This window comes from Sebastes umbrosus, chromosome 16, assembly GCF_015220745.1.
Source record: "Sebastes umbrosus isolate fSebUmb1 chromosome 16, fSebUmb1.pri, whole genome shotgun sequence".
Classification (NCBI taxonomy): Eukaryota; Metazoa; Chordata; class Actinopteri; order Perciformes; family Sebastidae; genus Sebastes; species Sebastes umbrosus.
This window is the reverse complement of record NC_051284.1, coordinates 12,620,712-12,689,777: the sequence shown is the minus strand read 5'-3', so window position 1 is coordinate 12,689,777 and position 69,066 is coordinate 12,620,712. Positions and strand designations below refer to the sequence as shown.

The 69,066-nt window shown below is 41.2% G+C and overlaps 6 protein-coding genes across 10 annotated transcripts; 3 read left to right on the top strand and 3 right to left on the bottom strand.

Annotated features, from left to right (window-relative positions):
• Window positions 1–3,479: 3,479 nt before the first annotated feature.
• On the bottom strand, window positions 3,480–14,412 carry spint1a (serine peptidase inhibitor, Kunitz type 1 a). The gene is made up of 10 exons (XM_037747126.1): window positions 13,667–14,412; window positions 12,801–12,958; window positions 12,478–12,619; window positions 9,149–9,316; window positions 8,017–8,064; window positions 7,791–7,922; window positions 7,619–7,669; window positions 7,278–7,448; window positions 4,942–5,001; window positions 3,480–4,580 (listed from the first exon to the last, which is right to left on the bottom strand). The coding sequence occupies exons 1-10, from the start codon at window positions 14,064–14,066 to the stop codon at window positions 4,396–4,398; spliced, it is 1,515 nt and encodes a 504-aa protein (XP_037603054.1). The 5' UTR covers window positions 14,067–14,412; the 3' UTR covers window positions 3,480–4,395.
• Window positions 14,413–14,953: 541 nt separating this feature from the next.
• Window positions 14,954–32,072, bottom strand: zfyve19 (zinc finger, FYVE domain containing 19). 4 transcript variants are annotated; one of them, XR_005203571.1, is made up of 13 exons: window positions 31,879–32,072; window positions 31,674–31,795; window positions 31,534–31,587; window positions 30,798–30,955; window positions 30,538–30,680; window positions 30,270–30,378; window positions 29,889–30,107; window positions 29,242–29,318; window positions 28,943–29,044; window positions 28,688–28,845; window positions 28,346–28,462; window positions 23,571–23,642; window positions 14,954–16,318 (listed from the first exon to the last, which is right to left on the bottom strand). XR_005203571.1 is itself a non-coding variant. In XM_037746500.1 (12 exons), exons 1-11 carry the CDS (start codon window positions 31,930–31,932, stop codon window positions 28,384–28,386), a joined length of 1,275 nt encoding a protein of 424 aa, XP_037602428.1. In that variant the 5' UTR covers window positions 31,933–32,072; the 3' UTR covers window positions 23,501–23,642; window positions 28,346–28,383. The 4 variants fall into 4 exon arrangements, 3 of the variants coding, with proteins under 3 accessions (XP_037602428.1, XP_037602427.1, XP_037602430.1); XM_037746500.1 differs by lacking the exon at window positions 14,954–16,318 and having other exon boundaries at window positions 23,501–23,642; XM_037746499.1 differs by lacking the exons at window positions 14,954–16,318; window positions 23,571–23,642 and having other exon boundaries at window positions 26,557–28,462.
• Window positions 17,444–26,803, top strand: zgc:162989 (uncharacterized protein LOC100037351 homolog). Its single transcript, XM_037746503.1, has 4 exons — window positions 17,444–17,897; window positions 25,780–25,860; window positions 26,180–26,212; window positions 26,352–26,803. The coding sequence occupies exons 1-4, from the start codon at window positions 17,718–17,720 to the stop codon at window positions 26,418–26,420; spliced, it is 363 nt and encodes a 120-aa protein (XP_037602431.1). The 5' UTR covers window positions 17,444–17,717; the 3' UTR covers window positions 26,421–26,803.
• A 49-nt stretch (window positions 32,073–32,121) lies between the features above and the next one.
• bub1bb (BUB1 mitotic checkpoint serine/threonine kinase Bb) lies at window positions 32,122–37,269 on the top strand. The gene is made up of 9 exons (XM_037746498.1): window positions 32,122–32,265; window positions 34,172–34,339; window positions 34,460–34,519; window positions 34,605–34,749; window positions 34,846–35,042; window positions 35,131–35,294; window positions 35,396–35,589; window positions 35,674–35,774; window positions 36,271–37,269. Exons 2-9 carry the CDS (start codon window positions 34,197–34,199, stop codon window positions 36,542–36,544), a joined length of 1,278 nt encoding a protein of 425 aa, XP_037602426.1. The 5' UTR covers window positions 32,122–32,265; window positions 34,172–34,196; the 3' UTR covers window positions 36,545–37,269.
• Window positions 37,270–42,041: 4,772 nt separating this feature from the next.
• LOC119474947 (serine/threonine-protein kinase PAK 6) lies at window positions 42,042–60,785 on the top strand. 2 transcript variants are annotated; one of them, XM_037747332.1, is made up of 9 exons: window positions 42,042–42,506; window positions 51,868–52,115; window positions 53,514–54,176; window positions 54,717–55,250; window positions 56,641–56,774; window positions 57,881–58,007; window positions 58,093–58,218; window positions 58,352–58,486; window positions 59,269–59,436. In XM_037747332.1, exons 2-9 carry the CDS (start codon window positions 51,912–51,914, stop codon window positions 59,434–59,436), a joined length of 2,091 nt encoding a protein of 696 aa, XP_037603260.1. In that variant the 5' UTR covers window positions 42,042–42,506; window positions 51,868–51,911. The 2 variants fall into 2 exon arrangements, with proteins under 2 accessions (XP_037603260.1, XP_037603261.1); XM_037747333.1 differs by lacking the exon at window positions 42,042–42,506 and having other exon boundaries at window positions 51,912–52,115; window positions 59,269–60,785.
• A 45-nt stretch (window positions 60,786–60,830) lies between these two features.
• On the bottom strand, window positions 60,831–62,997 carry LOC119474948 (inversin-A). Its single transcript, XM_037747334.1, has one exon. It carries the CDS (start codon window positions 62,871–62,873, stop codon window positions 61,275–61,277), a length of 1,599 nt encoding a protein of 532 aa, XP_037603262.1. The 5' UTR covers window positions 62,874–62,997; the 3' UTR covers window positions 60,831–61,274.
• Window positions 62,998–69,066: the final 6,069 nt, after the last annotated feature.

Here is a 69,066-nt window from a genome sequence, read left to right as displayed (position 1 = left end):
GAAAGAGCCGGCTCTTCTTTGGTGAGCTGAGCCAAATGATCCGGTTCACTAAAAAACGACGGAATTCCCATCACTAGTGCGAAGAAGAACTGATGCTGCGTTCATGACCTGTCGGAAATATAGCGAATGGCAAGTGAACACCACAATAATAATAATGTGAATTTCCTCTGGTACATGTTCATCTCGACTGTAGATGCTAAAACAATATGTATTTTATTGCCCCATGTCATTGCTCGACCCTCTAAGTGAATTAATAATATTGGTTACATATGTATGCAGTATATATATGTATATATAAATAGATTTTATTTTATTTTATTGTTTTAATTTTTTTTTTTTTTTTTACTTGTGTATACTTCTTTTTACTTATATCCTCATGGGAACCGAGTTAAAAAAAGGGTCTTCCAATTACTTTTTTGTGATTTCCGTCCTATTTAGGGTTAAAAGAAAATCTTAACAATTTAGGCTTATTAAATTTTATTTTTATTGTCCACTGTAGTGGACTACAGGACTATTTCAGTGTGAAAAGACTAAAACAAATGAACAGATTATGGCTGTAGAGTGATATTAAACCAGGAATACATTCAAATTGATTAAAAAAAACACACATGTCAAATCACTGGAAAGCCCATGATGTCCTCTTTACAATACACTAGGGGTTGATAGAGTAGGTCAAAAGAGTAAGAGGATATGCATGTGGACAAAATGTCCACTACAGAGAACACATGTCAATGGGCTGGGTCTCAGGAGGATATATCTATTTTTTGTATATAATATATATTTTTTCCTGTATCTATACTGGCTTATTTTATATTAATATTAGGTTTGTCAAGTTTCTTTGTACCGAGAATGTTATTATTGGGGACGTTTGTGAATGTTTGTTCTGTTGTTTCAAAATGAACAAAAAAAACAATAAATATAATATTGAAGAAAAATAATATTGGTTACAGAAAAAACTGCCGTTGCTATGGGATGTATTTTGTTGTTTTGTTCATAGTTTGTTACATCCCAACAAAAAATGCATGACCTCAAAGTAAATCAACGCTAAAGTTTTGTATTTATTTAGACCTGTAGACCACATACACACCAAAAAAACTGCTCCTTTTTTTAAATACTTCCTTCTATTATAATGGTTCATATTTTGTTACACTTTGTTTAGCTCTTTTTTTTTACTGTGTTAGCTGATGCATCTTGTTTTTGCACTATCCCCTTTGCTGCTGTACACTGCAAATTTCCCCTATGCGGGACTAATAAAGGAATATCTTATCTTATCTTATCTCATCTTATCTTAAGCAAGGAAACAATCAATGAAATCTTGAGAGTGTCTAATTTACTAGGAGTACCTGAATGTAACAAAAGCCCGCCTGTTTTTGACAGGCCAGTGTCTGTGTGGTGTCAGAGGTGTTCCCACATCTTAACATCTGGCCTGCATAGTTTTGTAATTTCTTTCAGTATGAGATCATTTTAAATGGGGATAAACAAACAAACAGCATGTTTTCTCTATTAAAGAATATCTTCACCTCCACTCCTCGTGGAAGAATATGTTTGCAACCCATTGACAGGCTTGTGAAAGGACATAACAAATTGTAACCCTGCCAATTACATTTATGACCATCAGGTCAGTGGACTGGGGGGCTCACAAAGGATGGCTTCAGTGAATCAATTGGGTGGGTGTTAATTTATGTGTGGCTGATTAAATAGAGAAGGGCTCTTTTTGCTTTGCACAACCCCCCCTCTCTCTCTGCCCTCATACAGGCTGTGAAGAAAGCAATATGCTGGACGACTTCACTGAGAGTTAATACAATGTGAAAATGCAGCTCTTATTGTCAATATATACAGAAGTCTTATAGAATTTAACTTGCTCCAGTACAATGTGCAGCTTTATTGCCTTAAATTGCACTTTCCTAATGATTCCAAATAAGACAACGATTTTAAAATCAAAGAAATATTGTTTGTGTTTGTGCCCATATTAATCAGATTTAGCTGCACAATGCTGCTGAGTTTTAATAAACCAACGTCGCCATCTGCTGGTGATAAAGAACAACATCACTGTCCAATATGTACATTGGATTTTAAATCTATAGAGAGGGGTGACAATGTAATTCCATTTATCTGATAATATATTTGGCAAATTGTCGGTATTATCAAAACTTATTGTACAAAAAAAGTACCATGCAAGGCTTTTTCTTACTTAGATATCATAAAACTATATATTACTTATGAGAATAATATGTTGTATTGTTGTTAAACTTCATAATAAGATCACAGTGGAAATTATCAGAATCAGTTTTATTTGCCAAGTACACACATGCCAGGAATCTGACTCCGGTTCTTATGCATTTCTCTATATGTATATTCTCTATATAATATATTTAACAGCTAGGGACAAGGACAACAAAGCTGGACAATAAAGGAAAAGAATAGACAGGACTGTTATGTACACAAGTATGTGAAAAAGGAGTATATATAAATATTTTATAAATATATATATAAAAAGCACCAATGGCCAACAGTAAAGAAATACAATTTTAAAAAAAACATCTATATACATTATTACAATCATCATATACATACACATGATATTTGACATCTGCATTTAACCAATCATAAGCATTTGGAGCAGTGGGCATGATTATGTACAGTATGTAAACATGTCTATATACTGTAAGTACAGTGAGTAAGATTTATAATTGACAGTGACAGATGATATGTACATATTTTAAATATATATATATATATATATATATATATATATATATATATGGTTATGGTCACTATATGACCCACATATGGTGGTTTAAGGTTTAAGACGGGTTAAACCTGTGTTGTATGGAATAGTTGTGTCCTCAGAGGCTGCAGAATAAACAGCATCTGTGGTTTAGTCTAAACCCCAGTTGCTGCGTCCTTTAGAGATCACCTAACAGCCACTAGATGTTCCTGTATCTGAAGCTCAACTTTAACCAGCTGTGGACGTGCTCTATACGGCTTTTAGGTTCAGTACAATGGGAGATTTCTGCTGAATAAATCCTTTATTAATCTGATTGTGTGTGATCTTTATATTAAGTTGATTATTGATACAGCAGCAGACTGTAAATAGACAGAATTAATGTTGTAGGGACAAAATGTTCTATGATATCGCACTTACATTTGATGTAAATTAGTGTATAAACTCATGAAACCCTGAGGAACTACACCATAAATGATAAAACATGCAGTGCGTATACTGCTCCAGTGGTATTTCTAAGTTATTTCTTTGAGTAGTGATCTGGTGAATTGATATAGTTAGTCACACCAGTTTTAGCTTGTAGTGTGGAGGTTTGAAAATAAATTGTATACTGGAAAAGCTACACCTGAAATTCCTGAAGTTGGCCTATTATTCTATATACAGTATTACTATAATTATTTGGCCTATGTGTTACAGTAAAAAAAAGGGAATTAGCTTCTGAGGGACATTGCTAGAAAGTCAAGACAAAACCATGTTTGAGTTTGTATATTTATTTAGTCCAAACATCATGACACTGCTAAAGTTACAGAAACCTACATAAAGGTCATATGTACAAACATTTGAAGTTGAATAATGTTGAATAATGTTGAATATTCAACAGCAAAGCTGCTTTATAAATGGATCAATCACATTATTTGATGTATGCCTTATGCTTGTTCTAAAAACACTTTTGAAAAATCACTGACAAAATAGCTTTCTCAAGTAAAATATTACTTTCTCAAAAATTCTAAGATTATGTACAACATTACACGTGTGTGTGTCATCCAATGTAACAACGGTTTATAAACAGGACAAAAATAAATCTGGGAGAGCGAAGAAGCTGGTGTGGCTGGCAGGACTTTGAGAAGTTGAAGGGATCACCATATAACAGTTTTAAGAGGATGCAAGGGAATCTAGACTCTTACTTTGAAGTAACGGACCAATGTGGATCTAGTATCAATTCAGGATCTGACTATATTTTTAAAAAAGAGCTGTTCACTAAGAACTATGAGATTGTTTAATGGAAGCAAATGCAACAAAGCAGAAAATATTTAGGAATTTAACCTGATCCAATGATATTCGGTGGTAATCTACCTCCAAACTACTGAAAATCCTTCCCTGTTAAAGTACAAACTGACATCCAACAATTCAACAAGGCCATTGCATTAAAAATAAGCTTAACATAACATCACATTTCATCATTGAAGACGTTCTGCCTTCTATGTACATCACCCTTACAAAATCCATCCATATATGGACGAAAATAAAAACAGATCCCCTCCAGCATTCAAACTTAGTCAACGGACATTATTTCCTCTCTCATCAATCTGAGTTTGTTCAGTATGCGACACCGCTCCGACAACCAGTGTCATTCACCACTAGGACGGGGGTCAAAGGTGAGGATGGCGGGGTCAAATGGGCCTGGTGGTGCTGTTGTAGACCAGACGCTCTCTGTCTTCCAAGGAGACCGGGGCGTTGTTGGCGGGCACACGGTGGTGTTGTGAAGACTTCTTCTTTCCCTTCATGAAGCAGTACGCCAGGATGACTAGTAGGATGAGGATAGCTACACCCAGCAAGGCAGCTACCGCTATAATGCCTATTAAATGAATTAAAGTTAATTAAAAAAAAACAGTCATTTAAAGACAATGCATGCAAGGCTGCAAAGCTGAAGAAGCAGGTCACAAAATCAAATGCTGATCTCGGCGACTCAGTGAACTGGAAATGTGTGCTGGAGGAGACTAGACATTCGACAACATTACTGAACAGCAATAAACAGGAAGTCAAAGCTGATGGAGCTGCGTCCTAGTCTAGACTAGACTTATGGTGCCTTCAAATGAAACTGGTGAGCTTGTGTTTACATCATGGGAAGTCGTGTACACTATATTCTTGGCGTTTAAGTCGGGAGAACACTGCTGCTAAGCAACGGCAATATTGAATTTAAATGAAGGGTAACATACCTGTTCGGCTTTGAGAAATTTGGCGTTCAGTCTCTCCCTTTCTTGCAAATACATCTGTTTCTGAAATAAAGAAAAAGACAGGATATGGTTTTAGGCATTTTACGTATACAAAATATGAAATTGAACAGAAATCTGCACTCTGCTATGAGGGGAAATTAAACCTGCAGTTACAGATTTTTTTTGGCCACGTGAGAGCAGCAGAAACAAGCTGGGAACACTGATATCACTTTTCAAGGAGTACTCAAACGATTTAGCATTATTCTGCCAAACAATGTCAAACTCACAGTGGACGGTTGAAATTATATATATATATATATATATATATATATATATATATATATATATATATATATATATATATATATATATATATATATATATATATATATGTATGAAAATCAATGCAGCAGAGCCAGAGATGTAGTCATTTATTCCTTTTTTGAATTATTTTATTCTTCTTCCTCGTCAAAACCTGGCGCCTGCTTTACCCACAATACAACGTGACCGCCGGCAGTTCGATCAGAGATTCAGGTGTGTTTTCTGGCTCTTTAGCAGCTAAATGCTCCAATGTTTTCACCAGCCGGCCGCTAAAATTGTCTGCTGTTGTTTTTTTTGCAGAAAACAGCTGCCTGCTGCGACTGAAAATGACGCCACTGAGAGCGGAGAGAATGAATCAAACAGTTAAAGGGATAATTTGGGTGTTTTGAAGTGGGGCTACTTATCCAAAATTGATATCCGTCTAAGTGTAGACTATATTTAGAATATTTTCACCACTTTATTTCGCCATCAGACAGCCGTTTCCTTCTCCTTTCCAACGAGGCACTGAAAGTGAAACTTATCTATGCTCTCTCCAAAGCCAAATGACAAAAAAATAGTTTAGATACGTTTTGCTTTCAGTTCAGTTCGCCGTCGGATAATATTCTAAATATAGTCTACACTCAAACGGATATCAGTTTTTTAGGTGAGCCTTTCTTCAGGTGGCTAAAATACATTTTTCTTCCTTCCCCGTCCACAGCCCTGTATTGCTCTGCTCCGGTGTTGGTACTCCTGTCTGTTTCTCCAACCTGGGGACAGGCCGACAGTCATCTACTGTAGGTAATACACTGATTATGGATAAGTATCTGTGGATAAGTAGCCCCACTTCAAAACACCCAAACTATCCTTTTAAAAAGGTATAATATGCAACAATTTCCTAAAAAACAATGTATGGACTGATACTAAAATATTCCCTCTCAATCATCACTTATGCCCCATTAGAAATGTGAGGCAGTGTCTGTTTCAGCCTTCTGCCTGTATTTTCTCTTTTCTTCTTATTTTGATTTACTTTCGGTCCCCATGTGGGGGTATAATCCCCAGCCAATAACAGCGTGCAGGGTGGGCAACACATTCAGGTGGTCAAATATCGCCCCTTTGTTACGCCCCTCGGCTTCTGATACCAAGGCACAAGTATTAAAGGGGCACACGTCCCCCTTTAGATGCTTTGCGGCCGTATTTGACAGATGAGAACGGGTTTGTTACATCGCTGTGAGTTCCCCTGTTCCTCTGTCTCTCCTCTACTGTGTGCAGTGGCTGCTGTGTGCTGCTATCGGTGTGTTAGTTTGACCGAGGCACACACACCAGGCAGAGAGGACAGTCTACCTTTCGGCACCTTCCCGTAGGGTTGTGCGGAGGTGTGCAGATTATGTTATGTGTTTATTTGTGTTGTAGAACGTAACCGCCGTGAAACAATCAGAAAATGTTTTATTTCTCTGATTCACAGCTTTGTTCTCACCGACAGCGCTCTCTCTCTCCGCTCACTCTCTAGCTCGCTTGACCATCGCTGCTCTCTCTCTCCCTCTCGCTAGTTGAGCCGAGGAGGAGGGGCCAACTTTGAATGCGGTGTGTGACGGAAGACTTTGGCCAATCACTGGTCATTTCAGAGAGAGAGTATTCCTATTGAGCGTTCCTATTGGCTGTGCTCCATGCTGGTGGGCGGTGCTTGGTATTTCCTCAACTTATCTCAACATGGCTGCTGGGTCACAAACTTTCTCATTTTACAGCTAAACAGTACACTACAAGATGTTTCTGGAAACATTTGAGGAGAGAAATAGGCATTACAGTAACAGAATATTGATTCATATTTGATCAGCGCTGCCTAGTTTGACCGTTTGATTGAAGTTCGCCAGTGATTGACAGATGCCAGGTGCGTCATATGAGGCCTCTCACCATTGTGTCTGTGTGAAAGATGTCTGGGATGTTTGGTATTCTATGATTTTGTACAATGTATATCTTAGTGGTGGGAATAGGATGTTAATTTACCAGGAGAAAATGCAGATTTAACGTTAATAACAACTCACCGGTTACCCCATGGCAAACTCTTAGACATGCCTGCTTAGTGTCAAATTTGTTATCATTTCCTAGGCAGCCGCCGTAGTTGAAGGGGAAGCAGTCCTGCTGGAGGGGGTTATAGTAATACTTGGTGAGAGTGTCCCTGCAGTTCCCTGTGTCAGGAACCTCTGTGCAGCGCACTGTGAACGACAGTAAATCAGCAGGTGAGGTGAGATTGTAGGTAGTAGATTATTAACAGATGGCAAGAGCATGTTTTACAATTACAACACCTTCTAAGTGACAAAACCCATCATGCCAAAAAGGTTTGGAAAGCACATATCAACAACAAAAGAATAAAAGTTCAAATCACCTTTTTGTTCATTCACTGGAATCTGAGTCAGAATACGAAAGTTGTTGTTCACTAATAAGCACACAGGACATAATTCAAGTTAGTCTTTCAAGGAAACATTTTATCATTGCTGCATCTATATTTCCATGAGCCTGTATGAAAATGAAGCCTAGTTTGCATAGTCACTGCTCACAGTCCTCGCACTTCTGCTCATCTGAGGAGTCCTTGCATTGTGGTAACTTGTCGCACTCCAGACCCGGATCCAAACAACAGCCGTTCTCACAGGTGAATTCCTCCGTTGTGCACGGAGCGCCGCATCTTTCTCCTGTGGCACACAAACACAGAGGGAATTGTCACTTGTAATATCAACTGTTTAAATGGAGAAGAGGAAATTGCGTCAGAAGGTAAAATACACCTACCTTGAGACGAGGGAATTGGCAAACCTCTACCACTTTTAGTACCTTTTCCTGAAAGAAAAACAACAAAATTCAATTAAAATTCTATCACTTGTTAAAAATGATATGTTTAACAGGCAAACGTGATGTTTACCAGGCAAGTAGTAGAGACTCTAGGAAGTTACTGGCCCAGCAAAGAGGTAGTCCGGTACATAACCCCCCATAAAACTAAAATGTGTTGTTGTTACACTTCAGTTTTTTTTTTACAGATTAAACAAACAAGAACAACAAACAAACGAGATATAACATGTTCATTAGCGAGTTTTCGAGGCGGTGGTGGGCAGATTGGAACTTCCAGTCTTTTTGCTAAACTAAACTAACATGAGAGTGGTATAGATCTTTTCATCTTACTCTCAGCAAGAAAGCAAATAAGAGTATTTCCAAAAATGTCAAACTATTCTTTGAACTACTGTAGGGCTGTAACTAACGATTATATTCACTGTCGGATTAATTTGTCGATTATTTTCTCAATTAATCGATTAGTTGTTTGGTCTATAAAATGTCAGAAAATGGTGAATGATGTCAATCAGTGTTTCCCAAAGCCCAAGATGACATCCTCAAATGTCTTATTTTGTCCACAACTCAAAGATATTCAGTTTACTGTCATAGAGGAGTAAAGAAACCAGAAAATATTCACATTTAAGAAGCTGGAATCAGAGAATTTAGACTTTTTTTTTTTTTTTTCAAATGACTCAAACCGAATTAAGCGATTATCAAAATAGTTGCTGATTAATTTAATAGTTGACAACTAATCGATTAATTGTTGCAGCTCTTAACTACAGGTAATTTTTATTGTTGCCATTCCACTGGCCACTTTTAGGTTTTCTCTGAATAATCGTGTTAGATAATTGCTGACGATATTAATGCCACCATGAGCAGGATAGTAGTAGTAGTAGTAGTAGTAGTAGAAGTAGTATCAAAAAGACACCGTGGAAGGTGGGAATGAATACTGCGGCTACCCCACGGAGATCATTCACCAATATTCACCATCTCATTTTTCAACAGAAAAAAAGACATATGCAACCAGAAAAGGTGTGGTGACATAAAAACGTGACACCGTAGAAAATTCAAGAATAAAAGTTAATAGCACAAATACCTGAACCGTAGCAGGCGTTGGTGCACTCATCCTTGGAGAGATAGTTGTTGAGGTTCCCCCTGCAGCCCCCAAAGGTGAACTTCTCACACTTCTCCGAGGCACCGTTGTAATGCCAGCGAGGGAACGCACTGCGACACGGCCCAACCTTCATTGGAGCCATACAGTGGTCTGGTGGGATAATGAAATAACAAGGCAAAAGTGAGCATGGCTCACAAACCCCGCTCACTGCTTGACCCCTACTAAAGTGGGGCCAAAGGTTTTGCCCTTTTGGAACACATGGAATTAGTCCATTGAGCACAATCTAGCTTGTTATTACCTCACCTTCCTCAGGATAAAGTCAGTAGAAGACAAATATGGTCTGTCTTGTTGATGCTCTCCAGGTTTTAACCACTTCATTACTTGCTTGTATTTAAACACCTGGACTCTGTGTCCACGGTGCCGGGTGATAGTGTCTGATATTTCTTGCCTATTACTTGCCATCCAAGTTTGTTTATTCCAAGTATGTGATGAATCCAACACGGTGCCAAGTCATTAGCTGTAGATGATTCAAGATCTCCCCAAGCATACATGAAAAACAACAGTTTTTGGCAAAAATTTCAAAACGTTTGGGCACCCTGGACTTCTAACCCCCAAAAGGCACAACTAGACCACACTGTCAGCCATCATACCAAATTTGAAGTTCCCAAGTTAAATAGTTTCAGAGTTCTGCTCCGGAAACGAAAATGCGACACGCAAACGGACAGAAGGACGGACACGCCGGGCGCTATATACCCCCGACTACGTTGTCACGGCGGTATAATTAAGGATAAGGTTTGATTCACACTTAATAATAGTCGAATGACTTATAGGAAGTAAAAAGTGCTTCAACCACTGTGAGAAGTCTAAGTTTGACAGTTAATGATTTCATTTTTCCCCACACCGTGATGTCATGTACATGGTTTAGTTAGCGGGGCAACATCTACGGTTCAGTGAAGTAAGAAATATCACTCTCATCAAGGCTTACTGGTGGTAAAATACAGTTATAAATGATGAAAGTTGTCTTATGTACTCAGCAAACTAAATCAGCCCAAAGGCTGGAGAATACGAAAGCGAAGTATAGCGAAAAAGATTTAACTAATAGATATCAACATAAAACTTCCCCAGTTGATTACTTACATTAGGATAATTATTTTTTTGTGTTACAAGTTTACAGAAATGTTACGTTTAAATATGCAAATAGGGCATTATCTTATTAAATATTTTACAGAGGGGATTTTGGATTTCTCATCACTCTGCAAATCAGAAAATACTGTCAAAAAATCTATTTTCACCATGTCTTTAGGAATAAAATGTTCTATAAATCAGGCTAGAGATAGGGATGAAACTGGAAAGTTTGATGTGTGTAAGACCTACTGAAGTGGAGATATCTGGCTATAAGAAAAAAGACATTGAGAAAACAGCCTAAAGATATGTATTGTAAAATTACACACATTTTGAAGTTAATACAGGTGAATAGGTAAAAAAAACAACTAATATATATCACCATGAACCTTCCCAAGATTACTACTTACAATAAGACAATTATTATTTGCATTACAAGTTTTCGGAAACATTATGTTTAAATATGCAAATGAGGCATTATCTAATGCTAACTTTTGGTGAATTTAGGAGAAATCTATAGACGCAAATAGACAACATGTAGTAAAAGAAACACCTTAATTTGTATTCTGGATGATTTCTTTCCAGTAGTCTGAAACAAGACATGTTACGGAAGCAAAATGGGCCAAAATCTCAAAATTGACCAATGCATGAGAGAAAGATGTTTTTGCCTGGGGTGTCTCGCCTTAACGTGTGTAAGATGACTTAACTAGACATTTAACAACATAACACTTGTTTCAAATCAATAAACCAGTTTGACTAAACATTAATAGCATTGTCTCATATTTGACACCGGGTCGAGTGGGATCTGCTTTTGTAGTTTGTTCTAACTTACTTCCTACTTCTGATGTCTGGCTCAGCAGACAGACACATAATTGCACATGAAGCAGTCTGGTATTGAGAAATGAAACTCCGAAAAACAGGTGAAGTGTTGTTTCGATAGTTAGAGGAGATGCGGGTTGTCTGCATGTGGTTGATGATACATATTCTAAGAGCATGTGTACACTACAGCCATTTAAAGAAATGACATGTTCACTGCAAAATTAGACCAGGAACTGTAAACTACACCATCATCACGTCTGACTGTCATTCACGTTGTTGCTAAAAAACAATCCATTCATTATTGTGGTGTAAATGTGGCAGCGTTGACATGGAGTCACTGCCGTGCCCATGCATCTTCCACTGAAGTACATTCCTCCTCACGCTATTCAGGACACACGCTGTTAATCAGTAACGGAGATACTGAATGGTTAAAAGTCTTTTTTTGTCCTTCAGTCAATCAACCAACAAGCTGCAAATACAGCCGAGAGTTTAAAGTACTTTTCAATGCTTCAAACTCTGTAATCAATTCAGAGGAGGATTACTACGATGGTGGTTGAAATCTTGTTTGTGTAACACAAGCTGAAACCAGACTGACAGGTTTCGTTGAGTCGGGGGTGGAGAGAGTGGGATGGTGCCAGGGGAGCAGTAAAAAAACGACTGCACTACTACTCACTTCCGTTTTCTGAAGAAACTGAACGTGCAGAGAGAGCTTCACTGTGGCTTTTATCTTGTGACACGTGACAAAATGAGATGACATTCACCGGAATTGCTGTTCCACACCAAAGACGACTATATACCATTATACTGGTTGTTGTTTTTTCATACAGTTTCACCCTTACAAGAGCCGAATCTGGTCTAATCTTCTTATAACATGAGCTTTTATCTCCCTATCTTCATGCTGTTTCGTCGTTCAGTTTCACAGGAATTAGGCGAGCGTGCCTCGACAGGTTTGATCACCAACCAACGTGGAACATCAAACAATGGGTTGAGTTCCTCCAAAAAATAAACCCCAAAAAAGAAAGAAAACTCAGCCATGAAATAACACCAGTCACAACCTGCTCCCAAATTGAGATTTTGAGATTTAAATGCATAAATGAAAATATCACCAGGACCAAAGGGCATCATCCTCTCTTATGTTCCAACATTAAACACAAGGCAGGTGACTGAATAAGCCAAATGAAATGTCAACAAACATAGCGGACACATGACTCATGTTTACCACTGAAACTCAACCGTTCCTTCAGCCAAATGCAGAGAAAGTAACAAAACTACAGCAGCCAATTCTGATATTAGCTTTAATTTACATGCTGTACCCGAATAAAACCGACGCCTGCATGAATGAACGTGTTCAGATCAGTCTAGATACTCACGCTCAGACTGCTCAGGAGTAAGGACCAACACGGTGACCTTGGTTAGGTCTGACTGGCCGATGGTGTCCGTGACGGTCAGCTGGAACTTGTACATCCCGGATGTCAGATTGGACACACTGATCTCGTCGTCAAAGATGGTTTTCTACAAGGCAGGGAAAAGACGGTGTTTTGTTATTATCCACAAATGTGACCAGTAGACTTTCAGTTAAGTGATGGGCCCAGATAAATAACACTACAGTGGACATTTAAAAGGAATATCAGACACAGGATCACTATTAGTTAAAGAGTATTTTAAAATTTAGGAATGCAGTCTTTTTACTCACCTCAATGACAGCATAAGGATACCCGGTGAGCATTTGCCACTGGAAGGAAACAATCCCCATGTCATCTTTGCTCTGTAAGCCGTTCAGTGTCAAGGTGTCCTGAGGCTGGACCACCCGGTCCGGGCCTCCGTTGGCCACCGGCGGACGGTCGGAGTCATCTGGAGAGAGAGAGAGACCACGGGATAGGTGAGCAAAAAAAATACAGGTTCAAATAGAGTTGGGAGTCACACCTGAGCTGAAGAGGAAAGAGGAAACCTGAATGTGTAGCAGGGGCCATAATGACCTGACGTGTGTGAACATGCTGAACTGAGGGTTTCTGCCCTGAAGCCTGTGGCCTCACGTCCTCTTTACAAACTGGGCTTTCACACACAAAACATTGAATGAAGTCATTTGATTTGATTGACTTAAGAGCCCAAAATGATTTATTAAACTGCTACTGTATGTCCACATAGAACCTTTGTTTTCATTAAACTTACACTTTACAGTCATTTCCTTTTTGTAGATGTACGCCCAAAGGAAGAATGTAATCATCATCATATATGTATGATGAAAGAAGTCATTTGATTTGATTGACTTAAGAGCCCAAAATGATTTATTAAACTGCTACTGTATGTCCACATAGAACCTTTGTTTTCATTAAACTTACACTTTACAGTCATTTCTTTTTGTAGATGTACGCCCAAAAGAAGAAAGTAATGATCATCATATGTGTATGATCCCTTACATAATGTAAAAGTAGCATATAACCACAGGGATAAACATAAAGGGTCTCTTATGATAATCTCATCAACAGGGGGCCCAAACTGTGACATCTCTATATGGAGATTTTTGATACCACAAAATGCAAATTATAGTGTTTTATTTACCTTTGGGAGCATCCACTTCCAGGTAGCTCTCATAGACAGAGTCCAGGATGTAGTTGGTGTATCCTTTCTTCCTGACAAAACGACAGGCGTATTTCTTCTTGTAGAGACAGTCAAAGAGAAAGCAGGAGTTGACCAAGCCCTCCTCGGCTCCTCTCTCCATGAAGGCGACATTGCACTTGGGCTCCTTGCAGCAGGCGCTCACGCAGTCCTTGTATCGGTCCAGTTGCGGTGACGATATGAACGTGGCTCCGTCTTTCACAGACTCGTCTGCGTCGAGGATAAAGTCGTCTCTGCCCTTCTTGAACTGGGCTAAGCAGTCCTCTCCAGTCAGCTGGCCACTAGACGAGTCTAGTAGGAACACCAGGAGCAGGACCAGCTGGCCTTTAAGGAGGGAATTCATTCTTTAAAAAAGATGTCCACACAAATAAAATCCACCTGTTAAGACAGTAGAGAATAAAAACACCCCTTTTCTTTTCTTTTTTTTTTAAAAGGTAACTTCTTCAAGGTGTGTTTAGGCCTCAAAAGGACAACAAAACACCTCTCTTCTTCTTCTCACAGCCTTCACAGCTGTGCGCAAAAGAAAATGGATCGAAACTTCCGCAAACTCTCTCTCTCTCTCTCTCTCTTGACGGATCCGATGTGAAACTCTCTCACGAGAGATTCGCCAGTTTGATGTCGACAAAAACTGCAGCGATCGACGACATTGCCCAGGTGACTCACCTGAGAGATACAGGAAGTGAAATTCCACTCCTGATGCCACTCCCTGCTGGCTGTTATATGACTGCAGGGCTCCAAACAAAACAAGATTACACAGCTTTGTAATGTTTGGGAACTGTCTGAATGTAAAGCAACACATGTGGAGACATTTATTATATTGTTTCATATTGTGAGAGTGGATATTGTATTTAATATAGAGTAACTGCTTCCACACATTTTATATTCTTCTTGGTCTTTTCACTGACATGAATTCAGAAAATGTAGGTCACAGTATGTTGGCTTTTTGTCTCTGGTATGAACTCACATTTCTTTCATTTTTTTTTTTTCAATATTATATTTATTGTTTTTTTTTTGTTCATTTTAAAACAACAGAACAAACATTCACAAACGTCCCCAAAAATAACATTCTCGGTACAAAGAAACTTAATAAACCTAATACTAATATAAAATAAGCCAGTATAGATACAGGAAAAACATATTATATACAAAAAAATAGATATATAAGTAAAAAGAATATACACAAGTAAAATAAATAAAATTTAAAACAATAAAATAAATAAAATCTATTTATATATACATATATATACTGTATACATACACATATACGCACAAGCAGTATATAAACATACAAAAACACATATACATATAATCAATAAAAAAAAGAAATTAGTGTATTTCTTTCATTTATAACTGTGAAGCACTTAAGAACCCTGGTTTTGAAGTGCTATTTAAATTGTTTATCTAATAATCATTTTTATTTTGTCCATGTTGTTGGTGGTTTATTTTTTTATTTGTGTGTCCCATTACTGGGACAACTGGGACCTTTTTTTTAGGGAGTGGACTGAAAGTACAGTAATTCCACAATGAGCAATAGACTCTTCTAATCTTGATTTAATCATTACGGATTACCCCCATGACTAAAGTAATCCTTCAAAGTCCTAGGGATATAGTACAAATAACTCTACAAACAGTCATACAGCTACAGGACAATGGAAATCTTTTACCCACTATATGTGATTAAAAACACAGTGTACAATAAGCCTACTGAATACAATGTAATCATGATGAATCTAAAAGGCGAAATAAAGTGTAAATGAAATGGTATTATTTACTATGGTATTCCAGATAGAGAATACATTTACTTTATATCATAACCCTTTTTAAAAATGTATACAAATAATATAAATTATTATATTTGTGTAAGCAAGGAGCAAAAAAATGCTTTTTAGTGCAGGGTGACAGCATAAAATACAATCACACATATAAAAAGAACAAAATAAAAAGTCATAAAGCCATCAGTCAAATACAAATCAATAGAAATATGGCACAAACAAAACAAGAATAAAAAGAAACACAAAATGTGGTGGTAATATGAGCTGCGTCTTACAAACAAATATGTGAAGCGGTCAGACAAGAAAGCGTCAGTAAAGGTGTTTTAAGTGAAGATTTACAGCTTCCTGTGTCCTTGACTTCATCGTTCAAATCCATAAATTCATTAAATTCTTCAACCCAGAAGGTGGCAGTATGATCCCACCTACAGCTGAGGAAGCAGCTGAGGGTGAACACTTTATTATTCTTTCTCAAAGCATTATAAAACGTGCTTTTTGGCAGATTTTTATCTTACACACAGTATAATCATTAACACATCTTATGACTTAAACTCACAGGACCCCCCCGATCGTCTTTTCGCAATCGTAGTGATACTGATGATTCATGCATTGCGTCATCCAATTACAGTATGCGATGAGTCATGAAGTTATCCACAACTTAAGACTGGAGGAAGCAGGAAGTGGTCGCTCAAATTGTTTCCGTGATTTAGTCTGAATCATAATTGCAGGTAAATTTAGCAAGAGGATAACTGATTTTGGGAAAAATAAAGGTAGCATCCATAAAGTCTACAGCTTCCTGCCAATGAGATGTTACATCTTCATCCAGCTGTGAAGATAAAACAGAAGAGGTCAACCTCATTTCCAGCCCCTGCTTCAACCTCTTCCACCTAGACTAACGCTTCACCCGGCCGGGTCCGAGGTGAGAAGGCCTCACACGGGTCTCTCCGGTGTACGTCCCCCTTTTTTTTTTACACAAGCCGACGGTGCAGAACCAAGTAGCATAAGACGAGATGAATGAATTTGTTTGCCTGGAAAGGTGAGCTGCGAGAGGCACTCAATAATTCAGTGTTTGTAACAGACGGTGCATCAGTGGGTGAACGCGCGCAGCTACGGCTGATTGATGGTCCCTGCCAAAACAAAAAACTGAACCCCATTATTCATATCGTAATAGGATCCGTGGAAACTCTGCAGCTCATTGTCTCGGTTGTCTCGACTGTAATAATTTGGCACCGAGAAATACAATTATGAATTTTTGACCTTGGGGTTTATGTGCTGCTGTTGATATTTGACTTCGCAAACATTGGATGGTTTCGAGACTTTTATTTGACATTTGACTTCTAACCAGCCATAAATAGCGCTCTCCCTGTTCATCCATTATTTACAGGTGCGTAACTGAGGATGCCAATTTGACTTCAAGGCTTATTAAACGTACACCTGATAATGCCTGTTATAAAGGGCAAGGCAGCTATCACACTAGAGGAACCCTGGCTCACCTGTCAGGGGGACTCAGCTATTGTTGGAAGTGTTTGTGGACACAAGAGCCCTACTTTAGATACTCTTACCGAGTGAATATTAGGAAAATACAGCTGATGTGTTGGTACATAGATGTTTCTGATGATAGGTATATCTACAAATCATATGATCTGGGATAAAAGAATATACATATTTCTATATTTTGTGATGTCACTAACACTTGTTGGCATATTTTCAGCCAGAGTAGTATTCCTAACTTGATTACAGTGGCTCACCCTTTCTCCAGCTTTTATCGCTGCAATTGAACTATGCTCTCCCCACCTGCTATAACACAGAGAAAGAGCAAAAAGCAAGCACACACCCTTTTAAAGTGCATGCACACACAAATGCATGCACAGACTCACGCACGGAAGCATATCTCATTACCATCCTCCTGATAGTGCAGCCAGTGGGTGTTGCAAGAGGAGGAGGGAAGGAGAGCAAGACAGTGAGCTTTAGAGAGAGAGAGAGAGAGGAGAGGAGAGGACAGGCAGAGAACTGGCGTTATAGAGAGGGAGAACACGAACACTCAGCAAGATAACAGGAGATACGCGTGGGAACAGCAGCCCAGTAGACAGAGACAGAGCAGTGTGTTCACAACCAACGTGTCAGAGCTTGTGGGTCTGTCTGTCTCTGTGTGAGTGTGTGTGTGTGTGAGTGTGTGTGTGAGCTCGGTTGTGCTTTTCCACGGTTCTCCCGAGGCCGTGGCAGCCATGGCGTCAGAGCCCAGCACCCAGTCCAGGGTGATGTTCCAGTCGGCGGACAAAACGGAGGAGCCGGCGCACCGCAAGCTGGGCAAGCTGACGGTCAAATACAACCGCAAGGACCTGCAGAGGAGGCTGGATATCGAGGAGTGGATCGATGGGCAGCTGCACCTGCTGTTTGACTGCGAGGTAGGGCAGGGCTGGCTCACACCGACACACACACACACACACACACACACTCAGACGCACACTGAGGACGAAGTGAGGGAAAGGAGCAAGACAGGCACTGAGCTGCTCTGTGGTGGGCTATCCATCATGTAGGAGATATTACAGCAACATAAAAGAGGAGTGGGAGGAAAGTAGCTGCAATTTTTGGCACACAAGCTCTCATGTGTCATCAACCTGACTGCAGTATCAGCTGTGAGGCGTGCTCCCTGGTGTTCTACCATAGAGATAAGATTATATCTCCAAGATATGATGTCCGATTTAAGTCATTAGGAAGCATTTGCAAGCAGATTGCAACCCCGTCAATGCAATACCTAGATAACTTTAAACATATGCCAGCCTACGATTAAGATGTTCCAGGTTGGTTTCTCACAGTGTGAAGTTGAATAGATTCTAGGATCAGTAACATTAGAAGCAGAGGAACAGTATCCCTGTAACTCTGTGATAAAGTAATACAAAAGTATTACAAAATAAAAGCTAAGGACAGGGATAGAGAAGGTGTTTTTATTTTGAAATGCACTCTAAATTTTGTATTTGTGTCCTGCTATTATGGTGGCATCCAGGAAATTATGTCCTCATTTTAGTGTCTGTGTGTGTGTCCTGTCTCTCAGACACATTCTTGTGGTCACTCAATAGCTATGCATGATAGAAACTGCATACTTAGATCACCCCTATATGGATGAAGATTAATGATGACAGTGATAAGATAATAGAGAAACTTGCTGTATGAATAAATATGCAGAAAAAAGTAGGTTTTTTTTTTCAAAACCCTTCAAGATATGCAGTTTATATTAACACAGTGCTTGTGTTAGGTAAAAAACAAGAGATGCAATGTGGAAATGAGTGCTCATTATTTCCATAGTGTGTCTAATTAATGGCCTCATTGCTTAGATGGTCATTTTTAATATGTGCAGGGGATACACGCAGCAACACAACCTTCATAACTCGGTGGGATACAATCCAATTATGTCAGAGGCTCCATATTGATTCGTTTGGCATTCTCGGAGGGGAAACCATGGCAACAGATGTCTCATCGCCCACATGAGGCAGCATGGCACAGTGGAATTAGGGGTGTCTGTTAAAGAGCATGAGCTTCCTCATGACGATGCAGATCAGATGACAGAACGCCGCCTTCGTTTTAATGCCGGAGACAAACTGTTTCTCGTTTAATTCTCGAACCACACAGAGGCCCCTCGGCTGCAGGTGATCACTCTGTCTGGCATCCCCTTATTACACTCCCACAGAGCCCTTTGTATATGGCGTATACTAATGAATGTAAGCATGCATCCACATCTATCTGACTGGCTGGATGACATTGAAGTTTACAGCAAATCTACTGATAGACATCTAGCCATACTAGACTAGTAGATTATAAGGGTTAAGCCTGGTTAGTCACAGCTGCTACTATATTTCTCATCCCAATACTTGCTGTATTTGCTTTATTCCATTTACACCCCAGGCCTTCTTCCTGTGGTAATATATGATAATATTCTTGTAAAGCCGAGGGTGGAATAAATTACATTAGGGAAACCAGGACATGTGAAAACAGATCTGAAGTCTTTCTCTGTGTACTCTTTTGATCTCGTCCCAGAAACAGACTTTTATTATTTCACGTTTGCAGTACTTGGCCTCTCATGCTCTGGTTCTAACATAATCTAATACAGGGATAAATGCACATCACACAGAGATAGTGGATGTGCATGTTCCCCAGCAAGCTGAATGATTGGATCTCAGTATGATTGATTGAGATGATGAAAGATAGCAAAAGAAAATGCCTTTGATTCAATCATGATAGGGCCTGACGTCATGAATTCAAGTTAACAGAAGTTCCTCCTCTATACAATTTCCTAATAATAGTCTACGTCCTTGCTATATGAAAATGAATGCTTTACTTTCTAGTTGGGCTAGATAGTTTGGATATTTGCATTAGCCACTTGTATGGAATTAGTCGTGGCTCGTCCATGTACACTGGCCATTGCAATGAATTTTGCATGGGCTCGGGGGAAGGTTACTCTGTTGGTTCTCAGAGTCTTCCGTGTGGAAGCATTTACCATCAGTCCCCTGTGTCACCACCTGAATTATTTAGCTGCATCTCTAATTCATACAAGTGCTGCCTTGGTCTGGAGTGGCCGCCTTCGTCTGCAAACTTCACACCTTTTTGAGAAATGATAAACTAAAAAAAAGGTGTGATAAACAGCTCTCAGATAGTGGTGAACAATGTTTATAGTAACCCAGATCAGTTTTCCCCACTGACACTAAACTATGAGGACTTTTCAGTGAATGGCTTCTTTATTTTAAATTAATAGACTGCAGGACAGTAATAGAAATATCCACAGTTCAGACTTGATGTATTGTAGACTAAGATTAATTCCATAATAATTTGTATTTAGAAATTGGCCAGCTCTTATATAATTGGACAACAGGATTTGTATCTTTACACCCTGTTCTCCCTCTTTAATCTGTGCCATAACTCAGTGAAGTTAATGAATATGTTGATCTGTGTGCAGCTCGTGCCTCCGGCAGGAAAAGGGAAGTTTCTGATAAGTTAAACGCGCACTGGCATCTTCTCCAAACAGCTGGATTTCCTGGGCATGGTTTCCTTTACATTATCATAGCAAACGCAGATGTTTTGTTGCAGTATTTTCCAACATCACCCTTACCAAAAATAAGTTTATTCAAGTATACTTATATATTAGTATACTTCTTTTAAACTTAAAATAAGAGAGTATACTTTCAGTTTACTTTTTATGTGCTTATCAGAGATATACTTAACAAAAGTATACTTGGCTCATACTGACAAGTATACAGAAAAGTTTTAGTATACTTGGCTCATACGGACAAGTATACAGAAAAGTCTAAGTATACTTGGCTCATACTGACAAGTATACAGAAAAGTCTAAGTATACTTGGCTCATACTGACAAGGATACAGAAAAGTCTAAGTATACTTGGCTCATACTGACAAGTATACAGAAAAGTTTTAGTATACTTGGCTCATACTGACAAGGATACAGAAAAGTCTAAGTATACTTGGCTCATACTGACAAGTATACAGAAACGTTTTAGTATACCTTGCTCATACTGACAAGGATACAGAAAAGTCTAAGTATACTTGGCTCATACTGACAAGGATACAGAAACGTTTTAGTATACTTTGCTCATACTGACAAGGATACAGAAAAGTTTTAGTATACTTGGCTCATACTGACAAGTATACAGAAATGTTTTAGTATACTTGGCTCATACTGACAAGGATACAGAAAAGTCTAAGTATACTTGGCTCATACTGACAAGGATACAGAAAGGTTTTAGTATACTTTGCTCCTACTGACAAGGATATAGAAAAGTCTAAGTATACTTGGCTCATACTGACAAGTATACAGAAAAGTTTTAGTATACTTGGCTCATACTGACAAGTATACAGAAACGTTTTAGTATACTTGGCTCATACTGACAAGTATACAGAAACGTTTTAGTATACTTGGCTCATACTGACAAGGATACAGAAAAGTCTAAGTATACTTGGCTCATAATGACAAGTATACAGAAAAGTTAATATACTTGGCTTATAGGCCTGCTACTTGTACTTAATCTTTTGATCGAGATATATTTAGGAAAAGTATAATTAAGTATTCTTGCCTTATAGGCCTACGGAAAGGTATACTTGGCTTGTATTTATGCCTAATGTTTGATAGAGTAACCTATTAAAGTGTGTGAGATCAGTGAATACCATTCACTTAACACTTACTTACATGTAAAGAACATGAAGAAACTACAGGACTCTAGTTGTTAACAAAAACCTTTAAAGGAATAGTTCCACTTTTTGGAAAATACACTTATTAGCTCTCTGGTTGAGAGTTAGATGAGAAAATTGACGACTCTCTTATCTGTATGTTCAATATGAAGCAACATCCAGCAGCTCGTTAGCTTAGCTCAGCATAAAGACAGGAAACGGGGGGGAAACAGTACGCCTGGCTATTCTAAGCTAAGCTAAGCTAACTGCCTGCTGGGTGTAGCCCAAATGTAAAAATATTGCTCTCAATAGTAACAGGGTGAAAGCCTAACACGCTGATAGCTGCCTCATTACAACCACAATATTGAAGAGGAGTAAAACCAAATAAACAAGCAAACATGGAACAACACAACATATCACTGAATCACCAAATTCAAAAGCATTCGCCTCCCACGTATTACGAATATCAACCGCAAATTTCATGATAATATGACTTTTAGGTGTCTTGTTTCAAAAGTTGATGAGTTGGCCTAAGGGAGGACAAGTTATGAGTAAATGGATTGAGATCCTTTCATTGGGGAGCAGGAGTGTGTTCAGTAAACTTCTTGATAATAAAATATGCACTTAGTGGAAACTGTGGCCTGAGGTGATAAGAGTAAAGGTCAGTGGGTCACCACAATCACTACGGGTCATCTACTGAGGAGCTTAAATGCCCTGAGAAGGATAGATATTATGATAACCTGCTCAACAGATTTTGTAGTGGACTTTGCAATCTAAATTTTGTCCTGTGGTGGACACTCATGGTCCTCATCATCCATGAATATCCATGGAAACTCTGGCTTCAGTCTAGTTTCCAATATACCTTGCAAAGGTCAAGGGCAATTTTTGACCTAAGGGTTGCCATTGATAACGAGTCAGGGGGGTTCACCAAAATCATTAGGAAATATTGCCGATGAATATCAATACTCAATTTGATGATAGTCTTGGTAATAGGTCAGAAATCTCCCTCCGATCGAAAGCGTTGCATGGGCTGACTGATCAATCAGTACCATTATCTTTAGGGCAATTTTAGTAAACTTCATTTATATTGCACTACCATAAAACAAAGTAACTGTTTCTCTGAAAAAGGACCAAATCAAACAGACAAAGAAATATAAGTAATTGTATGAATAGAATAAATAAAACCTTTTTTTTTTTTTAAAAGGATCAAAACATTTAAATGATCATGCTGCTACTAACTGAAAGTCGTGACAGGAAAAACCAGTTCACCTCATAATAATGAGGAAACTTTACTGATTCTGAGTAACAAATTCAAACGGAGGTCATCTGATCTCAACAAAATCGAACTGCTTATCCAGACTGCATCTCTATCGCCCGTCTAAAACTGCAATCCTCCGCGAACCACTTGGATATTCATGAATTCCAATATTAGTGCCAAAACTCATTTTAGCTTCAGTCCACTGCTTTTAAACTTCAAAAAGTGCTGATGAGACATTTCTGCCCAGAGGCCTCATTAAAATGCTGTTTTCCTCTGACAGTGAAGGTAACTCTCAACAAGCGGAAAATTGCGACTGAGAACAAAATTAAATACTGAAAAGTTACTGGGAGGGTCATCGAAACTCTTCAATGTTCCTCTCATTGATATTCAGTGGCGCTCTGCATGGTCCTGCTGGACAATATATATTATCTTTTACTTACTGATTATAGCCATTTAAAGTTCCATGCAATTCATGGGAATATATTATTAATCCTTGTTCAGTGCAAATAAGTACTGCTTAGATCAATCAAAGCTAACATCTATTATAACACATTTGGTTACCCCCCAAATGTATAGTTGGATGCCAAAAAGGTAAAGAGGATATACTTAATTTGACTGCAGAAACATCATTTGAAATAACTACTCACATTCATTAGGCAGGCTGCTCTAGCATCATGTTAGCTCTGGACTACTTGCAGGGTGTAGATGGCAAGCTAAAGCTGCATGCAAGGAAAAAAGAAAACAATGGATTACTGCAAAAATCGAAACCTACACAGAATGAGCAATGACCGTTAAACAGGGCAATAATTAAAAAGAAATCTGGGCCAGTTGCATAAACGTAGTTTGAGACTAGTCTTGGTCTTAGACTGGTCTTATTTTGTCAGGTTAGACTAGTCTAATTAAACCTTAAATCTGTTGCATAAATATTGACTGACTTAACTTGAAGTAAAAAGTTAGTGCTAATTAAAAACGTTTTGCTAATTTTAGCTATCTATTACAATTATTTATCCATTACTTTTAGCTAATTATTACAACTGTTTAATCCATTACTTTTAGATAATTTGAGATATCTATTACAACTATTTATCCATTATTTTTAGCTAATTTTATCTATTACAACTATTTATTCATTACTTTTAGCTAATTTTATCTATTTCCACTATTTATCCATTACTTTTAGCTAATTTTATCTATTACAACTATTTATCCATTACTTTTTGCTAATTTTAGCCATCTATTTCAACTGTTTATCCATTAGCTAACTATTTCAATTGTTTACCCATAATTGTTTGGATTCTTGGACCATATTCTTGAATTGTTTCTGAACATCTTTATTTGATACAATTGGATTTATGCTGTTTACCTTTTCTGTCATTTTCTCCCTACTTGTTGTGACGTTGATATTGCATCCCTGTTTTTTTCTCTTCTTTGAAATGTCTTATTTCACCCATAATGCATTGCGTGACAGGCTATCTAAGTCAGACTTACATTACTCACACATGGGGAAGCTTTATGCAACAGGTAAATTTAAGTGTTTATAATAAGTCTGACTTCAATATTACTTATATACTTAGACTATACCAGACTATTTAATTTACACCAAACAGTATTTGGCCTAACCAATTGCAGGACAACACAAACAGCCACAGCCTAACGCAGCAGAACTGGTAAAGCAAAGCCCACACAGCACATAAATGTACAGCATGGACTTTAAAAAATAAAAAAAATGTGTCCTGCAGACATCAGCAGAATCACACGGGGTCCAAACTGGCAGCATGTATCAATTAGAGGGGGGCACAGGGGATTGTGAAGGTGGGTCCATCTATTCCACCACTCAGCACTTCCACATTGATTAGCTCTCTCCTCATCCAGAAAGCTGTGCGAGCCCCATCCACACCAGCCATGAAAACTCCCCAACCGGAAAATATTCCTTTTAAAAAGAGGTCCCACTTGTCAAAAAATGAGTGTACACCTGCTGACTCTAGATATCTCAGGGTTCCTCCAGTGAGCACCGTTCATTCCCTCTGAAAATAGTAGTTAGAAGGTGTGGATAACAGCTTGTGATATGAATTGATTATTTTGCTTTTTAAAACTGGAGACTGCCCTTTTTTTTTTTTACAATCTTTACATGAGGTTGGCATTAATCGTTTAATGTGCTGCCAACCATTGTTTAACATCTTAGAAAAATGGGTTTGTATGGATTTAGTAAGACATCCGGTTCATATATTACAGTGAATGCTGCCCTTGGGTTTGTATTTCAACTCACAATGTGGGACAACCTAGTCGAGATGAATATATCCTTCAGAGAACATTTAAACTGGAAATAATCTCTCAGTAATGGCTCAGCTAAATGCTAGCTGGGTAAACCATCCATGAAATCTGATGGTGTCATGTGGCAAGTACAGCCCCCTGGAGCCTTTTTGCCTTCATGCCTCAGTGCTCTGCAGCATTGCTTGTGTGTGCAGCACATCATCACTCATATGATTGTTATGAGAAAATATTAAGGAAGAAAACCAGTGTTTATTCTTTTTAATTCGTACAATCAACACTATTAACTCTGGTGATCCCCTACCGATAAAAGTATGGTGGCAACTCTTTAAAATGTGACATTTTAACAGATACTGTGCTGCTATGAAATCCCTGCCATGTTGCATTACATCTTACGCTTTCTTTTCCTTCTGAATGACTCTGCTCAGTGGTGTGGACGGTCTAACTACTGTGGGTGAAAGGAGGGCAAGAAGCCCACATTATACAGTGGTTGCAAGAGCTTTTGTAGCATGCAGAAATACAAGTGTGGGCAATCTAGTATTAGAGGAATATTGCCTTTAACGTTTATTTCTCTCTGTTTTTTCACAGGAGGAGGAGATTCCAGAGTTAGAGATTGACATAGATGAGCTCCTGGAGCTGACAGACGAAGGGCAGAGAACCCGTCTGCAGGTGAGATTAAACTTAAAAAAAAATGACATGTTTAGCCAATATTCACATTGCATTTCTAGTTATTTTAGTAATTTATTGCTTCATGGAACTGGTACCAAGAACTGCAGTTCTTCAAACAAAAGACAACCCGAGTCCAAGCTTCAGGCCAAAGAGTTAAAACATTTCAACACCTTGACACCTGGGTACATACCTACCTATTTGCTATGTGGGTTAATAGCTTAACAAGCCCTTCGCTGGAATCCAATGTTGCAATGTTTACACTGAAAAAGCAATGTCCAATGTTGTTCTTGAGCCTATTTGTGTTTGTTTTCTTTGTTAGGAGCTGTTGCAGGAATGCGGAAAGCCAAAAGAGGTGAGGCAAAAAACAACATATATGAAACTACACACAAGCATATAAAGATTTCAATATTTAACAGAGTTTCTATGGTTGTGTCTAGTCTGTGAAGGTAACATGCAAAGAATAAAATCAATTTTCTTCATCTTCCCCTCAGGATTTTATCAACGGGCTGCTCTACAGGATAAAGGGTCTACGCAAAATGTCAGGTCCCTTGAAGAAGTAATTATAGGTCAAATAAAGAATTGAGACAATGTGAAGCCTCTTATCTTCCCATCTTCCATTGCGTTAACTCTAACATGTCAGTGGGACTCTTTGCCCCTTCCCTTTCTGGGTCAGCATCAGTCTTAACAACAGAGCAGTCGGGTTTTGAATGGGATTTTTTTATTATTATTTCATTTTAATTTATGGACTGCTATAACATTTTGTCTCCCATAAACATACCAATAATGCACATGTGATAAAAGTTGTACTGACTATTACTCAGACGGACTGCTTTTTTTTTTGTGTAAGACTGTACATTTTCGGTTGCCTATTTATGTACATAAGTATTTTTTGTTCTGATAACAGTGTTGTATGTCGAAATAAAATTGAACATTTTCAAGACAAGGCTGTTCATGAATTATCAAAAGGGGTTACATACCAACAGTCTGGTATCATCAGGTATTATTCATTCCACACATACAAACAAATATTGACATCTCCATTACACTCATCAATTTGAATGCTATCCTGTTACCACAATTACTCTTTACAGCTCTTAAAACACATATTTTCCATATAAGAACGAGTATGTCCTACTGTCCAGAGACAACTGTGAGACTTTACTGTAGAGCGGCTGTCAGCACATCATTCCCAGAAATACAAGCTTCTGTTTTCTAAATCTTTCAACAGGGCGATGGAAACAAAGGAGACGTTGGCATGTCAAGTCTAGGAGTAAACACAGTGAAATCAGCAGCAGGAAGGTCCATTAAGTATGCATCCATTATCCTCATCCATTTCCTGTCTGTGGTGCGTGTATGACATGGCCAGACAAGCCAAACACGGTAACGGGCCTCTGTACAAACCTTAATGGAGCGAGCCCCCCAGAGGAAAGTGTAATTATGGTTTCTCCTCTGTTAGCTTGACAGTAATGCACACTGATGAAACTGCACTCTGGCCTTCTCTCTGTCATACGCAGGGAGAGGGTCTTTCGGCTCCATTATAGTAATTTGCTTTGTCACCCTCCCTCCCCCCCTCACTTCCACTCTTGTGTCTCTGACACAGAGTTCATCCATACTGTAAGACTACACCTCAGACCAGGTCCGCCAGCCTGGGACATTTTTGTCAAGTGAGGATATCAGTGATAAAAAAAGGCGTTAGTGTTAAAAACATAACTAAAAAGATGTGACACTTTTGCATCCTTTATAATGGAATTACACACAAGGACGATAAAGGCAACGCTCATGTCACACTCGCAGCCAAACGTATATTACAAGAGCGACTGCGGTGCCTGCCAAAAGAAAACAAAGCCCTCAGTAATCCTTTTATACTGACTCCTCTGTACTTCTTCAGTCCAGAGCTGACAGCAGTCTGGGATTGCACATTATCCCAGATGAGCTCGTGATGTGGCTGCTTTCTGCTTTATGTGCTGTCAATCTTTTTTTTTTTTTTTTTATAATAATCAAACGATGACAAGTGCAAAGTGCGTCTGAGATGAGCCTTTGTTGCCTTTGGGAAGTAGGACAAGTGACATAAGAAAAACACTTCCAAGCTTCTTATTCGGTTGGACAGTTTAAAACTTGTTGGCTGTGCAGTTTTGCTAAAATAGCATTACAGATAACATAGGAACTATGTTTTTCATATTATACATATTGCATTACATTAAAGTGTATGTCTATTTTTTTTAGGCTTTGCTTTGCCATAAATGTTACCCATTGTTTTTCAGTTCATTTACATCCCTGTTAGCAATTACAGAAAGAAGATGCTGCTCATTCTGTGGTCTACACAGACGCATGTTTATAGCCTGATTGGATAAGATAAGCTGGGGTTAAAGTTAGGGGTTCTGGCTTGATTTACATAATAGGTAGTTTTTAAATCTTCTCAGACAGTTTTATTAACAATAATAGGTCACTTAAGTCTAAAAGTACAAGCCTAACAGTGATGACTGACCAGAGCCTGATAAGGCAAACATCTACAGCGAAGTCGCGCTATGTCTTCCTCTTCTTCTTTGGCGCAGTGTAGTTAGCGGTGCGATGCTCCTTCCTGTCATATTTATCATGGCCTTCCCTGGGGACACAATGGAGAGTGGATTGATAATTCATCGCAATAAATACTTTATGTTCATGCTGCTCAACAGTATGGCAAAGGCCTGGCTACGATCTATCTGGGTTAGGTATGCATTCCAAATCACAGACATCTTTCTTGGGCATCGGAGCGAATATTTCCATGCAAAAACGCTCTACTTGGAGGCCGGAATTATTATTGCTCTCTTTATAATGTATGTTAAGCTACCTGAAGCAGCGGTTGCAGTATAGGTCTCCATCACAGGTGTGACAGCGAATAGTGGCGTCATGGTTACAGATGCAGCACCATGGAAACTCCTCCTCATCACTGTCTGATGGCTGATGTGGAACAGCAGCCGGTGAAATCCTACTCTTGGGTGCTGGAGCCTTAAAAAAAATACATCAGATCAGCAATGGATTAAATGTTGTTCTCTCTAAAAGCTTGAAAATTATAGGAATTTGTATTCTGTTTTTTGTTTAGTACCGGTTTCTTAGAAGATTTTTTCTTTTCTATGTTCTTTGGTCCACTGTGTTCTAAAGGTATGTTGTAGCCACTGGCCTCATCCAACGCAGCCTCTTCAGACAGCTGGGACAAAAATCAGAAATACAGGAATTTCAAAACATGTCCTCCAATTCACATTACAAATTATGAAAATGGCAAAATAGCAGCCCCTTGTGGCCACTCAAACTGGTCCAGATTAGTGACATGCACTCAGCAGTACCGAGTTTATCATGTAAAATATAATATAATCTCCATTACAGTATGATCTTTAAGCCGCAGACCTGTTTTAACACTCTCATCACAGATTCTTCCTCGGTCTCCTCATCACTGTCAGGATGCTGGAAGTCCTCCATAGTAACTAGAAGTGACATGACAAATAATCACATTCACACTTCTGCCATCGCGACAATGTCTACAGTTAGAGCTCTTGTCATATTTTCTGACTCTCTGATGTAAAAGTATATATATACTACTTTTTCAGTCCGATTCATCCACAGACAGATTTGCTACAGTATAGAATTAACCCATTTATACCCTTTTAAAGTTACAGTCTATGCATTTAATCAGTTTGTACATTAACCAATAAGATTAATAAAGTGGTACACCAAGATCTTTGTGTGTGACGTACTAGAGTCGCAACAATTAATCGATTAGTTGTCAACTATTAAATAAACCGCCAATTATTTTGATAATCAATTAATCGATTTGAGAATTTTTTTAAGAAAAAAATATATATATATATTCTCTGATTCCAGCTTCTTAAATGTGAATATTTATGGGTTTCTTTAATCCTTTATGACAGTAAACAGAAAATATTTGTGTTGTGGACAAAACAAGACATTTGAGGATGCCATCTTGGATTTTTTGGAAACACTGATCGACATTTTTCAACATTTTCTAGACCAAACAACTTATCGTTGTGACGTACCTTTATCTGGGTCCTGCCCCTTCAGCTGTGCCATCCTCTTGGCCATGTGGAGGATCTGATCCTGGGAATGGCGCTCCTTCCTCAGCTCCTCCATGGCCTCCTCCAGGACACGGGCCTTCTCAGTCTCCAACGGCTTGTCCGCCTCCTGGTTCTCCTCCAGATTCTCATCCAATGTGCCCCCCTCCCCCTTGTTGAGATCATTCATACGGCCATCTACACCTGCAGAGGGATTAATCGGTTTGAGCATATTTGTAGCTAAAGTCAGCTTTTGGTGTCAGAATGCAGTCGTGATATATTTATCATGACTGCGTAAGACTATGATGTGACCGCATCATTAATTATTAATTGAACGTGGGAGAAATCAATGAGACGGATAATTACTGCATTCAGGATTTGATTGCTGGTCGTCTATGGCAACTTCCTCTGTCATCTGAGTAATCAGATCATTGGCTTGTTCAATCTGAGTCCTGTTATCTGGAGGCTGGTGCACCTGGACACATGAGCACACAGGTACATATACTGGTAAGCAATTATAGCAAACTATTTAGCATGCAGGTCTTTCTAAATACCATTTAATACTTTAAGCTGCAAATGAGCCCTATTGTAAGGGCCAAGATGTTAAAAACAAGTGGGAAGAGGTTTAGCTCACAGGTGGAGGAGCTTGAGATGGTGGAGTCTGACCCCGTAGAACAGCCAGGCGGTCCTCCATCTCTCCTGCAGAAGGCACTGGCCGGCTGGGAGCTTTCAGAGCAGCAAGGCGAGACTCAATCTCTTTCTCAGAGGGGATGGACTCTGAAGAAGAAGTATATAAAAAAAAAAGGTTTACAATGCTCTTGCCAATAGAATTATTAACACATTTGTCAGATTAAATCAAAATGGTAGCTGCTAAAAAAAATCTAATTTCATTACTTGGTGCAGTATCCTCCTTCAGCTTTTGAAGTCTTTCAGCAATAGCCTGATCTTCTTTACTCAGGCCTCTGGTTGGCAGATGGCCTGCTTTACTGTTTCTATTGCTTCCTTGTGCTAGAGGCTGTGACGACTGTTTGGCCTCAAATGCAGCAACCCGTCTGTGGAAGAAACATAAACTTTAGATATCATTGATACCGCAATGTTTGATTAAAGTGTCATCAAAACTTGATCATATAACATTCCAGATACTGTAAGTACTTGATTACTAAATGCATCTTGACTACATCACACAGTATTCAATCATTCATCGCAAGTCCTTGGCATGACAGATAACTTTCCGTATGGCGTGCTGGCAGTGACTGGGGAGGGATTCTTTTATTGTTGATATACATAGATTATATACATCCTTTGTTTTGACTTATTTATTCGTTGGCATTGGTGCCAGCTGCTAATAATGCACACTCATACCTGTCATACCTCTTTGGTTACAGAATAGCGATGCACTTTTGCTATATACTGCAAAACCCCAATAAAAAGATCTCGATTTAAAACTTCCAAGATTCAAGATTCAAGATGTTTATAGTCACGCCGGTTGTACAGGTACAAACGTGTGAAATATTTTTTGCTGGGAAGCTCCATTAAAATAATAAGTTATATTACATTAACATCACAATTATAAAAGGAAATACTTTGTACAAGGGCATATTAAGAACATATATATAAAGAATATACTGACTTTTTGTAATTTTCAGGAGGAGACCATTTTCCACCACTGTTTGGAGATTCTCCACTAAAAAATGAAGAAATAATTAAAATGAGCAACAATGATGACAATGAATCACATTTATATAATCTTTTGCATGGTTTGACCTTTACCTTGTGAGACTACCATGGCACTGTTTGCAGACCTTCTGCTGGGTGTTGCCACAGCGAGGCACCACAGCACTGAAAGTCAAACAGCTGGAGCAGAAGGAGCGGCCGCAGCTCTTACATCCCAGCTGTGAGGACATGGCAACGTTCATTATTTGTTATTTAATGTGTGCAGCTATGTGATTACATATGAGCCAGCAAAGGTCCTTACCTCCTTCTTGAAGAGACTGAACTTTGATGCACAACAATAACAACGGTTGTCCATGCCGACCACGTGTAGAAAGTCATGGATTATAAGCTGACTGCTCTTGTGGGGTGAATGTGTGAAGAAACTCTATTAACAGTAATCCCTGCAGCTAGCTGCCCTGTTATCAACCTTTCAACGTTTGCTGTAATCAAAACAGGAAGCATTCCGGAAGTTGCGTTGTGAGGTCAATTTGCGTTTTCCTGTTTCTGGTTTCGTCCAATCAGCTTCCTCCAAATCGTCTCGCGGTCCTTGTTCAAAAACACCAGAGCTCAGTTGTTGCCGTTAGCAACACGGTGTTAACGGTAGCTGTTAATAATCTGCAGAAAGAGACACAAAGGAAGGCTGTAAACGGTATGGAAACAACAGTAGTTTGTAGATAAACAGTTTTGTTTTTATATCTGATAGGTAAATTCGCTAAATATTGCGCCATAACGACAATAACGATCGAGCTAAAGCTAATGTTAGGTAGCGTGTTAGCCCCTTTAGCTCCACTACGTCATAACGTCACACTCTCATTAACGGTAGAGCAATAACCTCTCTGATCTTAGTGAGCTAGGATACTGGAAACATCACTGTTAGAGGTTGTGTAAGATGACAACATGTTATTAATGTCACTTTTGTTAGTTAATCTATAGCTAAGATGGATGTCAAATCGTATTTATTAAATAGATAGATAGTAACTTCATTGATTAACCATACACTAAACACACACTTGTCTTTTTTTATATATTTACTGTATTGTTGTTGTTATTATATATATATTGTCCTAATTGTTTGTTATCACTATTATGTAGTCATATTATTTCTTTATATTAATCTTGTCTCTGGGTGGAGGCTTCAGATAAGCCCAGTGGGTTTTTTGGCCTCTTTCTGCACTTTATATTATTCATTTATTTATTTGTTATGTTGTATAGTCTTACATTTTGCAAAATAAATAAACAAAAACAATAATGTGAAAGTCACAAGTCAGTGCATGTAGTGTGAACACAGTAAGACTAAATCTGCATAACAGGTCAGGAGACAAATACTCCATGCAACTTGAGAAAGAGCCCATTGATAGATAGATAGATAGATAGATTGATAGATAGATAGATAGATAGTAACGTTATTAATCCCGAGGGAAATTCAAGTTTCCAGCATCACAGTTCCATAGTACAAAAACATGTTAGAAAAAAGGCAGTAAAAAAATTAGAAGTACAAAAAAATATACCAGATATAAAAATACAAGGAGATGAAGAAAACTATTAAAACTGAATATAGTGCAGAAGAGACTGTTAAAAATGAGTATAGTGCAGGGTAACTCCAGTAGCTTAGCCTATTAAAGTGCACTGTGTGCATTATCTGTCCTGCAGACCATCCTCCGTGCAATATAAATATAACAAATATAAAAGATAATACAATATCAAATATAAAAATACAATATGTATATTGATGAGATGACAGTTTTGCCAGATACCAGTTTTGCCAGATTATTGCACAAAGTGTCCGTCAGATAATTATATAATTATTGCACAGAGTGATCAGCATGTTATTGCACATATCCGTAACAGTAGATTTACAGTATTTACATTGCACAAAAGTGACCAACGTGTTATTGCACATGTCCGTAACAGTAGATTTACATTGCACGTGTTCAACTCAGACAGAGGAGATGTCAGAGTTCAGGAGGTTTATCGCATTTATTTATTACGTATACATCTACAATTAAACAGTGCTGTGAGAAGCTAAAAGTAAAAGGACAGGGCTACAACGCAAGATAAATGGTCAAAGCATAACATCAGTAAAAGTCTTTAGGTCGGCCAGACTAAAACCTTTCCTTTTGAATCATTATGCTACTTCACAAACCTTTGAATCTACTGGGAGTCTACACCAAGGTCTTGGGGAGTAAAGTTTAAAACGTGAAGCTGTGGCAAACAGTAATATGTCAGAAAACGGTAAAAGCCTATGGTGACATCCTGAAATATCTTGTCTTGTCTTCCATCCAACAGTCCAAAATCCAAAAATATACAGTTTTCAATTCTATAAAACAGAGAAAGTATTCACACTGGAGAGGATGAAACCATAGAATATTTGGCATCTTTCCTTGATGAATCTTTTATCAAAATTGGAAGTGGGAGGAAGTGAGCCTTCTACACAAATTATATTCAGTGAAAAGATCATCGGTCTAGACCAGAGCAGGTGCAAGAAGAGATTTTAGAAATAAATAAGAGCACTTTAAGTAACTGAAACGTTTGTTTCTGGGTCTGTCGGTGTGTAGGCATCCAGCTGTTTTAATTTCCACAATGGCAGAAGGAGGAGATGTGGAGTGGGAGCTGAGCAAAGAAAACATTCAACCACTGCGGCGGGGCAGAGACGTGTCAGTCTTACATCAGGCGCTCAGTCAAAAAGAGGATGGACTCAGCTCTGCCATCAACCAGCAGAGACAGTATGGGTGATCTTTAAATCATCGCGCCTGTATTGGGTGACGACAATTTCTGGTAAACACTTTTTCCCAGCAGTTTTCACATGATGATGATGGAGGTTCTGTGGCTTTTTGTTTCTCCAGGGCCTTTGAGTCTGAACTGCGAATGTATGAAGGAGACGATCCACTTGACGTTTGGGATCGGTAAGTAAAATGTGTAAACCATAAAGTGTATTCATATGTGCTAGAGGTATAACTTTTAATCCTCACACGGTTGTGTCTTTTACAGGTATATTAAGTGGACAGAGCAAACCTTCCCTCAGGGAGGAAAAGAGAGCAACCTCGGCACACTGTTGGAAAGGGTCGTGACCAGATTCACTGAGGAAAAGAAATATCACGACGACTCTCGCTATGTTGAACTCTGGATCAAATTTGTACGTGTCATATTTTAACCTGACCATTTTTGCTACTTTGACAAACTAATGCAGCAGTAATAACTTTTGCCATACGTGTGTGTTGTTTGTCAACAGGCAGAGAACTGCCAGGAGCCCTTGGACATTTACAGGTACATGCAGGCGCAGGGAATAGGCGTGAGACAGGCATCCCTCTACATCGCTTGGTCTGAAGAATATGAGAATCAGGGCAACTGTCGCAAAGCAGACCTGGTCTACCAGGAAGGATTCAAGACGTGTGCGGAGCCGCATGATAAGCTCCTGCAGTTTCACAAGTAGGGATTTATCCAGTAAAGTTTAGGATGTAGTGTGAAAATGCAAAATATAATCAGAATCACAATTTTTCTATATTGTTCTTCGTAGGGCTTTGCAGGCACGTGTATCCCGACAAGTGATGATGAATGTGGAGGAGGACGATAGTGACGACGAGCCTAAACAACCTGAGAGAGTTTTTCTAGCTGACCTCAGACGCAGAGGGAAGAAAAAGGCCATTGCCCCCATCAACAGAGTTGGGTCTGCAATCAGAAGTAAGCATGTGAATGTACAAATCTGTTGTGAAATTTTAAGCTTCAGCACCTTCAGCATTATGGTTAAAAAGGCGTTTAATTTTGATGGCTTTTGTGAACAGGTATTCCTGGAGGCCTGCAGTCACACGGCGCCCCTGTCCTCGGCAATGTTTCAAACAGTCGGTTGGTGGTCTTTGACGAGAACAAGGCTCAAAGTGCCGGCCCTTCAGAGCCTAAGTTGGAGTCTTGGGTGGCCCCTCCCACTTCCAGGGCAAAGGAGAACGAGCAGAATCCCGAAAAATGGTGTGATGTCAAGGTATGAGACAAGCAGGTGTTGGTTGATTTAAATGTGTGGAGTGTAACCCAGTGATGTTAATTTAATGTGTCGTGTGTACCACAGATCCCCCAAAAGTCCAAATTCGGACATACCGTTATGGCCCCACCGCCTCCCAAACCGGCCTTCCAGCCGTTTGTTGAGGAGTCAGACCAGCCTCCAACAATGTGAGTGACAAAATCGAACAAGAATCTAACTTTTACCTGCAGTTTGTTGCTTTAATTTGCTTAACATTTTACATCAATTACATCACACATTCAGGGTCATGATAATAAGAAGCAACATATTCTTGAAATTGATGACTAGCACTAAAGCACTTCTTGTTACAACCTCCCAGTTGTGATGATTTGCAGCTATTTTCTGTTTCATATCATTGTAAGTTAAATAAAAATAAAAATGTTATAGGAAGATGTTCAGGAAAACAATCTATATCACATTATGGGTTGTTGTCATGGGACAGTTATTAGTTTTGGCATTTTTAATAGACTATACAATTAACTGAAAGAATAATGAACAGACGATTCAATAATTAAAACAAATGTAAGTTGAAGGCCTTTTCATGGTTTATTTCCAAGTTAAGTCTGTGATCTGATTTTATCCTTCTCGGTTTATGTCAGTAAGATTTCTTTGATTTGATTTGTCATCTTCCCTCTACCCCCTCAGGACTCCTTGTAAGATCAACCCAGCAGTGAACACAGTTTTATCAGCACGTAAACCCTGTAGAGAGGAAACTCCTCTAAAGAGACTACAGGAGCACCATCAGCAACAGAAGGAAGCCGAATCAGGAAAACGACAGGAGCAGAGCATGTACTGTAAAGAGCTGCTGCTCAGCGGCGCCACTGAATTCTGCTTTGAGGAACTGCGTGCAGAGCGCTACTTCAAAAAGGTGACCCAGGAGGTCAGAGGTCAAAAGGATCAAGCTAGTGCTTCAAACTGATGCATCTAAGAAGACTGACAATTTTATTGCTCTTGCTCTTTCTTTTTTACGGATTATTACCTTCATTTTATCTGCAAGTATCATGTAGTTACTGCTATGAATCGTTTGTTATCCTGCTGTAAATATGTTGTTCTTATAGATCCAGTTACTCAGAAAGGTAAAAAGACAAAAAGTTTTAAAGCTTTTTAGAAACGCTTTGAACTGAAGACACAATATTTTAGTTGTCTTGGATTCATTATAATACGACGGGGGGACCAAATATCGGGAACACTACAGTGTAATTTAATCCCATACAAACAGCAAAATTTAGAAAAGCGTGGAATAAACATTTACACAATTTCCATAAACAGACATAACGTAGGCTTCACAGTATTTAGAGTTGTAGTATTTAAAGGGATATTTCAGGTGTTTTGAAGTGGGGTTGTATGAGGTACTTATCCATAGTCGGTGTACTACAGTAGATGACAGTCGGCACGTCCCCAGCTTTGAGAAGCAGACAGAAGTATGGAAACAAAGTACTGTGGTGGACGGGGCCAGCAGCAAAACGTATTTTAGCCACCTAAAAGAAAGGCCCACCTAAAAAAATCAATATCAGTTTAAGTGTACGCTATATTCAGAATATTTTCGCCAGTTTACTTTGCCAGCTATACAGTCTGTCTCCCACAGGGAACTGAAGCCGTTATGTATGCTCTCGCCAAAGCAACCAGACTCCATTGAGAAGAAAACAAACAGTAATTTTACCGTTGAAGCAGCGGTTGACCAGCAACTCCTGTGTTCTGCTAGGGAAAATTACAGTTTTTTTTCAATGGAGTCTGGTGGCTTTGGTGAAAACATAGATGGATACAACGGCTTCAGTTCCCCTTCGGAAAGGGCTGTCTGACGGTAAGGTAAAGAGGTGAAAATATTCTAAATATAGCGTGCACTTAAACAGATATTGGTTTATTTATTTTTTTCTCCAAGCTCAGGGCGTACCGACCGTCATCTACTGTAGGTAATACGCGGACTATGGATAAGCACCTCATTCAACCCCACTTCAAAACACTCAAACTATCCCTTTAAAGGCCTACTGGATTGTACTATATTGTTGCGTCTACTCCTTGTAAATACTTAACACAAGTCTGCTGCAGAAATACTACTAGAAATAGCACACTTATTCCTAATTTCCTGCTTACTCCATTTTCTATTTTTCTTAATTGCATTGTTCTTAAGAACAGTGTTTTTTTTCTTTGTGCTGCCTTTTAAAGTTATTCTGTCTTTTTTCAGTATTTCTTGAGCAGATGATACAATTCCAACACAGTCGAAAGAGGGATTCAGTGTTGTGGGTTTAATGTCTCAGTCTGAGTGAAATGTCCCTTCTAGACCATGTATCATCGGTGTTCAATAAACTTGTTAAATGTCTGGCTGATGACTAGGGAAATTGTTTGCTTAGGTGTTTATTTTAGACAGGGGGGGGATTGTAGTAATGCACTGTCAGCAGTGGCATGCAAGGGAAAGCATGAATTAAATTCTTGGTAACAGTATTTGGATTACTAATAGGGCGCAAGAACAATTTAGTGCTGACTGTAATCTGTTGCAGCAGTTTAAAGAGTCAACACTGGTGGGCATGAGTAAAAACAGAAACAATCTGTATCTAAATAGTCATTAATGTCATCATTATTGCTACTTATTCTAATGAAGTGACTTAATTTTTCACTGCAGGGTATCCTTGTGCTTTTTAAGGAATCCCAACACCACGCATAAGATTTTAATGAGCAAATTGTGCATTCAGCTGGCCAAATGTTAATCATTGTCCAGGAGAGGTTACCCAGACGCCCGCTGACTAAAGCGGTGGTGGGAGTAAACCTAATCTACTGTGATGATGGGATGTACTTCACACACAGGCAGCTCGAAGGGCAGACTTTGATGAATGGCTGGAAGATGTGGTGGTTGGTTCATTAGCAAGTGAAATCCACCCTTTGCAGTTGTGGGCAGAGCAGGCCTCGGTTATCCCCAAGAGGTCACTACCCTGAATGTACTATGGCACAGAGTGCTGCTGCTTTTACGTGCACACGGAGCACTGGAGGAATAGACTTTAATCTCATTCTGGAAATATGACACTGCCAGCCAAGATCCTCTCAACTGGTGAGTCCCCAAACTGTCTACTTTAAATTTTGGCTTAGCACCGAGAGCAGCTGAAATTCAGTGATAAATGATAGGCAACATGATGCACTCCCGTCATAATAACACAGCATAACCACATCATAATGCATCCTCCATGGCTCGCTATTTGGCAGGACTTATTAAAAGCTCATCCCATGAAAGCAAGCAACCAGTGACTCCGATAGCGTCTCAGACAGAAAATCTATAGCTCTCCCTTACTGCGGTGGACAGATGGTACAAGCAAGCTACCTTTCCTTAATGCGCTTTGGACAGGCCCTCAGAGAAGAGCTTTTGTCCAGCGCTGTTACTTTGATAGACAAGAACACTCCGGCTCTGTATGGGCCTTGTTTTACAGTCAGAGCTCTTAACCTATTTGTACGGTTTGTCTTTACATGCACCAGTTCACAGGAAGTTGTCTGCCCAAGCCTCTACACTACCTTACTTAGAGTTCAGTAGGCATTTTGCATCAAGATGAACTGCACTTGGCCAGCCAGGCATGGAGAGAGGAAAGAGCCTCCAAGTGCAGCAGCATATATGAGACCAATTTCATGGATAAAAAAGTATGGAAGCCCATTTAAGCCAGGAAAAGAAGAAAAAAAAAAGTTAGTCACGATGAAAATAACTCATCATTTTGACCTAGTATACCATAATGTTGACCTACTATAGCATAATTTCAAACATAATAAATCAAAATTATGACTTAATATCTCATGATTGTGACTTGGTAAGTCATAATTGTGAGTTTGTGTATTGTGACTTACTGTACCTTGAGCATTTTTGGATTTTTTTATGACTAAAGGTCTTTACGCTGTGCAGAACGGGTTGAGTTGCGCCTATATTTATGAAACAAAAACAGTGCGGCTCCGTAGTAGGAACCAAGATGGCAAACTTGATTACTCCTTTCAACCTTTACAAAGGCAGCGCAGGCCAGATCCACTCCTTCTGTTCTTACCTTTCACAATAAAAGCCCTAGACATATAATATTCGCAGGCAAGTGTTTCACATTTTCGTGTTTTTTTATTCATCACGCCCCCGGTGTGTTAAGGCCTTAACTTTTCATCTATTTTTTTCTTCTCTGAGCAGAAATGGGTTTCCGTATGTGACACTATTGGTGAGCAATCAGGAAAATGACTTTAGCTTTGTCTTAATTTCTACTGTTATTTCCTCACTTTTGCAGAATTAAAATGGATTAATAGGTAATCTGGAAATGAGAATGGATTTTGACAAGAAATTACATTTGCTTTAGCTGTATAGGCTGAACCCTGATAACCCCTGGTGTAATCCTTACAGATTCACCCTAAACAATAGAGTTAATTGAAATGCAAACAATTAAGGCAGCATCACTTATATGGTCCCTGGGCTTTCATTTTAATGACACCATGGTTTAAGACTGCTCTTAAGCCCTTAAGTCCCATTACAAGCTGTTTCCACTATTCATCCAAATAGGAGGGGGGTCAATGTTTCCAGGAGATGCTTTAGCCAGGTCATGAGGTCTGACTGTGAAGCTGGCAAATACATTTGAATAAACCCCTTTTAGTACCTTTTTGGTTTTAATCTAACAGAAATCTTAGTTACCATTATAATGTCTCTCCATAGAGACATGCTAAAAAAAGAATAATCAATTATCTCCGTCATTACAGAGACGATACACTTTATATCTCACATATCCTGCACACGGAAAACAAACCAGATAATTATAAAAATAATAGCGAAAAATATATAAACAAATATATATAAATGTATAAACCTGACCTTTATTTACACAATTTTCTCTTGTAATTATTTAGCTTCTCTTGCATATTTGCAATTATGCCCTCTTTGCCAAGTGCAAAACCATGGTAACGCCGTTCGCCTCGCTCAGAGGTCATCCTTACCATAATATCACTACTTTAGGAGTAACGGAAGTCAGACGACGGCTGGGGGTACCACGGTTTGGTACGTTACCACAATTTCACAAGTGTGTCGCAGAACTACGGTGGCCTTCAGGTAACGTAAAAAACGTGAAAGGCTCTCTCTAGAGCCAGTGTTTGGTTTGTCCGTTCTGGGCTACTGTAGAAACATGGCGGACTCCGTGAAGAGGACCTGCTCGCTATGTAGATATGAAGGGCTCATTCTAAGCTAAAGAAAACACAATTCTTAGTTTCAGGTGATTCTACACTAATGAAAACATTATATATTCTATTTCTGAAACAGGACCCCGAAATGTTACACACTCTTCCTTTAATTGACCTTTTGACCCATCCAGTTTCCCCTCATACTGGCCAAGCAGAGATAGGAGTGTGGTTACATAAATGCTTCAGCAGATAGCGTGAACAAACAGGAATGTTTTTGTGTTAACCACAATTTTTTGAACATAACGACACCTATTACAAGACCGTTTTATTGTTGTTCGCAGCTCTGAACTCAAAAGAAAATCAGGAAAATAAGTCATGCGAGGCAGTAAAATATAGCCGAGCCAATAAATATCTGTGACAATAATGCTGACAAGTAAAGAGTGAAAGAGAGGGAGGGGTCGTGTCTGCTATGCCCCCAACAGGCAAATCTGTCATTGTTATGCAGATTAGTTCAGTGGAGCCTTTTTCACTTGAGTTTATTTGATGTGTAAAGGAGGAACCTTATCATTTAAGCTTGTTATAGTGCCTTCGCAAGCGTCTCATCATATCAAAACAGCATGTACAACATGTATGCCCCAAATCTGCCTCAGTCTGCGAGCAATTTCTGCACGACTTGACCCTAATACATTTTCCTGCTTTGTGTCTGGTCTTAGCTGCTGTATAAATTATTCAGGAAATGATTGTGGTGAAAAGAGAGGGGGGAATGCTTCAGTCAAATAATGAGGATGCTAGACTGGGGCAGAGTTGTAACTTCAGTGTCTTCGGATTTTTGGGTCACAATGGACTCAAAAAGGAGATTGTGAGGATGAGGATTGCACCCTCTACAGAAATACCCCCCCATCTCTACTTTACACGCACAGTTACAGCAACCCCTCCTGCCATCTGCCATCCCTGACCCTGTCATTCCATGGATAATGCATTTGACTGAACAGCAGCACACTGGGCGAACGCAGCGCCCCTCGTGTTCTCACGTCACCCACATTACGTGCAAAGGAGACAGAGGGAGAGATGGGAGGTGGGTGAAAGGTATCCCAGGTGATGAGGTGTAGCGGAGCTCTCCTCTCCTTACAGTCACTGGAAACCAGCTTAAACACACACATACACACACACACACACACGCATGCTGCTATCAATTCTTTTGCAGCCCAATGAGGGAGTGGGAGGAGGCAGAGAAGAAGGGAAGTGATAAAGATAGAGAGAGAGAGAGGGAAAGGGAGGTGGGAGGGAGAGTGTGTGTGTGTGTGTGAGAGAGAGAGAGAGACAGCAAGCCAGAGAAGGAGAGGGAGAGGGGGGGATGGAAGGAGCCGTATGGGGCCGTGATATTCTCTCCTCCTGGATGCTGCCTTTCCTCTTCATGGCTTTGTCCCTCCTTTATACGGTCACCCTGTGTCCCCAGGAGCGGGCGCCGGTACACGGACCAGCACTCAGCACACGGAGCCGGGGATGAATCAGCCCCAACAAAGAGCCTTTGAGATGGCAGTGTGTGCTTCTGCCTGGAGGGAGGAACGCATCAGGCTTTCCCAGGCAAGCGGCAGCCTGCAGTGTGCGCTCGCTTGAGAGCCAGCACTCCTCGTCGTCATGCGTATGAGAGAGAGAGCGTGTGTATATGTGTGTGAATGTGAGTGTATAATAGTGTATGCCAGTGTGTATGTGCGCTTCCAATCCTTCCTGGAGGAGAGAGGCTCTCCTCTTCTTCACTAGGCGGCAAGGTAAGGGAGATGACTGATTTTTTTCTCTTCCTCTTCTAACAATGATTTATCCCCTCCAGAGCTCCTGTTTCCTTTCTCCACGGCGAGGAGAGTGGGGTAAAGAGGAGGGGAGGTGGGGAGGGAAGAAAAGGAAAAGAGGCTTAACGTCATTGATAAAGAGCAGGCTATAGTGAATGCCGTCGGTAGGCATCAGCCGTGGTGGAGGAAGAGGAGAAGGAGGTGGAGAGAGGCTGTGAGCAGAATGCAGTGCAGCCAGGTGCTGATGTGGGGGAGAAAAAAGGGGAGACAAGAGAGGGTTCGCTGGATGTATTCAGTGATGGATCTCAAAAGGAGCCTTCACCTCATGCTCACCCCTCCTAAAAAATCCCCACATCCTCTTTCTCCATCCGTGTCCTCAACCTCTATGTCAAGGGAAAAGGATATACTAATCTCTTAAACGTTGTCTTCCTCAAGATGGATCACACTTGACAAATACAGACTGTGCCAATGCTGTGGGCATTGTGGACAGAAGCTTCCTGTTGTTACCATTGTGTATTCTAGTGTGTGTGTGCATGTGTGTGTGTGTGTGTGTGTGTGTGTGTGTGTGTGTGTAGGCTGAGTTCTCAGGTGATCTTTCTGGTCCTGCCAGTGCTCGAGGATCCAAGCTGCTATACTGTACACACACTCAGTAGATGGATGAGAGGAGACCGACATGTGACATATTTTCATTTACTTTTATCCGTAGAATGTAGAAAGCATGTTGTGCGAGAGCTTGCATGGACGCTGTTTGTTTGACTCTGAATTTGGGACATTAAGAAACAAGGATCTGTTGAAAACAGGCTTGTAAAGTCTCTCTTTTAGTCTATCTATTAGATGTGAAATCCCCCAGTGAAAATCAATTTGAGGCTAAGGTGTTTTAAAGAAGCGTATAGATTTTAGTTTCCGTCCAGTGCTTTAGCATCACCATTGCGCTCATTCTTATTGACAGAGTCGCAACATTCATACACTCACTTAAGAGTTGTGACCGCGGACGTATATACTGTAAGTGATCGACACGATCTGTATTTTTAGTAGTGCATTTCATACGTCTGATGATGATGTAACTGAGGCTCTGCAATTCTTAATCTACCATGTGTTTGTGTCTCAGCTTACTCATTGATATTCAAGGAGGAGCAGGAGGAGGGAAAGGGTAGAGGAGGTGACAGAGAAGGTCTCTTTGATGCATGCACACACACACTGATACACACACACACAGCTGGACATCTGCTTCACTGAGGATGATGTGTAGGACTCCGAAGTCCGAAGTCGTTTCAAAGTTTTTTGGAGGCCGTCTTGTGTCACCCCCGTCTTGCTTTCACGCTCTCAGTGCAACACAAACTCGCAGCACAGACCAGTAGTGCATGTACTGGGACACTGACTGAACACAGCACGCAGGTGTACGTGGTACATAGTTGTCATGTGTGCCCCTGCTGTGTTGTTTTCAGGAACGCTTGTGTCGTGTTCATGTCAGCCAAAGGAGGGGACAGCGTGCATTAGCAGCTTAGCGTCGCCACCGGCCACAAGACGTCAAGCACTAAGGATTAAAACAGAGTCCAAATTAGGACAGCATGCCATGATTCCACCCCTCTCTGGGCTGGAACAGCACCCATGCTGGGTGATAGAGGAGGGCAGCAGTGTCGGTGCAGATTGATGCCATGAAGGAGTCGGAGGTTAAAAATGGTTGGCGCTTTGTCCCTGGGAGAGACACGCCGAGGCCTGTGCTAAAAAAAATATTCAAAGCTTTCATAAGCACGTAAAGTAAAGCTTGCACGGAGGCCTGGCGCATCAATAAATTAGACCCAGGAGAGAAGAGTTGGGCTCGTATCATTGGTCCAGGCTGATCATACGTCTCTATCAGCACAGCGTCAAATTGTTCAAAGCACTTGTGAGAGCCAAGAGGATCTTTAATTAAACAGAGTGTTGGTCAGTGCTGCATTTCTCCTGACTAGCCCTGAGTATACATATTGTTACACTGCATGGAGAAGAAGCATACTTCCTGAGTTAGGAGTGTGTTTCTCTTAGTGATGTGTCAGCATCAATAGAACATCCCATAAAAGCCCCAGGACACTAGAAGTGTTGCTTTTACAATGTCATTATGTTGAGGTGTTAGAGACTGAGCATTTATGTCCATGCACTCCTCGCCGCGGGGCACGTCAAACGGGTTTTCGTGTCCATTATCTCGTCCGGGAGAATCAACGCCAACATGTGAGGTGACAGAATGATGTACGCGCTCTGTTTATGCGAGTGTCCTGTCCTCAAATCCCCTCTACTGTGGCTTGTTTACTGCAGACAAAGCTGCCCAGGATGACGGAGAAAAGAGTCTTCAGAGCGGAGATTGCTGCTATCCACAAAACTGTGACATTAAATTAGACAGAAAAAACGTGTGAAGATTCATTTTCAGGGCGCTGACACTTTAAATCAATGTCCACCTCTTCAGCATCTTTATTCTTTGCGCTTTCTTCTCTTCCGTCTCTTTTTTCAGTCACGACGTCTGTGTTTCCAGACTCTCCCTTCCTCCCCCCACTCTTTCTCCTCCTGTCTTGACCTCTCATTTCTTGTTTCCGCCTGTCAATATTAACACAAGACTGATGTGCACTCCTGCGTGGTCGTCTGCCCTTGAAGAACTGACAGCCCACATTGTTGGGCACGGACATCACATTTTTTTTATACACTTCCAATCTTGAGGCCTTTTTCTTCCTCATTCAGTACACGAGAAGATGACAGACAAGCTCTTTGATCGTTTACTTTCTCAGAATCGCAGTGGTCTGTGACTTCGGACCGTTTCCGACTTGCACTACTTCATACAGAGGTCGGAGTGAAAGCCTACACATGACGCATCGCTGCGAGTTATGTGACATTTGAAATACCCCGAGATATGTCACTATCAATGAACTCTCTGTGTGAATGTGGGTCATCTCTGCTTAATGCCCAATTTTTCAAATTGACATGTAAAGGCAGAATATGGATATAATTTAATTTGTCTCTGACATTTGTTTTTTAACATAATTTGTACACTCTCTGCACTTCAACCTTCCTTTTTTCATAAACTATATACTGAAACTAGTCCATAATGTCCACTTCATATGCCCTTGGGTATGATCTACATTGTGTCCTTACCCCTTACCCCCTCTTTTATCAGAGATACAAATACTTAGAGGACTGAGAAAGTTGTTGTTTGACCGCTTTAGAAAAAAACTGGCACACATCTTCATTTGTATTTTTGCTTTGCGGCTGAACCTCCTGTGGTTCTTTGCAGCTTTTTCATTGTCATGCGTATCCTAAACCAAGAGTCTACAGTCATGCTAGCAGCTCAGTGAGGCTGTACTTCGGCACAGTGATGCTTTGAGCTAAATGCTAAAGTCAGCATGCTAATTAATCACAATAACAATGCTAACATGCTGATGCTATGCAGGTATCATGCTTATTATCACTGTCTTAGTTGAGCATGTTAGCATGATAACATTTGCTAATTAGCGGGGGGGGAAGTGCAGCTGAGGCTGATGGGAAAGTCCTTGTTTTTGCATGTATTTTGTCATAAACCAAAGTTTGGGGCTAATTGAAATTTGGACCTGATGAAAAGTCAGGAGATCACAAAAACTACTACATTTCATCCTGAGGGGGACATGAATTTGTGTAGCAAATTCAAAGCAATCCACACAATAGTTGTTGAAACATATTACTAAAGAAACACACTGGTGCTAGAGGGAATACCAGGGGACGCAACACGTTCTCATCCCAACTCGTCACATACTGACGCTTTGTCAGACTCCTCGGCGTCACTTTTCTGTCGCAATAAACACGTGCTTAATGTTGAGAACTAAACAAAAAAACTTTACACAACACAACCACTTAGTTTTAGGACAAAACAACATGGTTGGGCTTAAAATGATGCATTTGTAAAGTGTAAATGTGACTTAACATTGTGAACATGGGACACGAACGAACAGCTGATTGTAACGTGAAAGTGAAACTTAACATATTGGACAAGAACAGCGGTCTCCTGGATGAAAGCCCTGTGTTTGTTGGACTCATCCACCTCCCCTCCCACCCACTGTGTGTGTCTTTCGCTCTTTAAACTACGTCTCCACAGCACTTTCCCTCAGCGTTTACTGTTGCCGTGGGTTTACATTGTAGTTAATGGAACACCCGGTGCGTCTCATATCGGCACTAAAGGGTGCCTTGTGCGACGGTATCAAACGCCGACGGCCTTGTCAAAGCGTCGGTATTTGACGTCCTTGGAATGAGAACGTGCTAGGGGATCACCAAAGTCAGTAGGATTTATCCTCTGGAGACGTCGTGGCAATCCAACCCTTAGTTTCTGAGATATTTCAGTCTGGACCAAAGTGCTGAACCAACCGACCAACCAAACAACCAACATTGCCATCACTAGCCGCTAGCAGGGCTAAAAAAAAGCTCACAGCCGTAGCCACATTTGCACAATGGGCGACTTTACAGCGGCAGTAAATTTGTGCCATCCTCCAACATTCCTTGTATTCCAAGTGCTTTGTCGTGCATGATGTATCAGACCGCTCGCATGAAATATGCATGACAGCAACGTGTTATTCCATGTCATTGAATGCAGCTTATTACATCACTTGTCGTCTCCTATTGACAATCCCACCATGTCTGCAGAGGTGACTTCAAAGAGAAAGCAGACATCAACTTAAATCATAAACACTGCTATTGTACTGTCCGGTCACGTCCAGCGCTTGTGTTCCTTTTTCATGCCCTCAGATGGCGTGTGTGTGTGCATATGTGTGTGTGTGTTACAAAGCACAAGGAAAAGGAAGAGATGACCAACCAAGACCCCCCTTCCTCCCTCTTGAGAGGCAGTCTCATTACACTCAAAGGGCAGAACGGTCATCATAATGAAGCTGATAGAAGAGCAATCTCTGAGCCCCCCCACACTGCACCGCAGAGTCCAAAAACAGCAGTTAAGACCTTGATGCTATCTTTACTACTCTGAAATAGACGTAGCCCCCTGTAATTCACCATAGCTGGATTAAGCTTATACGTGCATTGACAAACACAAAAAGAGGATTACCTCATCTCCATCATCTCCCATCCTCACCTCACTATTTGACATGAATCCTGTACAAAACAAACATGCGTCTGGTGCTGGAGAGGAGGGGGGCTGTGATGTGTCCTAAAATTAGATCAGTGAAGGACTGAACGCCATACTAATCCTGCGAGCACAGTCACCTGCACACTCGCTACATTTCTGCATGCATGCCAACAAAAAAGATAGAAGCAGAAATCAGGGCAAATGGAAAAAAAAAAAAATCATTCAACAGAGCTCGGAGCACTAACATCGAGCAAATCCAATATCTCTCTTATCTCTCGATCCCCTCCCACTCATCCACAACACAACCTGCTCGGGGTGATCTGAACATGAGAGGAATGCATGCCCTCTCCTCTTCTGTCATGTTGTCTGCGGGAAACGTATGGATCGCCCGCTTGCATTTCTGCATGGCATGAAAGGCCCGGCCGCTCTGTCAGGTGAAGAAGCTCTATTTCAGTTGCGGGGTGATTCATTTGAGCCTGGAATAGGGATGTATTGCTGTAACTGCAGAGAAAATGTGATCTATTTGCATGTTTTACACAATCTGCATGCTCCATCATCTTTTTTTTCTTTCAAAGGTTTGTGTTTAGTCAGACTTCACAAGCAGACTTGCTACTTTATGCTCATGTGATTTTCTGCGGGTGAGATTTTAGCTCTCACTGATTTGTGGATTTGTGGCATTTGGATCTATTTCATTTTTTCCTCTCCTACTGCACACAGTTGTAGAGATGGAAATACCCAATGTAGCACAATTTCGGAGTGACCTCATCCTTTTTGGCTCCTCATATCCCTGACAGCAGCCGGCTGAGTTTTGCCTCAGCACTTTGATAGATTCAAGACAAGCCACTGAGGCATAGGGTCAAGTCCCTGCAGTCTAGGGGGATGTGACCAGAAAGCGTGATTATGCACTGTGCAAGTTCAGCTCCGTGCGTATACGTATTATACGAACGGGCTTAGAAATCAATAGCATATTGTTATCATGACAGTCATAAGCTTGGCGGAGTACGAGGGGTCAATATAAGGCCAGTTGCATGTGATTAAATCTTGTAAATCAATAATTTGCAGCAACTTTTTAATTCATTCTGCCCAGGCATGAATCAACACAAGTGTATGTGTGTGTTTCTACTTGCCTCTAATATCTCCGTGGATAGAAAAATGAGAATGAATAATGAATGTTGTGATATGTTCTCTGCTGCTTTGAAGCCCGATATCGTACTGTACAAAGCAGCCGTCCTATTTGTGCCGTTATCACCCCATTATTGCTGGCAGTGGAGGACTGTAGCAGTTTGCATTTGACTCATGAGTAAATATTGATTGATCTGCTTGTAAAAGGATACATGAGCGCTATGCGTAAATATTTGTTCAGGCAATGCCAACATCTGCACGTCGAGCAGCTCTCTAAGCAGATAGTCTCTTGTGCAGCGGGGGGGAAAAAAAGGAAAAAGCAGAGATTGCAATCTTCTGTTTTGCAGCTTGTTTTCTCAAGCGTCCGTTATTTAAAAAGCAGCCACAATTGGTACTTAAAAGCCTTTCTGTGTTTGCAGGAAGGAAACTGGGTCCCTGTCTCTCTAACACATCCAGGTCTGACTGTAATCTTGGCCCCAACTCCTCTCTCCCCACCTCCTGAGAGCCCTCACACCATAATGTCCCTGTCAGAAGGAATTAAAGTCCTTCCCAGCGCCACATTATGTACATAGGGAGAGCACAGAGTGATACGCTTATGCAACACTTAGCATATTAGCCTTGTGATTGAATTATCCTTGGAGGGGCGAGACCCCCCCCCCATCCTTACCCCACCTTCCTTTAATGAGGCAGGTTTAGCTGATGTGACCAGTGGGCCTGACCTCCTTTTACCCTCTGGTGATGCGGCGGGGCGAGTGGTGCGGGGTAGTCACCGATACAGCTCATAACAGGCGTCGGTGATGCCGATTAGAGCCGTGCTGGTCTGAGGGCGGAGGTGGAGAGAGGAGAAGCTGCCAGCGTGATCGCCTGCTGAGCTGCGGACGGCTGCAAAACTCATTTCCTCAACTCCCACCATTTCACAGTGCATGATGGGAGATTGTATCTGATATTCTAGGGGCACCTTGTAGGGCTCTGCATTTGGTCACACACGTCAGGGCCTTTAAGTGCAACGTTCTGCTATAATAAACAAGAACTATACAGTCATGCTGGTGTCTCTGTGAGGCTTTACGTAATGTTTACACCAGCATGCTAACATGCTCACAATGATATTGCTAGCATGTTTATATTAAGTAGGTATAATGTGTACCGTGGGGCTGCACGGTGGTCCTCTGTGACCGCAAATGGGATAAGCAGTTACAGATAATGGATAGATGGATGTTTACCATGTTAACCAGCTAAGTTTAGCGTGTTATAGCATACTAACATTTGCTAATTAGCAGGGCACCTCTGACTACAAGAAGCCACTTGATGCACCTGTTGGTAAAAAAAGTTGAAAAGACTCAACACATGAAAATGAATTACTATTGCACACTTAAAGGTTGGGTCGGTAATGCTGAGAAATTAGCAAGAGTACACTAGATTTCAACCAAAAACCGAGCCTAGTGTTGCCAACTCTTTTCCAATGAAAGTAGCAAGCAGCACTAAATCCAAAAGTCAGTAAATCTAGCGAGAAAGTCGGCAACACTGACAGTCCTTCTATTCAGGCCTCCCTCCAAAGCCACTCCTTCACAATTATCATTATGAACGTAAACAACGAACATGGCTATTGTTCGTACTAGCAGCTTGTGGAAGACTTCGGTGAGACGCAATGAGTGCACGGACTGAGTGCACGGACTGAGTGTGCACAGGCAGGCAGGCAGGTAGGTAGACCGGTAGGGAGGCAGTCCCGCCACAGATACCATATTTTTTGTCAGAGCATTTGATTTATTGATTGCTGTTGGAATGTAGGCTAATGAGAATTTCAACAAATATAACAAAAAAATGTATTTAAACAGCACTACTAATCCTACCTTTAAGAAGGCATAGCTGAAATGTCTGTCCACTGTGCTAATTTTTACATTGAAAACTGAAAAAAGGAACAATCTGATTGATTTGGGTGTGCAATCCCTTTTGGTATTTCTTGACTTTGACTACATGCACCCCAGCTCTCTCTTTTTTTTCTCTTTGGTTGAGAGCGACGTTTTTTTCTTCTACTTAATCAATTAGCAGTAAACACAAAGTAAACCTCAGGGCTGATGGGAACATCATTAGTTTTGTTGGTATTTGGTCACAAACCAAAATACTGGACACAATTAAAATGTGACGTGATAATGGCACTAGATAAAAGATTAGGGATTCAAAGTTATCACAATTCCTCCTCCAGGGACCGGAGAGTGTCTTTTACCAAATTTCATGATAATCCATCCAATAGTTGTCGAGATATTTCAGTCACGAGTGACAGACTGACCAGCATTGCCATCCCTGCAGCCACGCAGCTAGCATGGCTAACCAGAACGTCCTCCACACTGAGAACTACATGAAACAGTATTAATACTAATCATGAGACTTACATTTGGGTGATTATCTCCCAGTACAGCTGTGCAGCTGAGGAAATGAGATGTAATGTATTTAATTTTTCCCCTACACTTGAATGAAAAATAAAGCTTAACATACAGCAAACCCGAGTTAGTGGCTCGCCAAACGCATTGCCCGTCCATCCGAGGATTAAGTGGTTACCCTCCCTGCAATCAAGGGCACACACGCTACTAATTAGGATGGGATATGAAAGAGTTATAAAGGGTTTATGAAGGATTGCCTGCAATAGTATTTGTATGTGTGTGTGCATGAGCGCGTGTTTGTGTCTGTGTTTTTGTACCCGTTCTGCTAATGCACTGAAAGCCTGTGGGCGCTGGCCAGCCCGTCCGCGTGCTCATCAGTAAAATGGCACAGAGAATGAATAAGCCTTGATTGACCAGATATCCTTCATTACACATGTGCTTACAAATCCATCCACTCTCCTTGGAGCCACTCTCAGAGGCACAAGCTTGTGACAGCCAGCGAGGCAGCGTGCGCACACACACACATCCCAGAAATGGGACAGCTATCAGATGAGCCATTTGAATATTTTAGCCCACGTGGAAAGATCCTCTGTTGTCATATTTTATTTGAATACACTTGGTCAGAGAGCAGATAATAAAGGAGAGTGGTCAGTCATCGTTTTGATCACTGGGGCTGAAGAGATTTGCCTAAATTCAAATGTCAAGATTACAGTTACTTGAACATGTGCTGTCTGTAATATCGAGTGCAGTTTATTAATGGTTGAATACTTTTTCCCTACAGGGACGTTTTGAAGCGGGCAAGCTGCCGCCCTCGTTGACGTGAGGATGTTTCGCAAGAAGAAAAAGAAGAGGCCTGAGATATCAGCGCCAAAGAACTTTGAGCACCGCGTCCACACCTCATTTGACTCCAAGCGTGGCTGCTTTGTGGGCTTGCCGACGCAATGGCAGAGCCTGATAGAGAACCTGCGCCGGCCCAAACCCATGGTGGACCCTTCCAGGATCACAGAGGTGGAGCTGAGGCCAAAGAAGGTAGACTCATTTAACCCTTTATTGATCCTCTGACCTTACCTTGAACTGATCACTAATGACTAGCACACCATTCAGCCAGGCCCTCATTAAGATATCGCGAGTTCTAAAATAATCTCAGAGAGACTGATGCATAAAGATATGCTGCCTGCTGCAGAGGGATCCTGCTGTCTCAGAAAAATGCCACAATCTGCTGATGACAACGTGGAAGGAAGGTCTAGCTGCTCCCCTCCCCATCTTTTTGCTTTCTTATCTATCATAGGGCTGGGCTAATGACCCTGCTGTGTACACTGACTGTACAACGTTGAATACTCAGAGGGGCCACAAGATTTATTACTCCATGCAGGCAATTAATAACAGTCCGTAGTGCCTTCCCACAGATGTCAAGCAGAAAAAAATGCAGGTACAGCAAAGGAAATGCCAGTTAGTGATAAAGCCTGCAAATCTCAGGATTTCTACGCTTGACGCAGCATAAGGTCGATTCTGTTTTTGACCCTCCGGAAGGAAAAAAATAAAATAAAGAAAACACCAACATTTCGTCAATTCCCTGATGTGATTAGTAATGTTCAATATGAGAACCAGTATGTCAGCATTTAGGTCAGATTTATAGTTTTAATAGCGTCATCAAGATGAGTGTGAAGAACCTCATAATGAAAAACATAACGATACAAATACATTTCAGATTATTGGTCCAAATCTAACAGGAAAAGTGATATCTGAAAAAATATATATATATTTCAAGCTATTATTGCAGCATCTTCTAGAATAGGATATCTCACCGAGGCCATTATCACCTGCCATTCTCTCCTCTCGGAGAGGTGCTGCAGTAGGTGAGATATCATCTGACCTCTACCCCCTGTGCAGATGTAATGGCACCGAACCAGAGAAACAGGAGAGGCTGTTGACTGGCTGTGAACTGAACATGACTCTACCCTGAGAGTGACTAATCAGCCACCACGCACTCTCTCGTACAGTTGCAACAGTAGCACTACTCTGGCAAAAGATCTTAAGTTTGTCTGATCACTTTCTGTCAGGGCAGGTTTGCCTTTGCATGCCTGCTAACTATGCATACCATCTGAAAAGGTCATAGGAACAGTTATCTGGAATATCTAAATTTTGCAACATAGGAACATTTGTAGAGGCTATGACTTTGTAGTGTGTCTCCTGATACCTTGGTATATTTATCAGTGTATTGTCAAAATGAGCCACTGGGGAAATGATTTAAAGTCGCTGTCTTTGAAGAATGACAACGATGTCCTTTACAGATTCTCAAGTCTAAATTTAACTCGCCTCTGAGCAATGATTATGTCACCCTCATTATTCCTTTCAGTCCAAAAATATTTCTATAATGTGATCGTGGCAAGCGCAATGTGATAAAGATAAACGCCTCTCCTCTTTCAGACCATTGTGCGGGGGAGCATGATCGGTCACGGAGACTACATCGCAGCCATGATCAATGATATGAACCGTCTCTCTGTGACCAGCTCGAACTCTTTGAGGAAGAGCAGCCCCTCGGCCAGGAAGAGGGCCCAGTCACTGGGAAGGCTGGGGGAAGTGAACGAGGGAGACGCTTACCAGTACGAGGGCCTGACCCAGGACGACGAAGACGACGAGGATGCGGGTCAAGACCAGTGGAGGGACAGGGCAAGGAATATCCACAGCGAGACCAACACCCCTTACTTGGGCATGAAGAAGAGCATCACTCTGCAGCCTAATGGGATCTTGCCAAAGGCCAAGTCCACCTACGAAGTCAGTGTCAGCTCCCTGGAGGGACCCTCGCAACCGGTTCAGTCCCAGAACATCCCGGTGCTAAGTCACGGGGCTTATTTGGGCGGTGAGGTGGGCAGCCCTCAGGAGAGAGTGATATGGAAGAGAGATTTCCAGCTTCCCAGGGGAATGCCACCAAGTCAGAGACCTATAGCTTGTTTTTACAGCCCAGCTATGACTGTACAGCAGTCCCATGGCGATCAAGCGACAGTGACCACGGAGTTCCGGCCCAACGTACCGATGTACATGCACCCCCAGAACAGCCCCGGGAGGCCGTTCTCCTCCTATGACCTGAAAGTAAGCCTGACATTGCTGCAGTTTTCTTTGCACATCTTTGTGGCCATTAAAGTGCACTCATAATACATTATTCATAGAATACACAATATATGCATATTTCTGTACATCATATAACTAGCATTCGACGAGTTTTTGCATGAGCTCTGAATCCATTAAATATGAGGATTTTGTCAAGCAATCATTTTCATGCTTAGGTTGTGGAAACTTTAGTGAGGCAGCATATTGATTGGGATTTACACTAACGGTGATTAAAGCTCTGGGGTTGGCTATTTTATTTAACTCTAGAGTTAAAATGTGAAATGTGGGTTTAAAGTGCCAGCGGGGTTGTAAAAGTTGAGAGATGGTGTGTTTGGCAAGATCTCAGCGGGACACTCGGGTCCATAGCAACATCTTTACATGGGTCATATCAGGTGAAGTGGATGCAGAGTGAGAGGGAAGGGCTTGATTTACATTGACTTTTAAAGCAGGTCTTGAACCCCAGGCAGGCAGCCAACTCCCTTTCAGCTCCCTCCCTTCACCCTTTTCTCTTTTATCATGCAGGCAGAATCGGCAGTGAGGTACCACTCCGGCTTCCTGCCCACTGGCAACAGCAGTCCTCTCGTTGGTGGCATCAGACCCCAGCGAACCGTGCGGTCCTCGGCTAGCTACACGCTGGGCCTGTCTCCTAACATGGGGCTGAGGCCCAATGGGCCTGACCCCTTCCTCAGACACTCTGGATGCCCCATTCCTCCCTACCCCCGGCAGGACAGCCCTTCCCAGCCTCGACCCTCTCCTACAGGCTCACTAGCCACCAGTCCTCCAGGCACCTGTTCCCCTGCTTTCAGACCTCCACAACATCCTTCACCCAGACCACCTCCAGACCCACCCAAGGTGACCCATGAACAGTTTAAGGCGGCCCTGCAGATGGTGGTGGACAAGGGCGATCCACGGTCTTACCTGGAGAACTTTGTGAAGATCGGGGAGGGCTCGACGGGGGTGGTGTGCATCGCTACGGAGAAGCACAGCGGCAGGCAGGTGGCGGTGAAGATGATGGACCTGCGGCGGCAGCAAAGGAGAGAGTTGCTCTTTAATGAGGTACAATATCCAACTAGGCACAAACAAACACAACACAAATCACCAACACAAGCAAGATTTAGGCTTGCTATTTTTTGTGGTCTGGCATTTAAGAGATAACTCCGGTTTATTTCAACCTGGCGTATTTCCCATAAATGTGCTAACTTCGCACTCACCACCTCCGTTGTAAAGATTCAGGGAGACGAGGACTTGCACTGAACAACATATATCGGGGCAAGCTGTGAACGCCTCCTACAGCTTTTCAAATAAACATGATTTCTATATTCAACTTTTCAAACGCTTGTCTCCACCTGGAGCATCCATTATGGCTCGTTTCCCTGAATCTCTACAAAACAGGTGGCAAGTGCAAAGTTAGCATGACACATAGAGTCATAATAGCCACATTTATGGGAAATACGCCAGGTTAAAATAAACCGGAATTATCCTTTAATGCTTACACATTAACACATTCTAACTCCAGACTCGTCAAATATCGCCGCTTGGACAGTGCCCCTCGAGATTGAAGACCAACGAGTCAATATGCACTTGTTACATGCATAGTGTCCTTTCAAAATAAACTTCCGTCTTTACAGGAAGTTAGGTTTAGGCAACACAACCACTTAGTTAGGGTTCGGAAACGGTCGTGGTTGACGTTAACTTCAGTGACTAACAACTCAAGTGACAAAATAAATCAACATTACTTTTAGTTTCACACGAGACACAAACAGTGGTCCCCTGGTTGAAAGTATTGTATTTGTTTGACCCATCCACCCCACCACTCGCCCGCCCTTAGCGGACTCTCATGCTATTGAAACTACTTCACTTACGTTGACCGTCGGATAACGCGGCGGGTGGGTTTACATTGGAGTAGTTGAAAGCCCGGTTCGTCACATACTGTCGCCTCCGTCCGTCGGTTTCCGATGCCGAGGGCGCTGCCAAATCAATGGTATTTGACGAGTTGGGAGTGAGACTGGGTTGTACATAAAGGGATACTCTGATTATTTTCCATATGAAGTTCAGTTTGCTCGTCCTTGGGAGTACTGCTCAGCCTGTAAAAACAGTTGAATAATCTTCTGTGGCTCTGAGGGGAAACTTTCTAAAGTTTGAGGAAAATAACCTCTGATGATGTCATCAGGGTTATCTCAGCTTAAGCTTGGAGATATTGAAAGAGGTGGGTGTTTAGCAGACGGGATCTCTAATGAAAGACACTAAAAAATGAATGAAAGTTGGGTAGTTAGAGCCTGATCCATACTAAAGACTAAAAGTCAGGATATCTTGGTCTCCTAACTTTATGAAAGTGCTACACTAAATTGCTTAAATACCACGTTAACATTGGAGAACCAAAATGTGGCCACATTATTGGTTACTTCTCTAAAGATTTTGGTTCTAACGTGAATGTTTTGTGTTGCAGGTGGTCATCATGAGGGACTACCAGCACAGGAACGTGGTGGAGATGTTTAAATCAGCCCTGGTGGAGGAGGAGCTGTGGGTTATCATGGAGTACCTGCAGGGTGGAGCACTGACCAACATTGTGTCTGAGACCAGGTACGAGCACCACCAAGAGATCATCTCTTATTAAGAAAGCTGCATTTCTGTTTGGTTATGATATCATCTTTAATAACTAAATCAACCACAAGGGGGTAGTGTGGTATCGACTGCTGAGTGATCAGTGTTGATAGCAGCAGCACAAAGACTCACAAAGACTGTCATTCAGCCCTCTCTCTCTCACTCAGCCTGCTGCTTTACTCCAGGGAAAAGTAATAATTCAATAACATAATCGAATATGTGCATGTTTAGATGCCATGTGGAAAGTCAATTCTGGTAGAGAATTTGATTCCCTGATGCTGTCACGTTGTCCAGTAGCGCATACATCAAAAATAAGGAAAACTTATTGACCAGGGAGTCGAATTTTGTCGTATTTGTTTTGAGCTGTCAATGTATTTTATATCATTAACAGATGGCTGGCTCGATCTCAACGGGATGACACCAGGGTTAGATCGCTTGACTCAAAGGGATGAAAACATTTCTCTGAAGCCAGATAACATATAAAATGAGCCAACTGTCACAGCCACTGTTTGTCAAAGTACTATAATCAGTATGTTGACAGAACAATCAAGAATATGGGTCCTTTTCTTCTTCTGTTTTTCCTGGCAGCAGTCTGGTGTCAAATTATTTTTTTAGACTCATTGAAGTCTCCCTAAATTAAGAAGCGGATTAACCGCCTAAATTACTGTAGGATGTTTTTTCCTACCACAGTTTTAGATGTGTCTTTTAAGAATCGTGTGTGGGAGAATACAGCACAGTGTTAGGTAACTCATTGTGTTACCTGCGTTTTCAGTGGGCACAAGACCTTGCTTGCTGTTTGAAAAGGGCTTTTTGGCTCCTGGCTCTTATGTCTTTATCTTGCACTTGTAAAATCTCAAAGTCACATTAACATCGTAGAGGAATGGACGTGTTTTTGTTGGTCATTCTGCTGTGTGGGAGTTGTTGTTTTGAACCCTCCACTCTTTATCGTTGCCTTTAATGCGCTGTGATTCATGAATTTCAACTTTCTTGGCTGTTGGTTTGTTGCAGCTCGTAATGGGAAATGTTAATGTAAAATCTGTTTGTTTGTGTGTGTGTGTAAACTTTGCATGTGTGTTATCCTGCAGGCTGAGTGAAGAGCAGATTGCCACGGTGTGTGAAGCTGTTCTGCAGGCCCTGGCCTATCTCCATTCACAGGGAGTCATCCACAGAGACATCAAGAGCGACTCTATACTACTCACATTAGACGGAAGGGTATGATATGTTGTTATATATCCATAGATGTTACACTTTCTCTTTCTCTATCTTGATAGTAAGGTCTATCTCTTGTTCAACACAGGTCAAGCTTTCAGACTTTGGCTTCTGTGCTCAGATCAGCAAGGACATCCCTAAGAGGAAATCTTTAGTGGGGACACCCTATTGGATGGCTCCTGAGGTCATCTCCAAATCGCCATATGGCACTGAGGTGAGAGGACATGCACACAAATGCACTCACGCTGAATAACAGTGGTGATCTCTCTCATGTAGCGTGAATGCCAACAGTGGCAATCTGTGCTGTAAGATCTGTTGCACAATTTAAACATGTGATCGTGCACCAGGTGGATGTTTGGTCAATGGGTATCATGGTGGTGGAGATGGTGGACGGAGAGCCCCCGTACTTCAGTGAAACCCCTGTAGCAGCTATGAAGAGACTGAGGGATGAGCTGGCTCCTACTGTGCGAAATGTCAGCCAGGTACGAGAACAGACAGACATACACACACACATACATACACTCACAACATATTCTGTCTTTAAAGATGATATGTGTCACATTTTTATCCAAGCTGGTGGCATGGCCCGAGGGGATGGCAATGTCGGTCTGTCAATCTATTGAACGGATTGACATGAAATTTGGTACAGACACTCATGTCAACCTCTGAATTGTTACAACCTGTGGTCATCCCATGAGTATTCCTCTAACACCATCATCAGGTCAAACTTTTACTTTGTCCAATACTTTGGTTTATGACTAAATACCAAGCGGCAACCTCCGGTGCTGAGAAATGAAGCCAATGCAGAAGTGCCAAAACTTGTAGTTCTTCAAATGGCCACTTGAGGCTGACTCCAAAAGCGAGTCACTTTCTATAGACCCCCATGTTAAAATGCCCAACTTCACAGCAGAAATAAACATGTTTACAGCCTGGTACAAAAAACAGTTTTGGTCTCTATAACTAATTTCCCCGTCCACGACAACTGTTTGGGGGTGAATTTGTATATAACTCACCCGTTTAAATTATATTAAGGCTTAAAGTTTGGCATAATTGAGGGCGTGGCCGTTTACAGTGGCAGGTGGGTGCCATACCAGGTCACTAGTTAGCACCTCAGCTCCAACAACGATCCGCCTCTTAGCCCATTTTTGGATTAGCCGTGAGTTAGGCTGTGTCATCACTTTGAACTTCACAACAACTCTCCAGAAACCTGTGGTTGATGTCATATTGGTGTTAAAATATATGTACCCATTGCTCTTTGGTCTAGATCTCCCCAGTTCTAAAAGACTTCCTGGACCGTATGCTGACCCGGGACCCCCTAGAGCGGGCCAGCGCCACTGACCTGCTGGAGCACCCCTTCCTGCTGCAGTGTGGCTCACCTCAGTGCCTGGTCCCGCTGGTGGAGCAGTACCGCAAGCGCATGTCCCGTTGCTGACCCCGTGGGGCTCCCGCTCCCCAAACACCCAACTTCAGTCTGACCTGTCCAGGCGAGGACCAGCACCGGGGTCCAACTCCTCTAGCACCCAAGCCAACGGGAGATCAGCTCTAGAGAAGCAGACCCAGATAGCGTGTTGCTGCCAAAGTGACGGTGGCACGACGGCAAAGTTTGGTTGACAGACACCGCATGGTCTCAGGCATGAGAGAAGCACTTTAGGAGTGAGTTAAAGGCAGCATGCAATTCCTCACCTCTCGACTCGGTTCGATCCGAATATTGATTGGCTTCCTGTAACATTCAGCGGGATTCAACACGACACGACATGGTGCATATCAACTGATAGCAAAACTCAATATTCCACCTAACTTATATGTAATGGACATGTGCTACTCTAAAGATCCTTTATAGTGTTCATAGTGGGCATTATTGCTAGCAGTGTAAAGCTTATAAAGCTGGTGTTAGGCTCAAACCACAGTAGCTCATTGTGACATTATTAAGGAAGGATAAAGTTACCTCTGCACACTCACACTCTGTTGTGGAAACTGGACAACAAGCTGGTCAGTACACTCCACAAACACTGACAATAGACTCTTTGCATGGCCAAACGGAGGCACACCTGGCCTGATGTGAATGCTTGAATATGTACCAAACTGGGATGTGAAAGACAATTCTCCTTTATTAGCATAATAAATGGGTAGATGAAAGCCCAGCTGCTACCATTGGGCTGTTGGACGATCACCAGTACCATATTCCTCTTTTTCATATTTATTCTTTATTTCCAAAAGGTGTTGTGGGTTGTTTGTATGATGTGAAGTTGCAAATAAGGTTTCATTATAAAGTATGGACTTGAAACATGAGCAGATAAATTAATAATGTAAATAAAAATACTGAATATTAGGTCCTTGTACCTGCTGATCTACTGCAGTAAATTATATAAGATGAATACTTTTCTTTACTGAAATGTGAGTGTATAGTTGTATGTATGTGTGCATGAGCACATGGGCACATGGGTGTGTGTGTGAGGTGACATCTCAGTGTTTGCTTCTGATACGATCCTCTTTGTATTGTGACAGACTTTTTGAAAAACCACAAGACGTGCGTGTCGCTCTTCCAGAAGATGTGTATGACTGTATTTGCATTTGTTTGCCTAGATAAAGCACACAGGCCTGGCATGTGATGCTGCAGGACGTCCACCTGCTGAGAAACACTTTGCACATAATAGTCTTTGTATTCTTGACACGGATACATGTTGACGTGTTTCATGTATTTCTATCTCTGTGTGGATCATTCATGAAAAAGAGAATTACACATTTTAATTTTGTATAAATCAATAAATGATGCATATTGAATCGGATTTCATTTAATCCCTCATTCACACAAACACACACGTACGCTTGCATGAACACTGATGTTTTAAAGTATTTATTAGGTATTCAGCATGAATCATACAGTGCACAGTCAGAGAATATCTTTAAGCAAAATACATACAATATTTTTATAAACACAGAAGCATTATCAAATACATTTAATTCCATACAATATAAATCTTAAATATATGAAATAAAAATAATTATTTTCAGTAGCTGATAGACTGATATTAAGTTAATTTATAAATTATTTCAAATATAGATTAGCCAAATTGTATGCAGCTGTATGCAACTGAACACTTAGCTTTAAAACATGTCTGTTTTTTTTGATAAACATTGAAAAAACAAATGAACAGCAACGTAAGCAAAATATTATTATTTCTCTCAATAAATAGCATTTATCAGCAAGCAATCAAACTGCATTGTCAGAATTTTAAGTGCTGTAAAAATGTCCCAGGCATCGTCCTTATTCTAATCAAGAGCGGACTGAGATGAGCAGCTTTCAAACTCGCACTTCACTCCACTGATGCTGTCGACGCTCGGTTGGCTGTTGACCTGCTGGTGTGTGTGAGAGAGAGGGAAGGTTTCGGAGCGTGAAATCCGTGCTCGGCTGCTTGGGGAGCTGGATGAACAGTCTATGACCAGCCTCATGAATTCTGGCGCGGTGAATCGACGCAGCAGTCTGGTCCCCAGACCCATGATCCCCGGCGTACGGCTCGGGACCTTCCCGGACCCCATCTCTCCTCTGGCAAACAGCAGTTTGCTGTGTCTGCCGGTCGGACCAAGGCTTCCCCTCTTCTGCTGCTCTCTTCTGCTTGATGCAGCTATGTCACTAACCTCTTCTCTCTGTGGTTTGCCATTCTCCTTCGCCTGACTCTTGCCGTTTAAAAGAGGTTTTGGCACTTGGACAGTTTTGTCAGCATCGTTTGTCAGGCCGCGGGTGTTCCCTTGACATTCCATCTTGTCTATCAGACATCTCTCATCCTGTAGCGAGGCTCTCTTTAATTTGCTGGCTGACAGGCTCATGTCACGCACATCGCCCTGATAGGACTGCTTTCTGCTGCTCAGAAGGTCCAGGTTAAACGACTTTGCTTTTCCCCAGAGTGCAACTCTCACTGGTGTTTGCTCTTTGAGTCCAGTGTCTCGGCTGACATCTTTCTGGCTCGGTTTGGGCACAGAGTTCAGTGTTTTAGCTCGTAGCTCTCTAAGCTGGCAGTTCTGCAGTTGTTTGGCAGTGAAGAGAACGCTGTGGTCCCCCTCCGTCTTGCTTTTCTCTATCTGAGGAGGCAGAGCCCAGCTGTGGGGATGGTTGTCGTCTTGAGACTGGCTCCTGGGACATCTGAAGCGGTTCCACAGCCCGCTGCTGTCTCCGATCTTCAGCTGTCTCTGAAATACCCCAGGCAGTGAGTCTTCATTACTATTCAGCTGCTTGGAGAACCTCTCCAGAACATGCCTGGGGAGCCTTTTGGGCAGCCGGCCCTCTCCTTCACCGACGGTACCCGAATCAGCAAGTGGATCATCTGTGCCAACAGCCCTCCTGCACGGAAAGTTCAGAATCTGCACACACTGGTTGTGTCCGAAGAAATTGGCCACCTCGATGGCTGAGTGGCCAGCGTTATTGGTTCTGTCCAGCCTCAGTCCCAGTCTTTTGAAAGCCCGGACCAGGAACTCCAGAACCGTGCTGTGCCCAGAAAAGGCAGCGTACATCAGAGAGCTGTTACCCCAGGAGTCAAAGACTTCCGGGTCCGCGTTGAACTGCACTAGAAGCTTGACCGCGTCCAGGTGACCCATCTCGCAGGCATGGCTCAGGGCAGTGCGACCGTCCTCATCCTGGCAGTTGACATCGGCCCCTTTCTCCAGCAGCAGCCGGGTGAACTTGGCTCGGGTCCCGGGGTCTTGTAGGCAGACGGCGAACATAAGCGGGGTGCGGCTGTTTTCCGTCTTAGAGTTGATGATGCGTCCGTCCAATGCGTCCAGGATGAAGCGCGCAAGGTGAACTTTACCGCCATGCATGGCATCCAGGAAGGTCTTGGTGCCAGAACCCTGGCGTAAATCTTTCGGCCGCATCATTCTCAAACAGTCACTTGTGGAGCTGAGCCGAGACAGAAGGTGACGAATAGGGAGAGAAAGTGTGTAGCAAGTTGTCGGAGGCTCTCCGTGTTGACAGCGAGTGCATTTACCTCAGAGTAAGACTCGGAGAGGAGCTGCCAGTGTTTTTATACCTCCCTCTCCACATGCCCTCCCCACGTTGCCTAGGAAACAAACGTCTGAGGACCATTATGCAGTGGCAGCATCCATTCAGCCCAAGCACTCTCTGCCTGGAGAGAAATATATGCTATTTGAACAGAATAATTACTCAAGGAGAAAAACATGGCCAGTGTTTTTCATGTGAGGTCTGAAAGGTTAACTCAAATGCACCATTTTTACTTTTCTTTGACGCAAAGTAAGTTAATTAAACAAATTCCTGCTGCAAATAATATAATAATGATAATAATCAATACAGAAAAAGGACAATCCAGCATTTTGTGAAACCCGTGAATAGGGCATTATGTTGAGTCCCCTTTCAAGATAATACTGTTATCAGGACTCTTGAGGAGCTTGCTTCAAAGGGAAGGAGGGAAAATTAACATTTGTTTTTTTTTCTTTCCAACATGCCTTTTTAATGCTGCATCCATCCATCCACCATGTGGTTCTGCTTGCAGTTCGCTTCATCCTTAAATCATAATACAATGCAAGTTCAAATTATGCTACTCTATTGTGCCTTGACTTTCTCAAGGTTTCATAATAATAACTTTGCCTGAAGGTCTTCTTTTTTTTAAAAACGGAAAATAGTTAAATCAAAGAACTCCACAAGAAAAAGGCAGTGAAAGCCTAATTTTATTAGCTTATTGAATTTAATGAACAAGACCGCTGTTTTCATGAGGATATCAACATGACACTGAAAAGAAATGTCAAATGCCCTTGTGATTAGAGTATGTCTACCATGTGTCTTGTTAAGCACGTACCGTAGGTAATTCTGCTCTATTGTCACATTTTCTGCATCTAAATTTCTCCAATTCGCTTACAGCCTTCATTCATGTACCATTATAAACGTCAAAAGCACCTAATTTAAACACTTGCCTCTTGCATCTTTTGCCAAGGCTTGTGTAAAAGCGACAAGGACCCCTTCATGCAGCTGTTTCTCCTCCACAAGACCAGAATTTCATTTTAATTGCTAATATAAATCTCAGCAGGGCCAAAACTGTGCCAAACAGTAGAGGTGAGAGAAACATTGCCAGGGTTCCACCTTTCTCACTGTTCACCATCCGCCTTCATCAACCCCCCAGCGGGTCCTTTATATAGCACCGAGAGCCATTCACTCATCTAAACATGGATGAAATTCATCAACAGAGCGACACTTCCTCCTGGGTGTCTTTCAGTGGATGGAGGCTATTCTGTTAATGCAGACATATCTTTTTCATCATAAAGAAAAATCTTCGGCACATCTTTTTATAACAAGGTCACATCATGGCAACATCTCAATAGGTTTAAGTTCTTATAATGCCAGAGATGCCACTCTGGATTTAGTCTCACAATGCCTGCATCCACAGGTGTCAGCATTGATGCCTTCAAAGCATATACATTATCCATAGGGAGGAAGTCGTAACTTAATCCAGATAATACTAAGGCAAAACTGAATTACTCATAGAAGTGGGCCTGTGAGATGAATGGAACATAAAGCTCTGTATATGATTAAACAAGACTACAGCCATAGCAGCTCTGTGAGGCTGGACTGAGGCAAAGTGTCGCCTTGGGCTAAATGCTAACGCCAGACAATAACAATGCTAACACGCCGGTGTTAAGCCATAGACTGAAAGATAGAAGTGGACGTAGTAACCGCGACGTCACCCATTGGTTTATGGACTGCCGTTTTGAAGCCTCGAGTTCGGCATTTTGGCCGTCATCATCTTGGTTTTTTGCAACCAGAAGTGACACCAGAGGGTGGAGCTAAGTACAGTACAACCAATCTGTCGCTGAACAAGACATTTTTAGACGAACTGAAAACACACGGTGAAAGGGTTAAAGTTGTAAGACGAAAACACAGACTGGACAACGCCGTGGTAGCAACCTGTCAATCACAACGTAGCCACGCCCTAAAGTATACCCTGCTTTATGGTCAGTTTGACTCTAAATGGGACCATCATTTACTAAATGAACATCATGCTGTATTGATGAAGATTTTAAACTAGCGATTGAGACCATAAACTCATGTTTACAATGTTTACTGAGGTAATAAATCAAGTGAGAAGTAGGCTCATTTTCTCATAGACTTCTATACAATCTGTCTTATTTTTGCAACCAGAGGAGTCGCCCCCTGCTGTCTATTAGAAAGAATGCAAGTTTATGGCACTTCAGCATTGGCTTCACTCACTTCACTCAGATCGGGAGGCTGCTCACTGTGTTAAGCTGGTATAATGTTTACCATCTTCGCCATCTTCATTTAGCCTGTTAGCATGCTAATGACACCTGAATGCCTGTACCAAATTTCATGGTAATTCATCCAATAGTTGTTGAGTCATTTCACTCAAAAGTGTGAACCTCATGACGGCGCCAGAGGGAAAATCAGGGAACTCCAAAGTCATTCGGATTCATCCTCTGGGGACCATGAAGGTCTAATCAAATCTAATAGTCCATCTAATAGTTGTTGAGATATTTCAGTCTGGAACCAAGTGGTCCGACCGACCGACAGACCAACATCGCCATCCTTAGAGCCACGCAGCTTGCATGGCTGGTAGGCAGCTTTTTAAAAAAATATATTATATGTATTGCACTTTGTTTGAGCTCTGAGTGAAAGTTGTCAGAATAAACCGAACACACTGTTATGTTCCTAGAATAATCCTGCAGTGATGAGCACATGGTGCATAATACTGCTGGATAACAGAAGGTCACCGTCTATTATTCAGTCTATTATTATAATAGTAATAATATTAATGTATGTCGAGCTATTCAAATGATGCTTATTGGATGTAAAACCACACTACTACTACCACCACTACTAGCTGTACCTTTGACATAAAGATGGGTCCATGGATTAATGCCGATTATGTAAAATTCTGACCCTGTACTACAGAGATGCTATTTAGAACATCGCTGTTGTACTGAGCTGTTCATCATTTTTGTTGTAGTCATCCTGTTAGCTTGAATGAGTCAGACCATGTGCCTTGCCATCTTAATGTTTAATGTAACAATAATTGAACCCCTTGACCTAGTTTGCATGCTTTATCTATGCAAAGTTGCATCCTGCAGACCATACAAGGAATATCCATGTAACTCTTTACTCTAAAGACATTAAAATCATTAATGCAGAGTGGATTCGTTCCTTTATGTGAGACATGCATGTTGATAAAGTGCCACATCACAGGTTCTTCACTGTGACTGTGGAAACAGATCACCTCCTACAAACATTAACATATAGCCCACTTTCCATACCAAGTAGGTCATGCTGCTAGCATGTCTCCTACACGGGAGGTTAAATGTATTAACTCTAAAGCATGTCAACAAAATCATAAAAACTAGTCTCCAGCATCTGATCAGTACTATAGTATAACAAATAGGAGGACACCTCTAGGATAAAACTGATGAAGCCGACATTGAGTGTTGCACGGCGCTTCGTAACACTTCTTATTAGGTGTTCCAGTTCGAACACTCTGAGACTTTGGCTGCTTTTCAGAGGACAGTTCATCCAGAAATAGATTTGAGCCGCCTGGACTGGATGCATCCTCGCAGGCAGGCCGCGAGCTACACTTGAATTATTGTGTTGGCCTCTGGCTACTGATGATTATCTGTATGCGGGTTGACATTTCCTGCAAGGGATGTTGGCTTTTATAAGAAAGAGTTCTGGATTAATGGACTCTCCATTTCTAAAATAGTCCCCATTGGGTGGCTGTCTATGTACCCTACTATTATATACCTTTTTATCTAGTCTATATTTATGGTACATGGCAAACAGAATAATTATAATTAATATTCCTATCATTTCTCTGTCTGGACTTCAACATATAGTATGTGGTATAGTTTAGTAATTTACAATGAGCTGAAAATACTGTAAAGTACCACATTCTAGTGCATAAGATTTAATATCACTCTTAAATATTTATATAGTAACTAAACTAAAGTAGCAACGCAAAATACCATCCTCACTGTCAACAATCTGTATGAATATGAATAAAATTAAATGTGCTAAATACGAGATTGGGAGCATTTCCTATTGCCTCTGCACGGCTCTAAACATGGCGATGGCTGAGCCGTTATCTCATAGCTAACGGTGCTAACAGTGAAAACAAAGGCAATAGTGGGTGCTACGCTTCCGCTAATGCACCGTTGGTTGGGACGACATTATCAGCTGTAATCGCCGTATGACCACAGTGCAGAGCGGCAACTGTGAGCTAGCCAGTGGGGCACGCTCACATGCATGAACATGTACTAAAAGCATTTGCGGCCGGCCGGCCGGCTTTGTCAACAAAGCATGGAAAAACTCAGATTACAATACAGACAGAGGGAGAGAGACTTCATTTTCTGCTCAGGTAGACATTACTGCTCTATATCTTTGCATAGAAAATAGTTGTTTGATGCTATATTAATGCTCTGGATATCATATAGAGCACCTTTAACTAAGATTAGCAGAATAGGTTTATTTACTAAACTCTGTGTGTTTCTTAATGACACTTGTTTCAACTCTAAGATAATGGAGTTATTCAGTTAAATCCGAACAACAAACTAAATTCAAGTTAATGTCCAGCTGTAGATGTCCAATTGTCTGTGTTTCATACTGGCAAACCTGCCTTTCCATGTTTTTAGTATCTTAGACTTGTAGACTGTAGCACAGTGGAGATTCAGCCAGTTCTACTTTAAAAAAAAAATGTTTTTCATGCAGTGTTTTAAAATGTATTTCAGTCCACCAAAAAGCAAAGCACAACGAAGGTCGGGGGGGCCCCTTCAAGGGGTACCAGACAGACAACACCGCAGGAACACTATGCCACCAGAAGAGAAGGGTCCAGGAAAACAGCAGATGCGTAGCCCATTGCCTGATATCTATATGTATATTTGCCTTCTTCGCCTTACAGTGTTTTAACTTAGTAACGGAAAAAAAAGAGTCAAATTAATAGTCTGCCTCTATGCATGACATAAAACCACTCTACCATTCATTCACTGAATGTTAAAAATGGACCGAGCAGAAATGAATGAAATGTGGATGAAATATTCAGAATGTGAATGAGTTGGTGCCATGAGACTTGCTAATTGGGCAGATGTATGCAATAAAGCAGAGGTGTCATGGTAAATACCTGATCTCCCATTCATTGCGGGCCTGGCCCAAGCAGGAGCCACTTTGAATGCCTGATTAGAAATTAAAGCCGGTGTCAAGTTAAGGTGTTATCCGCAGCCCTAAACGTCTTAATTAGCCACCGGGGAGAATGGACTTTCAGTGCCACAGAATCAACAGGTTCTTTCGAGAAAAAAATTGTAAATGGAAACAAAACACTGAGCTGAACCCCCTTGGTAACTCCACTTAGCTACTAACACCTGGGACTAAATTAGTGGATGAGGAGAAGGTAGGAAAGGCAGTTCATCCGGGACCAGATTCAACAAGGCACATTCATTGAAACTAAAAATATTTTCTTACCAGTGACTCAACATGCCCTCAGTCCTCCACGGACTACTTCATCTTCTGCCTGCTAATTGAGCACACCTGAGAATGATATGATTCAGGCTATCACCTGCTTTGCACTGTGGAAAACAGGATGCAACTGAGACCCTTGTTTTCCATGCCCTGCACACATTTATTAAGATAAAAAATATTGGCAGCTAAAGCACAATTAACTCAATCAAGTTATAATCTCAAACCTGAGAAGACCTTAGTATTATTACAGACCTCTTTTCAGACTTTGTGTTTCTGCCTCATGTCCAAATATCAAATCACAACAAAACACAATCTGACTTTGTTTCCTCACAGTTATGTAACACCTTTACACAGGTAGCTCTGTCGTTTGAGCAGTGGGGGATAAACAGCTCCTGCTGGGACAAAAGCACTATATTGATGCATTCGTATTCAGCAAGAACAATCATGTGTCTGTGTGTCCATTCAGTTCCTCTAATGCCCTTTGATTTGATACAAGGACACAGTAGTCTTCGGTTGAATGGAGATTTCACACGCCTTCCGTTCCAGGAAAGAGGCAGCAGCTGGCCTGCTGTCACTGTGTAACCATGGTGTGCTTGTATCATCTCT

What these genes read in the sequence shown, in the direction of transcription:
- spint1a (XM_037747126.1), bottom strand. Translation starts at nt 14,066, where the DNA reads ATGAATTCCCTCCTTAAAGGCCAGCTGGTCCTGCTCCTGGTGTTCCTA. An exon ending in GGAAGTGGATGCTCCCAAAG is followed by an intron (nt 12,959 to 13,666) that starts GTAAATAAAACA and finishes CTCTCTCTCCAG; the next exon opens with ATGACTCCGACCGTCCGCCG. An exon ending in TCCAGTGAATGAACAAAAAG is followed by an intron (nt 7,449 to 7,618) that starts GTGATTTGAACT and finishes TGTCGTTCACAG; the next exon opens with TGCGCTGCACAGAGGTTCCT.
- zgc:162989 (XM_037746503.1), top strand. Translation starts at nt 17,718, where the DNA reads ATGGCGTCAGAGCCCAGCACCCAGTCCAGGGTGATGTTCCAGTCGGCG. An exon ending in GGCAGAGAACCCGTCTGCAG is followed by an intron (nt 25,861 to 26,179) that starts GTGAGATTAAAC and finishes TTTCTTTGTTAG; the next exon opens with GAGCTGTTGCAGGAATGCGG. An exon ending in AATGCGGAAAGCCAAAAGAG is followed by an intron (nt 26,213 to 26,351) that starts GTGAGGCAAAAA and finishes TCTTCCCCTCAG; the next exon opens with GATTTTATCAACGGGCTGCT.
- zfyve19 (XM_037746500.1), bottom strand. Translation starts at nt 31,932, where the DNA reads ATGGACAACCGTTGTTATTGTTGTGCATCAAAGTTCAGTCTCTTCAAG. An exon ending in TGCCATGGTAGTCTCACAAG is followed by an intron (nt 31,588 to 31,673) that starts GTAAAGGTCAAA and finishes TTCATTTTTTAG; the next exon opens with TGGAGAATCTCCAAACAGTG. An exon ending in TACTGCAACCGCTGCTTCAG is followed by an intron (nt 28,463 to 28,687) that starts GTAGCTTAACAT and finishes TTGTGTCCCCAG; the next exon opens with GGAAGGCCATGATAAATATG.
- bub1bb (XM_037746498.1), top strand. Translation starts at nt 34,197, where the DNA reads ATGGCAGAAGGAGGAGATGTGGAGTGGGAGCTGAGCAAAGAAAACATT. An exon ending in AAGCTCCTGCAGTTTCACAA is followed by an intron (nt 35,043 to 35,130) that starts GTAGGGATTTAT and finishes TGTTCTTCGTAG; the next exon opens with GGCTTTGCAGGCACGTGTAT. An exon ending in AGTTGGGTCTGCAATCAGAA is followed by an intron (nt 35,295 to 35,395) that starts GTAAGCATGTGA and finishes TTTTGTGAACAG; the next exon opens with GTATTCCTGGAGGCCTGCAG.
- LOC119474947 (XM_037747333.1), top strand. Translation starts at nt 51,912, where the DNA reads ATGTTTCGCAAGAAGAAAAAGAAGAGGCCTGAGATATCAGCGCCAAAG. An exon ending in TCTCCTCCTATGACCTGAAA is followed by an intron (nt 54,177 to 54,716) that starts GTAAGCCTGACA and finishes TTTATCATGCAG; the next exon opens with GCAGAATCGGCAGTGAGGTA. An exon ending in GAGAGTTGCTCTTTAATGAG is followed by an intron (nt 55,251 to 56,640) that starts GTACAATATCCA and finishes TTTGTGTTGCAG; the next exon opens with GTGGTCATCATGAGGGACTA.
- LOC119474948 (XM_037747334.1), bottom strand. Translation starts at nt 62,873, where the DNA reads ATGATGCGGCCGAAAGATTTACGCCAGGGTTCTGGCACCAAGACCTTC.